Below are 72,089 nucleotides of genomic sequence, written 5' to 3'. Positions count from 1 at the left end.
GGCTCATGTCTATAATTCCAGCACTTTGATAGGCTGAGACAAGATGATCACTTGAGGCCAATAGTTCGACACTAGCCTGGGCAACATAGCAAGACCCTGTCTCTACAAAGTATAAAAAAATTAGCCAGGCATGGTGGTGTGTGCCAGTAGTCCCAGCTATATGGGCGGCAGAGGGAGGAGGATCCCTTGATCTGAGAAGTTCAAGGCAGCCGTGAGCTATAATGGTACCACTGTACTCCAGCCTGGATGACAGAGTGAGACTTTGTCTCTAAAAAAGGAAAGAATGAGCCGGGTGCAATGGTTCAAGCCTGTAATCCCAGCACTTTGGGAGGCCGAGGCGGGTGGATCACGAGGTCAAGAGATCGAGACCATCCTGGTCAACATGGTGAAACCCCATCTCTACTAAAAAGTACAAAAAATTAGCTGGGCATGGTGACGCGTGCCTGTAGTCCCAGCTACTCAGGAGGCTGAGGCAGGAGAATTGCCTGAACCCAGGAGGCGGAGGTTGCGGTAAGCCGAGATCACGCCATTGCACTCCAGCCTGGGTAACAAGAGCAAAACTCCATCTCAAAAAAAAAAAAAAAAAAAAGGAAAGAATGAAAGAAAAAAAGTTAGCCTTTTCTATTTATCTGCATATTTATAATTTCTCATGCTCTTTCTTCCTCTTAGCAAATCCAAAGTTCATATAATGTCATTTTTTTTCAGCCAGAGAAACTTATTTTTTTTATACTATATGTCTACTGTTGATGAGTTTTATCACCGTGATATTTCAAAACCTCTTACCTATGTTCCATTTTTGATGGTACCCTCACTCCATATTGAGTTTGGGAGAGAGTTTTTTCTATTAGTGTTTTCTTTTTCTTTTCTTTTTTTTTTTTTTTTTTTTTGAGACGGGGTCTCACTTTGTTGCCCAGGCTGGAGTGCAGTGGTGCAATCTTGGCTCACCACAACTTCCACCTCCCGGGTCCAAGTGATTTTCCTGCCTCAACCTCCCGAGTAACTGGGATTACAGGCGATCACCACCACATCCAGCTAATTTTTTTTATTTTTTATTTTTTATTTTATTTTATTTTATTTTATTTTTTTTTTTTGAGACGGAGTTTCGCTCTTGTTGCTCAGGCTGGAGTGCAATGGCGCGATCTCGGCTCACGGCAACCTCCGCCTCCTGGGTTCAGGCAATTCTCCTGCCTCAGCCTCCCGAGTAGCTGGGATTACAGGCACGCACCACCATGCCCAGCTAATTTTTTTGTATTTTTTAGTAGAGACGGGGTTTCACCATGTTGACCAGGATGGTCTCGATCTCTCGACCTCGTGATCCACCCGCCTCGGCCTCCCAAAGTGCTGGGATTACAAGCTTGAGCCACCGCGCCCGGCCTAATTTTTTTTTATTTTTGATAGAGACAGTTTCACCATGTTGGCCAGGGTGGTCTTGAACTCCTGACCTCAGGTGATCCACCCACCTCAGCCTCCCAAAGTGCTGGGATTACACGCCTGGTCTCCTTGTCTCGTTATGTTATGCCAGAGTCGGGCTGGAAAATAAATCATGATATATAGGGTTAAATGAAAGCCATCTGATGAGAATTTATGGTTTGTAGGGCATGACTCCCCAGACCCCTTAGAAAGGGGTTTTCAAATTCCAGGAATTTGAAAAGATAAAAATCAGAGTTTAGTCCTCACTTGGCTATATGCAATCTCTTTATCAGCTCACCCTGCAAATTGTTGATTACAGCAATTGTACCTTTTGTTTTAGAATTTCCAATTTATTTTTTTGTATAGTTTTCATTTCTCTGTTGATATTCCCCATCTGTCTACTCACTATAACTAACTTTTAAGTTCTTGAAACTACATAGAATAGCTGCTTTAAAATCCTTGTCTACCAATTACATCTGAGCCATCCTAGGGTATATTTTTATGTCACAATTTTTTTTTCTTGAGTCTGGGTCAAATTTTCCTGTTTTTCCACGTCTAGTAATTTCGCATTTATAATGGACATAGTGGATGATACTTTGTACAGACTCTGATTTCTGTTAGATTTCTCTGAAAAGTGTTGCTATTTGCTCTGGAGACAATTAAATTACTGGCGATCACCTTAAAATCGTGAAGTCTTGATTTTATGATTTTTCAGTGAGAGCCTATTCAAAGACCGAGGTGTTTACTGAGTCTCTTAAGTAGGCAGCAGTCAAACTTCTCTCCTGCAGTAGACAGTAGCTGACATATCTCAGTTCTCCCAGCCTTTCAACTATTGCTTTCCAGTGGGCTCCTTGAAATGATCTCATGCACAGGTTGGGGGTCAGCCAACTAGTTGGCAGGAGTTTGCATGCGAATTTGGGGACTCCCTCTTTCATGGCTCTTTGTTAGGTTTGCCTTGGGTTTCTAGCCACTCTTGCGGCTCTGAAATTCCAGTCTATGACACCTCCAGCAATGAAGACTGCATTCATTTTTTTTTTTTTTTTTCCTGGAGTCGAAGTTTCTCTCTTGTTGCGCAGGCTGGGGTGCAATGGGGTGATCTCAGCTCACTGGAACCTCCACCTCCTGGGTTCAAGCAGTTCTCCTGCCTCAGCCTCCCGAGTAGCTGGGATTACAGGCATGTGCCACCATGCCCGGCTGATTTTTTTGTATTTTTAGTAGAGACAAAAAATTGGTCAGGCTGGTCTCAAACTCCCAACCTCAGGTGATCTGCCCACCTTGGCCTCCCGAAGTGCTGGGATTACAGGCGTGAGACACTGCACTTGGCCAAGACTTTCTACTTGAGTTCTAACTGCCGCATGCTGCAAAGCTATAGGAAAATATGGATAAATGTAGATCCTATCAAATGAGTATGGTTCTCTCATTTAACTTTGAAATCTCTTCTAATTTCTCCCTGCTTTTGGCCCCTTTCCAATGTCTTCAAATAGTTGGTGACATTTTGTCCAGAATTTATCATCGTTTTCTGTGGGAGAGTTATCATAGCACTAGCTACTCTGACATTATCAACACCAGAACCCTCAGTTCTCCTTCTTTTTTTAATGAGACAGTAACAGTATATTTTAATTGGGATTTCATATTCAGATAGCATTATACTAGAACAGTACAATAACAATTTCAGATTTTAAAACAATTACAGGCCAGGTGCGATGGCTCATGCCTATAATCCCAGCACTTTGGGAGGCTGAGGTGGGCAGATCACCTGAGGTCAGGAGTTCGAAATCAGCCTTGCTGGCAAAACCCTGTCTCTACTAAAAATACAAAAATTAGCCAGGCATGGTGGTGGGCACCTGTGATCCTAGCTTCTGGGTAGGCTGAGGTAAGAGAATTGCTTGAACCTGGGAGGTGGAGGTTGCAGTGAGCTGAAATCATGACATTGCACTCCAGCCTGGGCGAGAGTGAGACTCCATCTAAAAAAAACAAAAAACAAAAACCACAAAACAATTACAGTTCTCCATTTCACCCTATGTGTTCCAGTAAACTTTTGAAAATAACCTGTTTTATGTTCTCATTCTCTCTCTCTCTCTCCCTCCCTCCCTCCCTCTCAGTAGATTGTATTTAATAACATAAAACTTTGATAGATTTTAGCTCTCTTGTTGAATAACCTTTATAAAATGACTTGTACATTTTTTTATGTAAAATAAAGATCAATCTAAAGTCAATTGAGTGTTTAGATACATTTTGCCAGCAGTTGTTACTTTAACTTTATTAAGTCTGCAGAGGTTATATACCGTATTCAAAATGTGAAAACAAGTATTAAACTTATCTCAAAGCACAATAATTATAGTTAATTCCACTTAGATAAAGTTAGATTTTGCACATTGTCAGACAAACAAAAAAAAAATCAAATTTATCCATAAGAATTTCTAACAAATATAAGCACCTTTCATTCCATTCTGCAGAATTTTATAAGTGCCACTGTTTTGATTATTTTACTTCCTATCATTGCAAATATGATATTGTTTATTCAAAGAATAATCAGAGGCAACATGGAGGTGAATACAGAGCATGATTCAAGGAATAGATTTTTAAAAAAAAATTATCCAGTTCTAGTCATGCCTCCATTCTCTTTAATGCTATCTTAGAATTTTTTTCTGTTGATATTTGAGTGTAACTTTTGGCCATGCTCATTTTTCTCTTCTCCTTCTCTTCTTTTTCACCTTGTCAGTTTTCATTTAATCCTATAAAAATATTTCTAATTTTATCAAGGAGAAAGGCTTAGTCTGATGCTCATGTTATTTAACATCAAATACTTTTTGTTTTATCTAAGAGAGAACAGGTGTCAGACTTTGGAAGATGACAACATCTAATTAGAACATAATAATTATGTTTTATATTACATTTATTTATCTATATCCATCTGTATTGATAGCTAATTGCACTGCTCTTCTATTGCAGCTATGATTTTCAATTACATACAAGTAAAAAATGTTAGTCAACTTAAAGAAAACAAATAAGTAATCATACAAGGATTGTACACTTATGACAGAACATGAGACAGCCAACAGTGCTGGAATGGCTGAAGTTAGGAAAATACTGTTCAGTAATACACCCTCTGACCATGAGACAGTGGTGAATGGCAGTCTAGAGTCAGGAAAAGGATACAGGATCAGAAATACAGATATGAGAATTCAAAAGCTTAAGACCTTCCGTCCAGTGCCATTGTTAGAATCAGATTTTATAACTTATAATGTAAAAGGTTATTGAAAATACAGCCATTCCAAGAGGTTCTATCTTTGGTCCCCTGAGATGTTTTTATCCTTGTATGTTGTTAAATTTTGTAAGATTCACTCAATTCCACTTCTGATTTATGTTTTACATTTGATTTTTTGCTTTGTATGTCTAACCATTGTGAAGATAGCTTTAAAATAACTCTATAAGTTCATTTGTTTGAATGTCTCTGAAGAAAACTTCTTCAATTTCAGAAATATCTATTGTTATCTTTCTTTCTTTCTTTTTTTTAATCATTGATCTTGATCCTGAAGAGACTTACAAATTTTCTTTTAAGTCATCTGACTCTAGTCCTGGATCAGGTCAATATCACCTGAAAACTAACACTTCTGTTACCCAAAGAATATAAAGAAAATAAACCCCCAGGGATTCAGCGTTGGCTAAAGATTAAAAGAAGAGGCTGTCAGAATGGTAATCCAATTTAATCAGCTATCTTTTTTCTAAATTCTCTGTTACCAGTCCTTTCTACCCTGCTTTTCCTATTTTTTTTTTTTTTTTTTTTTTTTTTTGAGACGGAGTTTCGCTCTTGTTACCCAGGCTGGAGTGCAATGGTGCGATCTCGGCTCACCGCAACCTCCGCCTCCTGGGTTCAGGCAATTCTCCTGCCTCAGCCTCCTGAGTAGCTGGGATTACAGGCACGCGCCACCATGCCCAGCTAATTTTTTGTATTTTTATTAGAGATGGGGTTTCACCATATTGACCAGGATGGTCTCGATCTCTTGACCTCATGATCCACCTGCCTCAGCCTCCCAAAGTGCTGGGATTACAGGCGTGAGCCACTGTGCCCAGGCCTCTACCCTGCTTTTCAAGAGCTGATATGACTACCTGGTGCTAATACTTACTTATATATTGAAGGCACTGTTTTATTTTCTTAAGCAACTAAGTTTTTGTAAGTCTACCGTGCAGTAACTTGCTCTCTGATCTATTTGAAGGATGTGACCAAATAATAAATTCCTAATAATTATGTAAAGGGCTTGGTATCACGGACACATATCCAACTGCTTTTTTTTGGCTGGTGGTATGCTAAAGTTGAACTACACCTAAAACACTGACTTTCAAACACTTAAATAACAAATACTTTTGATGAGAAGTCCATGGTTATTTGTATTGTAATCCCCTGTTTATAATGTATTGATTTTAAAAAATTGTTGTTAAGATTTTTCTCTCATCCTTGCTTTTTAGAAAATGTACTAAGACAATATAGACATGGTTATCTTTGTATTTATTCTGCTTGGGGTTCACTGAGCTTCCTGAATCTACAAACGTGAAAGTTCTTCAGCTGTTATTCCTGCAAATGTTTTTTCTGTTCCATTTTTTCCTTTCCTCCCAGGAATCTAATTACTCATATGTTAGAAATGTTCATATTGTCCTGTTGGTCACTAAGCCCCAATTCTATTGTCTTTCCTTTCCCACTCCCCAACCTTTTTTCTCTCTGCTCTTGAAATTTGATAATTTCTAATGATCTGTCTTTATGTTCACTTATTCTTATATCGTCTCTAATCTTCTATTAAGCGCAACTATTAAATATTTTGTTTTGGTTGTTTATTTTTCAGCTCTAGAATTTCTTTTTTCCTTTCTTCTCTCTCTCTCTCTCTATCTATCTAACTTTTTTTTTTTTTTTTTTTTTTTTAATAGAGACGGTCTCACTCTAATGCCCAGGCTGGTCTCCAACTCCTAGACTCAAGTGATCCTTCCTCCTTGGCCTCCCAAAGTGCTGGGATTACAGGTGTGAACCACCATGCCTGACCTCAGGTCTAGAATTTCTGTTTGATTTTTAAAAAATACTTCTTATCTCTGTTAATGTCTCCTATTTGTTTATTAATTATATGATATTTTCCTATATGCTCTTGAACATAGCTTTAGTAGCTGTTTTAAATATTTTTGCTAACTCAGTATGTGGGAAATCTGGTCAGCCTCCAATGATTGCTTATGAGTTACAGTTTCTTTTTCATCCTATGTCTAGTAATTTTGGATTTTATTCATGACATTATAAATGATACATTGTAGATATTTCAGACTCTGTTCTAGTCTATCAAAGAGTCTTGATTGTTTTAACGGGAAGTTAATGAGTCCTGCCTCAGACTCTAAATTCAGACTTCCTTGCAGTTGGCAGCGGCTGAAATCTTTGTTTAGCTCTTTTATCCATGGCTGAACTCTTTGGATATGTTCTGCATATGTGGTTTATAGATCAGCCAGAGGTTTGAACAGAGTTTATGTGTAGAATTCTTTTCTCTTTTATTGATTTTTTTTTCCCAAATGTATCCACTGTTTAATGGGTGCCTGTGTGCCCAGCACCTTGGCTGAATGCCAGAACTGCCAGGGCTCTGTCCTTACAAAGCTGTGACCTGTAATTCTGGCCCCAACACACCTTAAACCCAGACCCAGATCTTAACTGTTCTGAGGTCACACATGCAGTCAGAGACATGAGATTCATCAGAAGAGACTGGCTGCCCAAAAATCAGCAAACAATGAAAGTATGCTTTCAAAGGGGAAGGTGTTGCAAAAAAAGAAAAAAGATGGCCTTAAGAAAAACCATTATGAAGGAAGGAGTAAAACCAACGTGTCATATATGCTTAAAGCATTAAGTAAAAATATTTCATTTCTGGCCAGGTGTGGTGGCTCATGCCTATAATCCCAGCACTTTGGGAGGCTGAGAGAGGTGGATGACTAGGTCAAAAGATTGAGACCATCGTGGCCAACATGGTGAAATCCCATCTCTACTGAAAATACAAAAATTAGCTGGGCATGGTGGCGCATGCCCACTGTCCCAGCTACTTGGGAGGCTGAGGCAGGAGAATCACTTGAACTTGGTAGGCAGAGGTTGCAGTGAGCCAAGAAAGCGCCACTGCACTCCAGCCTGGCGATGGAGCAAGACTCCGTCTCAAAAAAAAAAAAAAAAAAAAAAAATTGTGTTTTTTAAAAAGCTTTGGAAAAGTTAGAGTAAAAGACGTCAAGATTCTTTCACATCACGAGCCATGATGTTTACCTGCTTGGCCTGTAATGCTGTGACTGTGGCAGAGGGGTACACATCCACTGTGCCCACCCATTTTGCTGTCCAGCTGAAATGTAAAAGGTGGCACCCTCTGCCCCTGGGGCTTCTCACTCTCTCCAGGGAAACCACTGCTATGTGCAGAATTCTTATGTGTCCTCTGTGACTGTCTTCTTTCTGAGGTTTTTCCCTCCATTTCCAGTTGGCCGCTTTGAACTCTGTCATTTGCTTCTTCAAGCCAGTAAGACTGCAAATTTCTATTGAAGTTTTAGCCAATCTCTCTGGTATAGACTAAAGACTGTCTTCAAGTGAAAAGCCAGTCCCTTCTTCTAGCTACAACCTTCTCTGCAGTTCCTGTTTTTGGTCACTTTCAAGTGCCTTCGGGTAATTGTTTATTAGATCTCGCTAGGAGTGTGGTCCAACAGGAGTTCCTACAACATTTCAGAAGCAGAATCTCACAAGTTTTTTTTTTCTTCTTCTTCTTATGATATTGATTTAATTTGTCTTAGCAAAAATAAAATTGGGCTGCTTTATGGACAGATCTTTACTTTAGACTTTAATGGATAATTGTTCAGTGTTTTTATGCTTAGCCTCATTTTTAAATTAAACTTTTTACTTTGAGGAAATTACAGATCTATGTGTAATTGTAAAAAGTAATAGAGTTCCATGTACCCTTTGCCCAGTTTTCCCCAATGGTAACATTGTGCAAAACTATTCACAACCAGGATATTGACATTGATGCAGTCAAGAAACAATATATCCATTGCCACATGGATCCATCATGCTGCCTATTTATAACCACATCCACTTTCCTCCTGCCTCTATGCCTTCCTTAACTCCTGGCAACCATTAGTCTCACCTCAATTTCTTTTTCTTTTTTTTCTTTTTTTTTTTTTTTTGAGACGGAGTTTTGCTCTTGTTACCCAGGCTGGAGTGCAATGGCGCGATCTCGGCTCACCGCAACCTCCGCCTGCTGGGTTCAAGCAGTTCTCCTGCCTCAGCCTCCTGAGTAGCTGAGATTACAGGCATACACCACCATGCCCAGCTAATTTTTTGTATTTTTAGTAGAGACGGGGTTTCACCGTGTTGACCAGGATGGTCTCGATCTCTTGACCTCGTGATCCACCCGCCTCAGCCTCCCAAAGTGCTGGGATTACAGGCTTGAGCCACCGCGCCCGGCCTCGCCTCAATTTCTATACTTTTTCCATTTCAAGAATATTATAGGGCCAGGCATGGCGGCCTACACCTGTAATCCCAGCACTTTGGAAGTCTGAGGTGGGAGGATTGCTTGAGACCAGAAGTTCAAGACCAGCCTGGATAACATAGTGAGACCCTATCTCTACAAAAAACATAGAATTTCCCAGGCATGGTGGTGCACATCTGTAGTCTTAGTTACTTGGGAGGCTGAGACAGTAAGATTGCTTGAGCCTAAGAGGTCAAGGCTGCAGTGAGCCATGATCACATGACCACACTCCAGCCTGGGTGATAGAATAACACTCTGTCTTAAAATGGCAGCAGCAAAAAAAGAATGTTACATAAATGAAATTATGCAGCATGTAACCTTTTGGAATTGGCTTTTCTTCACTCAATATAATTCTCATAATGCATCCACATTCTTGTATATACCAGTAGTTTGTGACTTTTATTTCTGAGTAGTATTCCAAGGTATGGATCTATCATAGTTTGTTTAACCATTCATCTATTAAGAGATATTTGAGGGTATTTTTTCCTTCAATTTTTGACTACTAGGAATAAAGCTGCTACGAAAACGCATGTACTAGTTTTTGTGTAAACACAAGTTTGCATTTCCCTGCAATAAATCTCAGGAGTGCAAGTGCTAAGTCATCTGGTAGTGTCATGTTTTGTTTCTTAGGAAACTGTCAAAATGTTTTTCAGAGTAGCTGTCTCATTATCTGTTCCTGTCAGCAATCTGTAAGTTATCTAGTTTCTCTGCATCCTCACCAGCATTTGACAGTGTTGCTATTTTTAATTTTAACCATTATAATAGGTATGTAGTGATATTTTATTGTGGTTTTAATTTACATTTCCCTAATAGCTAATGATAACAATCGTCTTTTCATGTGCTTACTTACCATCTGTACATCTTGTTTTTTGTGGAGTGTCTCTTCATGTATTGCACTTGTTCTAACTGGATTTTTCCTTTTTTGGGGGGGGACAAGGTCTCACTCTGTGAGTAGCTTCCTGAGTAGCTGGGACTACAGGCACGGTCCACCACACCTGGATAATTTTTATATTTGTTGTAGAGATGGGGTTTCACCATATTGCCCAGGCTGGTCTCGAACTCCTGATCTCAAGTGATCTACCTCCATAGGCTTCTCAAAGTGCTGAGATTACAGGCTGTGAGCCACCATGCCCAGATGGATTGTTTACTTTGTCACTGTTGAGTTTTGACAGTTCCTTACATTTTCGAAATACTTGTCCTTTCTCTGGTATCAATTTGCAAATACTTTCTCCAAAACTGTAGCTTGTCTTTTCAAACTTATAATAGGATCTGTAGCAGAGCATAATGTTTTTAATTTTTGATGAAGTTCAATTTATCCATTTTTCTTTCTTTTTTTTTTTTTTTGAGATGGAGTTTCACTGTTGTTGTCCAGGTTGGAGTGCAATGGTGTGATCTTGTCTCACCACAACCTCCACCTCCTGGGTTCAAGTGATTCTCCTGCCTCAGCCTCCTGAGTAACTGGGATTACAGGGATGCACCACCACACCCTGCTAATCTTGTATTTTTAGTAGAGATGGGTTTCTCCCTGTTGGTCAGGCTGGTCTTGAACTCCTGACCTCAGGTGATCTGCCTGCCTTGGCCTCCCAAAGGGCTGGGATTACACACGTAAGCCACCACACCCAGCCTCAATTTTTCTTTTATGAATTATGTTTTTGATACCATGTCTAAGAACTCTCTACCTAGCTTAGGTTCTGAAGACATTCTTCTATGTTTATTTCTAAAAGTTTTATAGTTTTACATTTTACAGTTAAATTCATAATCCATTTGGAGTTCATTTTTATATAAGGTATGAAAATTGGGTTGGGGTTCATTTTTTTTTTTTGCCTATGGATGTGCCAGTCTCCAGCACTGCTTGTTGAAAAGGCTGTCTTTCCTTTTCTGAGTTGCTTTTGCAGCTTTGTTAAATGTCATTGAGGTACATTTGTGTTGGTCTATATCTGGTTTCTCAACAGAAATTCCATTGATGTATGTGTTTATCCCACCATACCACACTCTGATTTTGATTACTACAGCTATATGGTAAGTTTTAAAATTAGATAGACCAGCTGCTCTCCATCTATTCTTTCTGTTTGTTTGTTTTTGAGGTGGAGTCTTGCTCGGTCTCTCAGGCTGGAGTGCAGTGCTGTAATCTCAGCTTACTGAAACTTCTACCTCCCGAGTTCCAGCAATGCTCACGTCTCAGCCTCCCAAGTAGCTGGGATTACAGGTGTGCCATCATGGCCGGCTAATTTTTTGTATTTTTAATAGAGATAGGGTTTCAGTGCGTTGGCCAGGCTGGTCTTGAATTCCTGACCTCAAGTGATCTGCCTGCCTCAACCTCCCAAAGTGCTGGAATTATAGGCTTGAGCCACCATGCATGGCCTGATTTATTCTTTTAAAAAATTGTTTTAGCTATCCTACTGCCTTTTTTCCTTTCTTTCTTCCTTTTTTTTTTTTTCTTTTTGAGACTGAGTCTACCTCTGTCACACAGGCTGGAGTGCAGTGGTGCGATCTTGGTTCACTGCCTTCCAGGTTCAAGCGATTCTCTGGCCTCAGCCTCTTGAGTCGCTGAGACTACAGGCATGTGCCACCATGTGGGGCTAATTTTTTTTACTTTTGAGATGGAGTCTTGCTCTGCTGCCCAGGCTGGAGTGCAGTGGTGCAATCTCAGCTCATTGCAGCCACCGTCTCCCGGGTTCAAGTGATTCTCCTGCCTCAGCTTCCCACCACCATGCCGGCTAATTTTTGTATATTTAGTAGAGATGGGGTTTCATCATGTTGGCAAAGTTGGTCTCAAACTCCTGACCTCAGGTTATCTGCCTACCTTGGCATCCCAAAGGGCTGGGATTACAGGTGTGAGCCACTGCACCTGGCCTGCCTTTTTTTTTTTTTTTTTCTATACCTACAAAAACTTTGCTGGTATTTGGCTAGGAATTGTATTAAACTGTTTATCAATTTGAGAACTGATATCTTTAGTATATTGGGTCTCTAACTCAAGAACACTGTATTTCTTTTCATTTGTTTATATATTTTTAAATTCCTTTCAACAACATTGTGTAATTTTCAACATGTAAGCCCTGTACACATTTTTTAAAATTTACACCTATTTCTTTATTGGTACTATTGTAAATGATAATGTATTTTTATTTATGTATTTTTAAGAGTCAGGGTCTCTCATTCTTTTGCCCAAGCTGGAGAGTGATGGTGTGACTATAGCTCACTGCAGCCTTGAACTCAGGTGATCCTGCCACCTCGGCCTCCCAGTGTGCTGGGATTACAGGCACGAGCCACCGCACCTAACCAGTAATGTATTTTTAATTTCAGTGTCCATGTATTCACTGTTAGTATATAGAAATACAACTGATTTTTATATTTGTTTCCTGAAATCTTGCTGTAGATAATCATTCTAGAAAGGCTTTGGGTTTTTTTGTAGATTCTTTGAGACTTTATATGTAAATAATCATGTCATCTACAAATAGAAACAATTTTATGTCTTCCTTTTTGACCTGTTTGGCTTTTCTTTCTTTTTCTGGCCTTATTGCTGGCTAGACTTCTAGCACCATATTGAATAGAAGTAATAAGAATAGCCGGGCGCGGTGGCTCAAGCCTGTAATCCCAGCACTTTGGGAGGCTGAGGCGGGTGGATCACGAGGTCAAGAGATCGAGACCATCCTGGTCAACATGGTGAAACCCCGTCTCTACTAAAAATCTAAAAAATTAGCTGGGCATGGTGGCGCGTGCCTGTAATCCCAGCTACTCAGGAGGCTGAGGCAGGAGAATTGCCTGAACCCAGGAGGCGGAGGTTGCAGTGAGCCAAGATCACGCTATTGCACTCCAGCCTGGGTAACAAGAGTGAAACTCCGTCTCAAAAAAAAAAAAAAAAAAAAAAAAAGAATGGACATCCTTGCCTTTTCCCAACTGTGTAGAGTAGGATTCGGCCTTTTACCGTTAGGTGAAATATGAGCTGCAGGTTTTCTGTAGATGGTCCTTATCAAGTTAAAAAGTTTCCCTCTTTGAATATTAGTCTGTAGTTTGCTGGGTTTTGTATTCTTTTTCTGCTATTGACATCATTGTAATACTGACCTTATCAAATGAGTTGGGAGGTGTCCCTTCCTCTTCTACATTCTGGAAGTGATTGTATAGAATTGGTGTTAATTCTTCTTTAATTGTTTGGTAGAATTTCTCTAAACCATCCAGACTTGGTTATGAGTCTCGGGGAAAATTTTAAAACTCCAGCTTCAATTTTATTAATAGTTATAGAACTATCCAAACTATTGATTGCATGTTTGGTGAGTTGTGGCAATTGTGTTTTTTTATAAATTGGTCCACTTTATCTAAGTTGCCAACTGTTTGTGTGTCAGGTTGTTAATGGTATTTCCTTACTGTCCATTTGTTGTCTGCAGAGTCTGTAGTAATATCCCCTGCTTCACTCCTCATATTGGCAATTGTGTATTCTCTTTTATCTTTGTCAGACTGAAAAGAGATTTGTCAATTTTATTGATCTTTTTGAAGACCCAGCTCTTCCCTTCATTGACTTCCTTTATTGGTTTCCTGTTGTAAATTTCATTGATTTATGCTGAAATCATTATTCTTTTCTTCTGACTATTTTTGGTTTTGTTTGCCCTTATTTCTCAGAGTTCTTGAGTGGGGAGCTTTAATTGCTGATTTGACACTTATCCTCTTTTCTAATGTATGCATTTAGGTTATGAATTTCCCTATCAACAGGGAATGTCTGATAAATTTTAATATGCTGTGTTTTCATTTTCATTAAGTATTGTATATTTTCTAATTTCCCTTGTTACTTCCTTTTCCACATGGATTATTTAGAAATGTGTTGTTTAGTTTCCAAATGTTGGAAAATTTTCTTCTTAGTTTTATGTTACTCATTTTTAGTTTGATTTCATTAATGGTCAGAGAACACATTCTGTGTGATGTACATTCTTTTAAATTTCTTAGGGATTGTTGCTCTGACCTATGATATGATGGATCTGGTTGTTTACTGAGCCCTTGAAAAGAAAGTGTATAATGCTGTTATTCAGTGAGATGTTTTATAAAAGTTACTTCAGATATTATTGTTTGAGGATGTTGAGTTCATCCATATGATTCTTTCTGTCTACTTATTCTATTACTTGTTGAGAGGAGTGTTGAAGTCTCCAACTATAATTATGGATTTATTTATTTCTCCTTTAAGTTTTATCAGTTTTTGTTTCTCACATCTTGCAGCTCTATTCTTAGACATATACATGTTTAAGATTACTATATTTTGTCAAGCATGGTGGCTCACACTGGTAACCTCAGGAATTTGGGAGGCTGAGGCAGATGGATCACTTGAGCTCAGGAGTTCAAGACCAGCCTGGGCAATATGGCAAAATCCCGTCTCTACGCTGGGCATGGTGGCACATGCCTGTGATCCCAGCTACTTGGGAAGATGAGGTAAGAAGATCACTTGAGCCTGCGAGGTGGAGCTTGCAGTGAGTTGAGATCATGCCACTGAACTCCAGCCTGGGTGACAGAGTGAGACCTTGTCTGGAAAAAAAAAAAAAAGACTACTATGTTTTATTGGTAGATTGACTGATTTGCCATTATAAAATGTCCCTCTTTGTCTTTGTTAATTTTCTTTACTTTGAGTTCTGTTTTATCTGATATTGATCTCTCACTTTTTAAAATTAATGCTTGTATAATATATCTTTTTTATCCAATGTAATTATATATGAAATAAATTTCTTATAGATGGCATATAGTTGGTTCATTTTTAAAAATCCATTCTGTAATCTCTGTCCTTTAGTTGGTATATTTAGACCATTTATATTAATGTAATTCTTTTTTTTTTTTTTTTTGAGATGGAGTTCCGCTTTTATTACCCAGGCTGGAGTGCAATGGCGTGATCTCGGCTCACCACGACCTCCGCCTCCTGGGTTCAGGCAATTCTCCTGCCTCAGCCTCCTGAGCAGCTGGGATTACAGGCACGTGCCACCATGCCCAGCTAATTTTTTGTATTTTTAGTAGAGACGGGGTTTCACCATGTTGACCAGGATGGTCTCGATCTCTTGACTTCGTGATCCACCTGCCTCGGCCTCCCAAAGGGCTGGGATTACAGGCTTGAGGCACCGCACCCGGCCTATTAATGTAAGTCTTAATATACTAAAGATTAAGTCTGGCCAGGTGCAGTGGCTGACACCTGTAATCCCAGCACTTTAGGAGGCTGAGGCAGGAGGACTGCTTATGCCTAGGAGTTCGAGACTAGCCTGGGCAATACAGTGAGACCCTATCTCTACAAAAATTAAAAATGAGCTGGACATAGTGCTGCACACTTCTGGTCCAGCTATACTTTGGGGGCTGAGGTGGAAGGATCACTTGAGCCCAGGAAGTTGAGGCTGCAGTGAGCCATGATCGTACCACTGCACTCCAGTCTGGGCAACAGAGAGAGATGCAATCTCAAAAAATAATTAATTGATTGATTAATTAATTAAAAATAATGGATTAAGTCTGCCACTTTACACTTGGTCTTAGCCAAAAGACTGAGAAACACTGTGCCTGCCATTTTATTATTTTGTTTTCTGTTTTTATTTTCTTTTTGTTTCTCTGTTTATGTGCCTTCCTGTGGGTTGCTTGAACATTTTGTAGAATTTTATTTTGATTTGTCCAGTGTGTTTTTGAGACTATCTCTTTTTATAGCTTTTTAAGTGTTTGCTTTAGTTATTACATTATGTATACATAACTTATCACAGTCTACTAGTGTTTTTATTTCACTAGTTCGAGTACAGTATACAACCTTAAATCTTTATATCCCTTTGCCCTCCCCTGCTTATAATTGCTTCAGTATATCCTTTGCATACATTTGCAACTACATCAGCCAGTGTTAAACATTTTGCTTCAATCATCAAACTGAATTTCTAAAACTTGAGAAGAAAAAGCATATGATATTTATCCATTCTTTTCCTTAATATGTTATTTCTTCCTTCCTAAGGTCTCAAAGTTCCTTCTTTTGTCATTTCCTTTCTACTTGGAGAACTTCTTCCAGCCAGTCTTTGAGAATAGATCTGCTGACCACAAATTTTCCTAGTTGTTTTTTTTTTTTTAATCAGAGAATATTTTGGTTCCTTCTTTATATTATTTTTGCTGGATATAATGTTCTGAGTTGACAGTTGCATTAGTCCATTTTCATGCTGCTGATAAAGACATAGCCTAGACTTGGAAATTTACAAAAGAGGTTTAAGTGGACTTATAGCTCACATGGCTGGGGAAGCCTCACAATCATGGTGGAAGGCAAGGAGGAGCAAGTCACATCTTACATGGATGACAGCAGGCAAAGAGAGAGCTTGTGCAGAGAAACTCCTCTTTTAAAAATGATCAGATCTTGTGAGACTTATTCACTATTATGGGAATAGCACAGGAGAGACTTACCCTCATGATTCAATTACCTCCCATCAGGTCCATCCCACAACATGTGGGAATTCAAGATGAGATTTGGGTGGGAACACAACCAAACTATATAAACAGTTTTCATTTTTAGCACTGAAAAAAATATTGTGCCATTTCCTTCTGGCTTCCATGCTTTCTGATAAGTACACTGTCATTTTAATTGTTTCCCTTATTGATAAGGTATTATTTTACCCTTATTGATAAGGTATTATTTTACTCTGGCTGCTTTCAAGACTTTTCTTTCTTGAGATGGAGTTTTGCTCTTGTTGCCCAGGCTGGAATGCAATGGTGCTATCTTGGCTCACCACAACCTCCTGAGTTCAAGCGATTCTTCTGCCTCAGCCTCCCGAGTAGCTGGGATTATAGGCGCCCACCACCACACCTGGCTAATTTTTGTATTTTTAGTAAAGACAGGGTTTCACCATCTTGGCCAGGCTGGTCTTGAACTCCTGACCCTGTGATCCATCTTGCCCTCCCAAAGTGCTGGGATTACAGGCCTGAGTCACCAAGCCCAACCAAGACTTTTTTTTTAAGAGTTCACTATTTCTTCGATAATATCATGTTTTAATGGATATGCAGTGCTTTTACTTGGCATCAATTATGAGTCGTTTTCTAAACAATTCAGTATTATACCAGCTGGGATGACTACTAATCTCTCCATTCCTTTGGGGTGACTCTTCCACCTGGGGACAGGTTCCCGGTCCCATTTTATTCCAGTTTGTGTTGCTATACATATCCATACAGCAATACAGAAAGTGGCTTCACTGGCTCATACAGCATTACTGTGTTTGTCATGAAAATCAGGTGGATGTTTCTGGTGGCTCAGCCTTGCCATTGTTTGCCAGATGCTTCACACTTGGAGATTACTCAGTGCCTTTTTGAGCAAGGGAAACACTGTGAACGTGAAGCTAGAACTGTGGAAATCCAGCTGCTGTGTTCATGCAAACTTCTATCAGATCCCTTGGTGAGATTTCTAAGTCCATGAGATCAGTAACTTTCACTGGTCAAATGGCAGGATTTCAGTTTTTTTTCTTATTATTTTATCTTTCCGGGAGTCCTCAAAGTTAACCCTGGGAAGAGTAATGGCTCATCTAATCGAATTGTTTGTAAATGGCAGGATTTCAGCTTTTTTTCTTATTATTTTATCTTTCCGGGAGTCCTCAAAGTTAACCCTGGGAAGAGTAATGGCTCATCTAATCGAATTGTTTGTAAAGACTTTCCCCATCCTTCAGACATAAAGCATGCAGGCTATTGTAGGCTGATGCGTTTTCTAGCAATCCTTCTGGAATTTCATGGGCCCTTGCCCATAGAGATCATTAAACAAAAGGAACACTGACAGAAACCTGAGAGTGTATGACTCTCGTTTGTCTTTCCCTAGGCTTTTAGAAAAACAGTGGCACCATGCCACATCCAGGACCTGGCATAGGTGGAGTGGCAGCACCTCAAAATATATGTCCCTGTCTTAATGCTGAGCCATGGTGAATGTGACCTTATCTGGAGAAGGCGTTTTTGCAGATTAATTAAATTAAGGACCCTGAGATGAGATCATCCTGTCTTACCAATGACAGATGCCTTATAAGAGACACAGGAGGAAGACACAGAGAGAGAAGAAGGCCCTGGGAAACTGGAGAAAGCAGCCACCAGTCAAGGCATGTGGACAGCCACAGAAGCTGGAAAAGGAAAGGAACGGCATCTCTCCCAGAGCCTGTGGAGGGGGCACAGCCCTGCCGACACCTTGACTTCAGATTTCTGGTTCCCAAAACTCTGAGAGAATAAATGGCTGTTCTCTGAGAGAATAGTGGCTGTTGTTTAAGCCACTAAGTTAACGGGAATCTGTTCTGGCAGCCCTAAGAAACTCATAAAACACCATAGCCAGGCATCCAGTCTCTAACCTGAAAATGAGAGGTCCAAACAGAAACAGCGTGACCGGAAATGCTAGAGATGCCCCCGTAACCGGTGACAAACTAGACAAGATCTTTCAAACCCTCACTCTGAAAGACAATAACTAGAATAACTAGGCCTTACCAATTTCCAACTAGGATTCATGACTGATAGAACCAGCTTTTACAGTTCCTAATCTTTCCAAGTTTTGAGTAGTTCTTACTGCTGTCCTAAGCAGCCCAGCTTCCCCGCTGGCCAGTGTGTCTTTTCTGCTTCCTTATAAGTTGCTCACAGCAGGCTTTGTTCTGCCATAAAATCAGGGCGTGGTTTTACCTTTAATCTTACCATTGACCAGCATTATCTCTTGGTATTAGAAGAGGTTAATGAAGCCGGGAGAAGGAAAATGACTGGCTTAGTTCACATTGTGCATGTGTGTTTCTGAATCAGTGGTCCCTGTGTCATCAGGCATCCAATCTTTGGTGACTGGAAGCGGGGGAACCGTATCACATGGTATCAAACACAGAGCTTCAGGGGCCGCGGTTGGGTATTCATATGTTGTCCCTCTCAGGACAACGGTAAAGAATGTAGACTCTGCCTGAGCTAGAAAAGCAACTCTGCCACTTCATCACGTTTTATGAACTTGAACAAGTTAATCTCTCTGTGTCTCAGTTTACTTATTCCTAAGTAATAATCTAAGGCTACCTCACAAATTGTCATAAGGATAAAATGAGTACATCCCTGGCATGGATGCGGTGCTCAATACATTTTAGCTATTATTATCAAGTCTGACAAACACATATGTTTTCTCATTCTACAGTTCCAAAGTAGCCTTAGGCCAATATAATTCAAATATACTTTGGTAATCATAAGCTCACATTCCTGTTCCAAAAGAAAAAAGGCTCCTAGGCCAGATGAAGTGGCTCATGCTTGTAATCCCAGCACTTTGGGAGGCCAAGATGGACAGATCACTTGAAGTCAGGAGTTCGAGACTCGTCTAGTTTTAGTCCCTAGCTTTTAAAATTTTTAAAAAATTTAAAAGCTAAGGACTAAATGGTACTTATATCAACATTGCTGATATATTATTTACTGAAGAAACTAAAATTAGGTGGGTGCCTGTAATCCCAGCTACTCAGAAGGCTGAGGCAGGAGAACCACTTGAAACCAGAAGGCAGAGGTTGCAGTGAGCTAAGATGGCGCCACTGCACCAGCCTGGGTGACAGAGTGAGAGTCCATCTCAAAACAAAAACACACACACAAAACAAAACAAAACAAAACAAACCCCCAGAGAACATGTAACTTACCATTTGAACCATTCTTATTAAACACTTATTTTTAAATTTTTAATTTTTATGGAGCAGATGTTAATCATTCTAAAGCGTACAATTCAGGCTGAGTGAGGTGGCTCATGCCTGTAATCCTAGAACTTTGGAAGGTTGAGGCAGGTGGATCACCTGAGGTCAGGGGTTCGAGACCAGCCTGGCCAACATGGTGAAACCCTGTCTCTACTAAATACAAAAATTAGCCAGGTGTGGTGGAGTAATCACAGCTAGTCGGCAGGACAATTGCTTGAACCTGGAAGGCAGAGGCTGCAGTGAGCTGAGACTGTGCCACTGCACTCCAGCCTGGGTGACAGAGTAATACTCTGTCTTGAGAAAAAAAAAATCAAAATTAAAGTGTACAATTCAGTTCCATTAAATACATTCACAGTTTTATGCAATCATACCACCAATTTCCAGAACTTTTTTTTATCATCTCAAACAGAAACTCTGTAACCATTAAGCAATAATTTCCCATTCACTTTCCCCCCAGTCCCAGGTAACAGGTATTCTACTTTCTGTTTCTATGTTTTTCTTCTTATTTTTCTTTTTTTTTTGAGACGGAGTCTTTTTTTTCTTTTCTTTTCTTTTTTTTTTTTTAAAGATGGATTCTCACTCTGTTGCCCAGGCTGGAGTGCAGTGGTGCAATCTTAGCTTACCTCCGCCTACCAGATTCAGGCGATTCTCCTGCCTCAGTTTCCCAAGGAGCTGTGACTATAGGCGCCCACCACCACACCTGGCTAATTTCTGTATTTTTAATAGAGACAGGGTTTCACTGTGTTAACCAGGATGGTTTCCATCTCCTGACCTCGTGATCTGCCTGCCTTAGCCTCCATAAGTGCTGGGATTACAAGCTTGAGTCACCATGCCCAGTGCGACGGAGTCTTGCTCTGTTGCTCCAGCTGGAGTGTAGTGGTGTGAGCTCAGCTCACTACAACTTACAGATCCTGGCTTCAAGCAATTCTCATGCCTCAGCCTCTGGAGTAGCTAGAACTATAGGCAGGCACCACCACAGCCGGCTAATTTTTTTGTAATTTTAGTAGAGATGGGGTTTCACCATGTTGGCCAGGCTGGTCTTGAACTCCTGACCTCGAGGAATCTATTCACCTCAGCCTCCCAAAGTGCCAGCATTACAGGTGTGAGCCATCTTGCCTGGCCTGTTTCTATGAATTTTCCTATTCAAAGTACTTCATATGAGTGAAATAATGCAACATTTGTCCTTTTGTGCCTGGGTTATTTCACTCAGCCTAATATTTTTAAGTTTTATCCATGTTCAAAGGATCAAAATTTTAGTCCTTTTTTTTCAAGACAGGGTCCCACTGTGTCTCCCAGGTTGGATTTGGAGTACAGTGGTGCAATCTCAGCTCACTGCAATCTCTGTCTTCTGGGTTCAAGTGGTTCTCCTGCCACAGCCTCCCGAGTAGCTGGGATTACAGGTGCCTGCTACCAAGCTTGGCTAATTTTTGGTATTTTTGATGGAGACGGGGTTTCGCCATGTTGGCCAAGTTGGACTTGGACTCTTGACCTCAGGTGATCCGCCCACCTCAGTCTCCCAAACTGCTGGAATTACAGGCGTGAGCCACTGGGCCTGGCACTGTGTTTAACTTTCGAGGCCTGCTGGGGGACTAGTTTTGAATTCTAGGTTAATAGGACAATGTGCAGATTGGTCTGTTCTCTGGGACCCCCTACCAATATCTTGCATTGGTTTACTTCAGAAATTAAACAATCTACAGATGAGCCCTAAGTCTCCTTTTAGTTAATAAAGTTCTTCTCTCTGCAGCAAGTCCCTTTCCAAAGAGTTGCTTAAAAGGAATAGATCTGAAGAAGAAATAAATTAATTATATAATTCATAGCTAGGACAATTTAGAATAAGTTGCCTATGCAATGAACAGAGACTTTGTTTGTTTGTTTGTTTGTTTGTTTGTTTGTTTGTTTTGGAGATGGGAGTTTCGCTCCTGTTACCCAGGCTGGAGTGCAATGGCACGATCTTGGCTCACCGCAACCTCCGCCTCCTGGGTTCAGGCAATTCTCCTGCCTCAGCCTCCTGAGTAGCTGGGATTACAGGCATGTGCCACCATGCCCAGCTAATTTTTTGTATTTTTAGTAGAGACGGGGTTTCACCATGTTGACCGGGATGGTCTCGATCTCTTGACCTTGTGATCCGCCCGCCTCGGCCTCCCAAAGTGCTGGGATTACAGGCTTGAGCCACCGCACCCGGCCTGAACAGAGACTTTTAACACCTTTTTTGGGTGTTTCCAGAGAGAAAAATGATCAAATTTTTTTAAAAACGAAAAATTTGTACATAAAAACAGACAAAAACTTCGCCAAATGGAAAAAAAATTATGGAAGGGTGAACAAGTGATAGGGAGATTGTGAATGTTAAGAAGTAAGCCGAGTTAGGTTTTGGCTGTAATTCAACTTCCATAGTTTGGAACTGACTGATTCAGTAATCAAAGCTTGACTTTCCCTCGTGCAGTGTTTAATGATGTTTTAACACTAGCAGTTAATATATTTCACAATAGACAATGTTCATCCATGAAAAAAACAAATATTTCTTCTTGCCAAAAATGGTCAGATTTGCATTCGTTTTCCATATTCCTTTTTCTCATCAGGTGTCAGATGTCAGCAAACAGATCTATTTAAAACAATGTTGACACACAATGAAAAACAAACATGGTTTAGAGAACCGGCATTTGTGAACCAAACAGCCAGGGTGGGAACGGGCTGGGCCCTCCCACAGAGTGGCTTTTGACAACTGAAGCATAACTTTAGGCCTTTTAGGTATATAGCCTTTATGCATCCTGAAAGCATGCACTGGAGAGGTAAATCTGTAATTAGGGGTTATTTAAAACAGAGATTTGTGACCTGACAGATTGCAACCTGTCTATATCCACACAGTGAAATTGCTCCAGCCCTTTGTCTCCAGGGGTATCTGGTCTATTGAAGGTCTCTGGTTTACAGGGGTGTTGCGGCTCATGTTACACCGCCTGAGAGGGATGCCTGGGACTGAGAGCAGCATGTTGAAACGTTAGTATTGTTTCAAAATCTCATCTAAAACTGATACATGCTATTAGCAGTTGCATTCTATGTCCTAAAACCAGTAATTCTGAGTTAAAGTTTGACTTCAGCTTACATTATTAAACAAGTGCTGAGTGCTCTGAAGCTCAGGGTCGAGTTTCAAACTTAATAATAGGAAACAGAATTCTTTGTGCAAGGTGAATAAAAGGTATGGGGAAACATGGAATTCTTAAGGTATGTAGTAGCCCAGGAAATTCAAAGCTCTTTAACAAGAGATTGATATTATAGAATATTTTGAAGATTTAAAATTGCAGGGCTGGGGACAGTGGCTCATGCTTGTAATCCCAGCCTTTGAGAGGCCAAGGCAGGCAGATTGCTTGATCTTAGGAGTTCGAGAACAGTCTGAGCAACATGACGAAACCCCCTTCTCTACAAATAATACAAAAGTTAGCCAGATGTGGTGGCCCCTACCTGTGGTCCCAGGTACTAGTGAGCCATGATCATGCCACTGCACTCCAGCCTGGGTGAGAGTGAGACCCTGTCTCAAAAAAGAAAAAAATGTAAAAATTAAATCAAATTCTACCTACAACCATTTTAGTTGGTAATAAGTATTAATTAGTTGGTAATAAGTATTAATAATACTCATAGGTATATATGCAGCCACAAAAAGGAACAAGATCATGTCCTTTGCAGGAACACGAATGGACTGGAAGCCATCATTCTCAGAAAACGAACGCAGGAAAAAACCAAGCACCACATGTTCTCACTCATGAGTGGGGGTTGAACGATGAGAACACACGGACACAGGGAGGGGAACAACACTCACTGGGGCCTGTCCTGGGGGTGGGGGACGGGGAAGGGAGAGCATCAGGAAAAATAGCTAATGCATGCTGGGCTTAATACTTAGGTGATGGGTTGCTAGGTGCAGCAAACCACCTATGGCACAGGGTTTCCTGTGTAACAAACCTGCACATCCTGGACATTTACCCTGGAGCTGAAAAAAATTAAATTATAAAAATAATAGGCCGGGCGCGGTGGCTCAAGCCTGTAATCCCAGCACTTTGGGAGGCCGAGGCGGGTGGATCATGAGGTCAAGAGATCGAGACCAGCCTGGTCAACATGGTGAAACCCCGTCTCTACTAAAAATACAAAAAATTAGCTGGGCATGGTGGCGTGTGCCTGTAATCCCAGCTACTCAGGAGGCTGAGGCAGGAGAATTGCCTGAACCCAGGAGGCGGAGGTTGCGGTGAGCCGAGATTGTGCCATTGCACTCCAGCCTGGGTTAACGAGCGAAACTCCGTCTCAAAAAAAAAAAAAATAATAATAATAATAATAAAATAATAAGTATTTACTGATTACCTGTTGTATTAACAGCCCTCATACCAGATACTGTCTGTATAACTGTATTAAGGATGTGCTTATGAAATGTCATTTCCTTTTACTTGTTGCTGTGGCCTGTGCCCTCGTCTTTCCCTGCACACTGATTTTCTATGCTTATTCGTTGTGTCTTTCATTGAAAATGAAAATACTTACCAGTGTGTGATTAATATGGTGACTTAAAACCTTTATGGGTCACCTAAAATTGCAAGACAAACTTGCATTCCTATTTATAGGATACTATAAAGGAACTGCATATTTAACACAACAAATATATTGATATTGATTGGCAGAACAATACTCTCCAAAACTTAAATATTTTAAAATTATTAAATGTTTCAGATACCAAAAAAAGGCACAGAAAGTAAACATGTAAAAGCCCATGTACTAATCACTGGCATTTGCTACATTTAACAGTTTGCCATATTGGCTTCTCATGGTTTTTATTTTTCAAGAAAGCACTGTTTAAGATCTTAGACAAAGTAAATTTAGCAGTTTAATGGAGCAAAGAACGATTTTGCAAATCAGGCATCCCTGAACCACAGTAGGTTCAGAGAGGCTCCAGAGCAGCTGCATGGTAGAAAACGATTTACGGACAGAACAAGAAAAGTGAGGTACAGAAAACAGAAGTGAATTACACAAACAGCTGGATTGGTTACAGCTCAGGGTTTGCCTTATTTGAACATGACTTGAACAGCTGGTGACCCTAGATTAGCCAAAACTTGGTGGCCGGCACAAGGGTAGGTTAGTCTGACACATCCAGTTGGGTTACAGTTCATTACGTATGGAGACACCTTTAGGCTGAACTTGAAATATGTAAGGAGGTGGCTTTAGGCTAAAGTAAATTTAACAGCATTAATGATAGCTGGGTGCAGTGGTACGCACCCATAGTCCCAGCTATGGGGGAGGCTGAAGTGGGAGGATCACTTGAGGCCAGGAGTTGGAGGCTATAATGTGCTATGATCCCACCACTGCACTCCAGCCTGGGCAACATGGCCAGACCCAGCCTTTAAAAAAAGAAAAAGAGCCGGGCGCGGTGGCTCAAGCCTGTAATCCCAGCACTTTGGGAGGCCGAGACGGGTGGATCACGAGGTCAAGAGATCGAGACCATCCCGGTCAACATAGTGAAACCCCGTCTCTACTACAAATACAAAAAATTAGCTGGGCATGGTGGCACGTGCCTGTAATCCCAGCTACTCAGGAGGCTGAGGCAGGAGAATTGCCTGAACCCAGGAGGCGGAGGTTGCGGTGAGCCGAGATCGCGCCATTGCACTCCAGCCTGGGTAACGAGAGCGAAACTCCGTCTCAAAAAAAAAAAAAAAAAAAGAAAGAGAAAGAAAAGAAGTAAGCATTAATTATAGAATTAAAGTCTCCACCCTTGCCTCTTTCCTCCATCTTTAGTAGAGATGGGGTTTCACCATATTGGTCAGGCTGGTCTTGAACTCCTGACCTTGTGATCCACCCGCCTTGGCCTCCCAAAGTGCTGGGATTACAGGAATGAACCACTGCATCCGGCCCAGCTTTAACTTTTTTTTTTGAGACAGAGTATCTTTCCCTCACTAGGTGCCAGGCTGGAGTGCAGTGGCTCCATCCCAGCTCACTGCAACCTCTGCCTCCCAGATTCAAGTGATTCTCCTGCCTCAGCCTCCCGAGTAGCTGGGACTACAGGTGTGTACCACCATGCCCAACTGACTTTCGTATTTTTAGTAGACACAGGGTTTCACCATGTTGGCCAGGATGGTCTGGATCTCTTGAGGTGATCTGCCCACCTCAGCCTCCCAAAGTGCTGGGATTACAGGTGTGAGCCACCGTGCCTGGCCCTAACTTTTATAATAATAAATTTTAAATCTCACTTCATCTGACCCCACAACTATCCCAGTCGAAGCCATCATTTTCTTCTCCAGGAGCACATAGGTATCCCAGCTTTCACTCTTGGCTCTCCTTCTGTTTAGGACCCACACAGTCCATGGGCTCGGACTGGGTCTTTCCTTTCCTCAGAATCCTTCAATGACTTCCCATCATATCTGTAATAAATCCAAAGTTCTTCCCGTGGCCAGGAAGGTCCCACATGATCTGGGCTCTCTCCCTCTTTGCCTGGCTTTCTGTGGTATGCCTTGCTGTGCGTTGCCTTGCAGCCTTTGGGCCAGCTGTGCACTGTGGCTGAAACCAGCACTTTCCTCTTCTTCGTGTAGCTTCCTTCTTGACTTTGTTCATGTCCTCTTCAGGTATCACCTCCTCAGAGAAGCCTTTCCTGTTTCTCTTATTTAAATTTACACCTCTTTCATTTTCCATTCCTTTTGTTTCTAGCTTTCACATTGCTTTTATTTTTCTTTGTGGAAATTAGCACACCTGAAACTGTTGTGGTTTACTTCTGCTATCCTACTAGAATGTAAACTCCTTGAATCACAAATTTCTTTTTTTTATTGTTTGGGGTTTTTTTTTTTTTTTTTTTTTGAGACAGAGTTTCGCTCTTGTTACCCAGGCTGGAGTGCAATGGTGCGATCTCGGCTCACCGCAACTTCCGCCTCCTGGGCTCAGGCAATTCCCCTGCCTCAGCCTCCTACGTAGCTGGGATTACAGGCACGCGCCACCACGCCCAGCTAGTTTTTTGTATTTTTAGTAGAGACGGGGTTTCACCATGTTGACCAGGATGGTCTCGATCTCTCGACCTCGTGATCCACCCGCCTCGGCCTCCCAAAGTGCTGGGATTACAGGCCTGAGCCACCGCGCCGGCTCACAAATTTCTTAATAGTATCTAGAATGATGAATCATTTTCAGAAGGTTTTCAATGAACTCTGTTCAGATCCATCAGAGGAATCACTGTCTATGGCAGCTATAGACTTATGAGATATATTTCTTAAATAATAAGACTTCAAAGTCAAAATTACTCCCTGATCCATGGACTGCAGAATGGATGCTGTGTTAGCAAGCATGAAAACATTCATCAATCTCCTTGCAGACCATCAGAGCTCTCGGGTGAACAGAGGCACTGTCAATGAGCAGTAATATTTTGAAATGAATTTTTTTCCGAGCAGGTCTCAACAGTGGGCTTAAAATATTCAGGAAACTATGCTATAAAGAGATGTGCTGTCATTCAGGTTTTGTTGTTCTGTTTACAGAACACAGGCAGAGTAGATGTCACATAATTCTTAAGGGCTCTAGAATCTGGAATGGTAAATGAGCATTGGCTTCAATTTAAGGTTACCAGCTACATTCATTCCCAACATGAGAACTGGCTTGTTCTTTGAAGCCTTAAAGCCACACATTGACTTCTCTAGCCATGACAGTCCTGGATGGCATCTTCTTCTAGCAGAAAGCTGTTTTGCCTACTTTGAATTTTTTGTTTAGTGTAGCCACCTTCATCAATTATCTTAGCTAGATCTGCCGAATAACTTGCTACTTCACCTTGTACTTTTATGTTATAGAGATGGCTTTTCCCTTTCAACCTCCACTAGCTTTCAACGTTTTTTCTTCAGTTTCCTCACCTGTTAGCCTTCACAGAGTTGAAGAGAGTTAGGGCCTTACTGTGGATTAGGTTTTAGTTTAAGGGATGTTGTGGCTGGTTTGATCTTCTCTCCAGATCACTTAAACTTTCTTCATATCAGCAATAAGGCTGTTTTACTTTCTTATCATTTATGTGTTCACTGGGGTAGCACTTTTAATTTCCTTCAGGAACGTATGTTTTGCATTCAGAACTTGGTTGTTTGGTACAAGAGGTCTAGCTTTCTTCTTCTCTCAGCTTTTGACATGCCTTCCTCACTAAGTGTAATCATTTCTAGCTTTTGATTTAAAGTGAGAGATATGTGACTCTTCGTTTCACTTCAATACTTAGCCATTGTAGAGTTATTAACTGGTGTAATTTCAATATTGTTTTATCTCAGTGAATAGGGGGGCATAAGGAGAGATAGACAGGATGGCTGGTCAGTGGAGCAGTCAAAATACATACAACATTTATTGATGAAGTCTGCCATCTTATATGGGTACAGTTTGTGACTCCCTAAATCTATTACAGTAGTAATAGAAAAGATCACTGATCGCAGTTCACCATTGTAGATATAAAAATGATGATAAAGGTTAAATATTGCAAGAATTACCAGAATGTGACAGAGAGACACTAAATAAGTATGCACTATTGGAAAATTGGCACTAATAGGCTTTCTCTACATAGGGTTGCCACAAACCTTCAATTTTAAGCATAGTGCAATAAACCGAGGTATGCCTCTATTCCCAAATTGCTCTGCAAAGTTAAAAATTTACACTACTCACATGACTGTGGGAGTTTCCCATATTCTTAATAACATCTGGTCTTATCAGCCTCTTTAAGTTTTGCCAGTCTGAGTGAAACTGTATGTCCAGTGTCAGAGGCGTTTGAACCAAAGAAACTCCATCTTGAATAGGGGCTGTGTAAAATAAGGCTTGAGACCTGCTGGGCTGCATTCCCAGGAGGTTAAGGCATTCTATGTCACAGGATGAGGTAGGAGGTCAGCACACGACACAGGTCATACAGACCTTGCTGATAAAACAGGCTGCAGTAAAGAAGCTAGCCAAAACCAAGATGGTGAGGAGAGTGACCTCTGGTCATCTTCACTGCTACACTCCCACCATCGCCAAGACAAGTTACAAGGAAGTTACCCTCTGTGTTTTAAAAAGGGGAGGCATGAATAATCCACCCCTCGTTTAGCATATAATCAAGAAATAACCATAAACATAGGCAACCAGCAGCCCTCTGGCTGTTCTATGGTGCAGCCATTGTTTTATTCCTTTACTTTCTTAATAAACTTGCTTTCTCACTTTACAGACTCACCCTGAATTCTTTCTTGTCAAGATCCAAGAATCCTCTCTTGGAGTCTGGATCTGGACCCCCCTCCAGTAACACTTGTTTTAATTTTCATTTTCCTGATTACTAAAAAGACGAATAGACCAGAGATTTTTTTTTTTTTTTTTTTTTTTTTTTTTGAGATGGAGTTTCGCTCTTGTTACCCAGGCTGGAGTGCAATGGCGCGATCTCGGCTCACCGCAACCTCCGCCTCCTGGGTTCAGGCAATTCTCCTGCCTCAGCCTCCTGAGTAGCTCGGATTACAGGCACACGCCACCATGCCCAGCTACTTTTTTGTATTTTTAGTAGAGACGGGATTTCACCATGTTGACCAGGATGGTCTCGATCTCTTGACCTCGTGATCCACCCGCCTCGGCCTCCCAAAGTGCTGGGATTACAGGCTTGAGCCACCGCGCCCGGCCTTGACCAGAGATCTTATCCTTAAAAAACACATACACCAAATTATTATCTTGTGCCCCCAGGAGGACTAAAAATTTCCCTATCAGAACATTTCACAGGCAAAGTGACTTAATTTTGCCCTACTTCATGTATCTGGCAATTCCAAATTCTCATATATTTAGCTTTAGTGACACAAAATTGTATTTCCAAATGTTTATTCATTCAACAAACACTTATTGAGGGCCCTGTAATTCTGTAATTTCACCACCCACCAATAGCCTCTCCTCCTGGCACCCACCTTCTAGACCTTGAGCTCTTTGTCCCTTGCAGAGTGGCAGAGTGATCACCTGGCAGGCATGTTTAAGAAAGGCTGAAAGACTCCTTCCAATCTATTGTCCTCGGCATTATTTATTTGCTCACAGTTTTTGTATTCATTACACCCAGAAAGAAACACAGTGTGTTAGTGTGTCCATGCGCTCTCTTACTGCAAAGGAATTAATTATTCCCCAGAGTTTTGAAATGAGGGGGGAAATGCGAATGTTTTCATTTCGATAACTTGTTTTAAATATTAAGAGGATAATTGGTGTCTTCTAAAGAAACTCAATTTACTTTTTCTTCTAGAAGCAAGTTTTTTGCTCATCACACACACAAAAAGTCTCACTTTATTTCATTATTTCGTTGTAATGCCAAGTTTGATTAAAAGGGCAATGAAAACTATTTCTCGTTCGCACTGACTCATGGTATTTCTCAATTCTGAAGACAGAAAAGATCGTCAAGCCGTAATTGTTCAATCTTTAGTTTCTATCCGTAACAAATAATCGTTAACGGTTAACTATACTATAGATATCTTCATCAAGCTGCTGCGACTTTTCTTCTACGTTGAAAACCACAAGCCTTGTGTAAACAAGTCGGCTTCTGTGCTTTTAGGAAAGAACGATCAGGATTTAACTCATTTCATTGCTTCAGATAATGGTGTGGTTCCCAGATAAGAGGTGCTACATCGAGGGGCGGCGAATTAGATTACGAAGGGTGGCGTTCGTGCTGGATTCCATGATTTTTTAAATCTTGTAAACCGCACGCAGCAAGGAAAGTGCTAAATGTCATGCAGCGTGACCGGCGCCACCCTCGCGCTGCTCCCCATTACCCACCAGTCTTCCCTTTTCCTCCACTACCTCGAGAATTCATGCAAATCAGCCAGCTATCCCCAGGGCAATACGAACCATTTTCGCGCCACTCGCTCAGGACCGCGCAGCTGCATAAGGAGAGAGGTCCTTGTACCCGCTAAAATGCCGCTTTCTAAAAACGGATTTTAGGAGTGGCCAAGGCTATCCTTTGAAGTCAAATATATAGTGGGGTCCTTTTTTTCCAGGGAGCCATCGAGTCTTGCCCCGGGTCTGGCCGTTACCACAGCTTGCAGGACCTGCGTCCCAACGCGGGAAACACTGCTTGAGCCCCGCCCCTCCGGGCCCGGGTCGGCGCGCCCCGCCTGCCGGCCGCGCTGCTGCTGCTCCTCCTGCTGTGGGACCGCTGAGCGCGCGTCTGCTTCGCTCTCCCAGCTCCAAGTACGGGCCTGCGCACCTGCCGCCAGCATGGACGCTCGCCGCGTGCCGGTGAGGGCTGGGCGGGCGAACCCGAGGGGCGGGCGCGGTGGGTGCTGGACGCAGTCGGCTGCGGGCCGACCCTCTCCAACTCAGCAGCCTAGCGCTGCCTATCAACTGGTGGCCTGGCTGGGCGTTGGCCGCTTGGGCAAGCCCCAGATTTCGTGCACCTGGGATAACTGAGGGCCATGGGGACGTTCCTGCGCGGCATGCACACCCTAAGTGCGGACGGCGTGGAGACTTGAGTCGTGTGCAGGATGGCTGGCCGCTTTGGAAAGCCCTAGGCACGTGCGCCCGCCAAAGGCCGGACAGCAGCCAGGAGGGCTGGCCGGTCCCGATTGTGTCCGTCGGGGAGAGCCCCCTGCCTGCCCTCTGGGAGTTTGTCCCGCAGCCGCCCAGCCCTTTCCCCCGCACACAGCTGGGAGTCCGTGCGTGGCTCGCCGCGTCTACACCCGCGCTCAGTGGGTGGCCCTTGGGCGAGCTCCCCTGCCCGGCCAGAGCCTCGTGCGCTTCTGACCGCGGAGGGCCAGCGCGTTTGAGTTTTAAGGTCTTGGGAACCGGTCTTCTAGAACTTGGGTTACCCACGGTAGGCCGGGCGGTGGTTAAGTGCAGTTAAAGGGCTGGGTGGGCCAAACCGTTCGCCGACCATTTGCTGGTTTCCCACTTCCTCCACCCCTACCCCGCAACCTTACTGTTAGCTGCAGGAGGTTGCTCTGAATGGAACGTTACTTTTTGCTCTTACGGAAGCCGGAACGTAGGGTCGGGCTCCTGGAGAGGGTACGGGAGTGGGGGTTGGGTGAAACGGAAGAGAATAACACGTTTAAAATAAATTTCAGAGGTTAGGGACCCACGTGTGGGGAGGACTGGTGGCGGGGGTGGGTGTGATGGGGCGTGGTTTCATAGCTGGAGCTGGGCATCGGCTTCAGGATGAGGAAAACAAACCGTGTGTAGCTGGTCTTGAAACCGACCTGCCTGGGTTTAAATTTGAGCCACCATGGGACTTGAATAATCCATTTCGCCTTCCTGAGCCTATTTTCTCATTGGCTATGTGAGAATAACGATAGAACCTTTGCTGCAAAGTATTAGACCTGACGTGAAAGCGTTAATATAGTACCTGGCACGAAAAACGCCTACTATAAATGGTATTAGTTACTGCTTACCTGCCAAAGAAGTTAGTTTTGACTATTTGCCTTGCTTCTTTTTTTTGGCTTTTCCTCCAAAGATACATTTGCCTGGTAAATAACTCGGCTTGTTCTGACCTGTTGAAACCCAGCGTATATTTCTCAGACAGCTTCCAATAGATTGCCGTCTTTGAGGCTGAGGCCTCTGTTTGCAAGTAGATTGATGGGTAATTGGTGGCAATTCCTGCAGTAATGCAAGGAACACTGCCGTTTAAGAAGATAGCAGACTGAGTTCCCCTTCCTGCCCCTGTGATCTTGAAGTCTATTACAACTTCCTGGGGCCTTGAATTTCTTCATCGGAAATGGGATCGGAGATCCTTTTCAGCTCCCAACATTCACAGTGTCCCAGGCTGGAGTGCAGTGGCACAGTCACGGCTCACTGCATCCTACAGGGCTCAAGCAGATCGTCCCACCTCAGCCTCCCAAGTAGCTGGGACTACATGTGTGCACCACCACACCCGGCTGATTTTTGTATTTTTAGTACAGGCGGGGTTTCACCATGTTCCCCAAGCTGGTGTCGAATTCGTGGGCTCAAATGATCCTCCCGCCTTGGCTTCCCAAAGCGCTGGGATTACAGGTGTGAGCCACCCCCCACCCCCACCTAACCTTTATATTTCGTAGCTCTAACATTGCCCTGCCTTGTTAAAAGGGCAAAAGGCAAAAACTTCCTAAGATGATTGGATGGAGTTTACTTAGGGGTTTAGGAATGTTGAGGGTATGATCATCATGAAAATAACTTTATTTGCAAGAGACTGAAATTCTTAATGTTAGGCAGAGAAGGAAGGCAAGAATGTTTTGAGTATGTGACATCTCACATCTTAGCATGTTTTGTAGAATCTATAGCAGAGTTTGCCCTTTCAAAGTTTTCAGTATAAGGAATCACTTCTGCTATTCCATGGTCCCACTTAAGAGGATAAAAACACAGGACCTAATGCAACACTTAAGAAATCTCGTTAAATATTACGAAATGACAAACCTCTATTCTTTTTACACAGGATAGATGCCAATTGCGTTTTCTCAGAGCAGTGCCAAACTGTTCAGTATTTACGAATGAAGGAAGCATTTCTATATAAGTAATTTACACCTTATAAAAGAATTTTAAAGAACTTAAGTCTTGAATAGCAAAGGGACAGCAGAAAGCTGAATGACAGCCTGGAGTAATAGAGTGCTAAAATGTAATCAGGTATCCCACCTGCATTTGGCGTGCTGTTTGACCTTTCACTTGGCTCCTTGTACCATTTGTTGAAGGGTTTGATGTATTTGCTTTGTAAGGACTTGTGTGGAAATCACTATAGCCCTCTTGATTGAAAGGGGGCGTGCTTGGAAGCCTGCCATCTTGAAGTAGAGGTCCTGCCCAGTTTCTGTAGTTTGTGAAATTAGCATCACAGTACATAGCCTAAAGCTTACATAAAAATACCTCATTAGCTTGATTTTGGCTGAGGGAGAAAAATCATTCTGCCATTTTGTACTTTTGAAATGTCCTTTTAGAAGTACAGTTTAATTTAAAAAAAAAAAAAAACAGGTTGGATTTTAGGAGTTTAGTATTCAGAACTCCTGTGGAGCTCAGTATAATGCTAAGAGCTAAAGATTGGGTGCTCATAAAGATGGGTTGTGAGGTAGCTCTACAGATGTTTGAAGAAATTGATAAATGTCTTCTAAATTTTCCTGCAGAGGGATCCCTTCTTAGAATTTGACTTGATTTTGAAGATTTTTGGGTCCAGGTAGAGTGGCATATTCCTGTAATCCAAGCACTTTGAGAGGCTGAGGCGGTAGGATCATTTGAGCCTAGGAGTTTGGGACACTAACAAACTGGCAACATAGCAAGACTCCATCTCTACAAAAAAAATAAAATAAGTTAGCTCAGCATGGTGGCACATGTAGTCCTGGCTACTCAGGAGGCTGAGGCAGGAGGCTTGCTTGAGCTTAGGAGTTCCAGATTGCAGTAAGCCATGATCTCACCACTGCACTTTAGCCTGGACGACAGAGCGAGATCCTGCTTCTTACTAAAAAAAAAAAAAAAAAAAAGAAAGAAAGAAACAGTTTTTTGTAGCAGTTGACAATCTTCGTTTTCTATGTAGGGTATGATAAATGGACGTGTCTACTCTGTGCTGTTTGAACCTACGAAACTAAAAAATGATGTCTTTAGTTAAATAAAGTAAGCATCACACTTAATAGGATTGATATTTCCATTTGCAGCAGAAAGATCTCAGAGTAAAGAACTTAAAGAAATTCAGATATGTGAAGTTGATTTCCATGGAAACCTCATCATCCTCTGATGACAGTTGTGACAGCTTTGCTTCTGATAATTTTGCAAACACGGTAAGTGCTGCCTGAGAATAAACAGAATTGAGTCTGCAGTGCTCAAAATGCCCCAGATGCTTTGTGCGTGATTAAAACTGCTTGCTTTTGCCTACATTTCTATACAGCCGTTATGAAAATACAGTATGCACTATAATTTCATTTCACTTTTTGCTGTGGTTCTAGGTAGTAATTGTTGGAGGTAGATTAGCTACTTATTCTATCCTTTTGAAATGTCGCCTAACCTAACATGCATGATGATTTGCCATAACAACTCAGAAATCATTTGTAAACCTCTGAACCATTTTTCTTTGTAACAAAAGCTGTTCTCTTGTAGTGCACTTGTAAATGTGATTTGCTCTCTGCACGGTTTATGGAAAATTGGTTCTTGAAAAAGAAAAAAAATGCACAACCACATTTATATATTTATTTTACAGAAACCTAAATTCAGGTCAGATATCAGTGAAGAACTGGCAAATGTTTTTTATGAGGACTCTGATAATGAATCTTTCTGCGGCTTTTCAGAAAGTGAGGTGCAAGATGTATTAGACCATTGTGGATTTTTACAGAAACCAAGGCCAGATGTCACTAACGAACTGGCTAGTATTTTTCATGCCGACTCTGACGATGAATCATTTTGCGGTTTCTCAGAGAGTGAGATACAAGATGGAATGGTGAGTTTGAGAATTTCACCAGTTTCAAGAAGTAAGATACATTTAGAGGCATGACATATTTAAAAAAAATTTTTCTTATGATTTTGATTTTAGTCATGCCAGCAGACTTTGCTGAACTTTTCAAAATTTTGAGTATTTTCTTCATGTCTTAAAACAGTGTTTACAAATGTAGTTGGACTTGTAAATCATGAATATTTTGTAGGCTCTGAAAATTTGGAAACTGGTAAGATAAAACTGGCCAATCTCCAGATTTTCGTGACCGCAAAAATCCAGCCTTATCGGGAAGCACACTAGTCCTAAATATTATCTACATTTGCATTTAAGTTCATGTGCCCAGCCAAGTTCCTGTCATAGAGCAGGCCTTTGATAAATGTTGGTCCTATAGTAGATCTGTGGCTACATCTTGAAAACCTGTGATAACATAGACACGGGAGCTCCAGTGCAGATAATGACATTGAGGGCCCTTCTTGCTTCTACTTTTGCTCCTTGGTTGGCTTTTCCTGTGCACGCTACCTTTAACCGCTGCTGCCACTGTTATGCTGTGCCTCGGTCCCACTCTTTCTGAGCGTATTGTTTAATTCTGCAGACATTCTCTTGTTCCAAACACTTTCTTGACAAAGGAAGCAATGCATTCACTGATAATCAAGTGCATGCTCTTTAACTCCCTGGTCTGACATGGATCCACTGCCTGAGGACCACGGCTTGAGTAACATTGATACAGGTGGCAGTGCCTGGCCAAGGAGTTTTTTTTATCACTCATGATACTGGTCCAAATCATTGCTTATTGGAGTTTGTTGCAGGGGGGCCGGCCAGTCTGCAGATTGGGATGTGACACAAATATTGTCAATAGACTGAATGATTTCTGGGCAGCGTTTCTGTTCTTTGAAGATACTGTCATGATTAATAAAATGCCAATTCATTAGGAACTCACGAAGGGTTTTTGTTGTTTTGTAGTCTCTCAAACCATGGACACTAAAAGTACTAAAACATGTTTGTGAGCATTTAAGACTTTTTGGAGACAGGGTCTTGCTCTGTCACCCAGGCTGGAGTGCAGTGGTGCGATCATGGCTCACTGCAGCTTCCACCTCTTAGGTTTAAGCTATTCTGCCTTCTTAGCCTCCCCGGTAGCTAGGACTACAGGCGTGTGCCACCATGCCTGGCTACTTTAAAAAAATTTTTGCAAAAATGTGGGCTCACTTTGTTGCTCAGGCTGGTCTCAAACTCCTGGGCCCAAGCAGTTTTTCTGTCTCGGCCTCCAGAAGTGCTGGTTTTACAGCCGTGAGCCACCTTGCTGGCTTTGAGAAATATTTTAATGTCAAAACTGGGTCTTTATAAGTGACATTCTGGGACTTTATGGGTAATAGTTTTTTTTTTCTCTCTTTTTTTTCTTACTTAACCTGCAACCATTACCACAGTCAATTTTAGAATATTTTTATCGCTCCAGAAAATGACTCTACCCATTAACAGTCATTCCCTATTCTTTACCAGCACCTCCACCTCCTGGCAACCATCAGTCTGCTTTCTGTTGTAATAGAGTAGACTGTTGTGGATAGTTCATAAAAAAGGAATCATATGATAGGTGGTCTTTTGTGACTGACTTCTTTCACTTAGCATTAATGATCTCAAGGTTTATGTTGTGGCATGTCTTAGTTCTTAATTTTTATTGCAGAATATTCTTTTTTTTTTTGAGATGGAGTTTCACTCTTGTTACCCAGGCTGGAGTGCAGTGGAGCAATCTCGGCTCACCGCAACCTCCGCCTCCTGGGTTCAGGCAATTCTCCTGCCTCAGCCTCCTGAGTAGCTGGGATTACAGGCACGTGCCACCATGCCCAGCTAATTTTTTGTATTTCTAGTAGAGACGGGGTTTCACCATGTTGACCAGGATGGTCTCGATCTCTTGACCTCGTGATCCACCCGCCTTGGCCTCCGAAAGTGCTAGGATTGATTACAGGCTTGAGCCACCGCGCCCGGCCTGCAGAATATTCTTTTGTGTGAATCAACTACATTTGATTTACCCATTCATCAGTTGATAGATAAGTGGATTGTTTGCACTTTTGGGGCTATTATGAATAATGCTACTGTGAACACTCATGTACAAGTTTTTGTGTAGATGTCTACTCTTAGGTATATATATAGGAGTGGAATTGTGGGTCATGTAGTAATTGTTTAACCTTTTGAGAAATAGACAAGACTGTTTTCCAAAGGGGCTACACCATTTACATTCCTACCAACAGCAGTATTTAAGGGTTACAGTTTCTCCAAATTTTTGCTAATACTGTTTTTTTTTTTTTTTTTTTTTTTTGAGACAGAGTCTCTCTCTGTCACCCAGGCTGGAGTGCAGTGGCACGATCTTGGCTCACTGGAACCGCCACCTCCTGGGTGCAAGCAAGTCTTGGGCCTCAGCCTCCTGAGTAGCTGAGACTACAGGCACATGCCACCACACTTGGCTAATTTTTTATATTTTTAGTAGAGACAGGGTTTTGCCATGTTGGCCAGGCTGGGCTTGAACTCCTGACCTCAGGTGATCTGCCCATCTCGACCTCCCAAAGTACTGGGATTGGAGGTGTGAGCCACCATACTCAGGCTCCTTTTGCTTTTTAGCGCTACTATGAAGTGGTATTTCATTGTGATTTTGTTTGTTTTTGAGATGGAGTCTTGCTCCGTAGTCCAGGCTGGAGTGCAGTGGTGTGATCTCAGCTCACTGCAACCTTTGCCTCTTGGGTACAAGCAGTTCTTCTGCCTCAGCCTCCCAAGTAGCTGGGATTACAGGCACGCGCCACCATGCCTGGCTAATTTTTGTATTTTTAGTAGAGACGGGGTTTCACCATTTTGGCCAGGCTGGTCTCAAACTCCTGACCTTAGGTGATCCGCCTGCCTCAGCCTCCCAAAGTGCTAGGATTAAAGGCATGAGTCACCACGCCCGATCCCTCATTATGATTTTGATTTACATTACCCTATGGCTAATTTTGATAAATTTTTAATGATGAAAACCTATATTACTTTTGGAATCTGCAAATTTTTTTATGTTGAGCTTCTGAAAGTAAATTAGAGAAGTACCTAGAGAAGTCAAATTTATAGACAGAAAATAGGATGACGGTTGCCAGGGGCTGAGGGAATGGGGAATTACTGTTTAATGGGTATGGGTGGAGTTTTAGTTGGAGAAGGTGAAAACATTCTGGAGATGGATGGTGGTGATGGCTGTACAACAATGTGCATATGTTTAATGCCATTGAACTTAAAAATGGTTAAAATGGTAAATCTTATATGTATTTTATTTTTTTTTAAGTAGAGAATTGAGATGTGTTAATATAGTTTATTGCCATAAACATTGAAGCCATATTTATAGGGGAACACATTTTTCCCCCTGTTTTTTCAAGACAGGGTCTGGCTCTGTCATCCAGGTGGAGTACAGTGGCACAAACATAGCTCACTGAGCCTCTGCCACCTGGACTCAAGCCATCCTCCCACCTCAGCCTCCCAAGTAGCTGGGACCACAGGCATGTGCCACCATGCTTGACTAATTTTTTTTTTTCCTCTGGGCAGAGACGAGGTTTTACCATGTTGCCCAGACTGGTCACAAAACTCCTGGGCTCAAGTAAGTCACCTGCCTTAGCCTCCCAAAGTGTGGGGATCACATATGTGAGCCATTGTGTCCAGCCGGGAGAATACATTTGCTTTTGTAAGAATTCTTTTAAAATACATAAAGATCTGTTTTTAAAGAAATGAAAAGCAGTTGGTAGGAATTTTAACATTTAAAAAAATGGCTCAGAACCACGGGCCTAGGGACCGGGAAAATAGCTTATAATAATGTGGTCCAGATAGGCTACATGGAGTTAAACTGCACTCTGTTTATTGTTGTACTCTTTGTGGTTCTTGATTTTGTTACCCAGGGGTGTCAATGTCCAGTTAAAGTTCATTTCATACAAGTGTCTTGTTCAAAAGGAACTTTGTAGTCATACTGATGGAGCTTGTCTGCTGATCAAGTCCTAATGACTCAATTGTTGTGATTAGAGGCTGCAGTCAGTTCGGGAAGGCTGTAGGACCCGCAGCCAGTGCAGGCACTCTGGACCTCTCAGGGTGGCCATGAAGTTTCCAGCTCGAAGTACCAAGGGAGCAACCAACAAAAAAGCAGAGCTCCCACAGTCCTCTGAGAATTCTGTGACTGATTCCAACTCCGATTCCGAAGATGAAAGTGGGATGAATTTTCTGGAGAAAAGGGCTTTAAATATAAAGCAAAACAAAGCAATGGTAGGTATCTGACTTTGTGTTAGAACTAATTTTTCCCCTCTAAGGGACTCATTACTTAAATCTGTTCCATCACACAAAAAAAGTTAATTTTTTTTTCTGTTACACAAATAAAAGGTTATTTTTGTTTGAAGAAGGGAATAATGTAATAGTAAAAACAAAACCTTATAATTTGTAATTGCGATATAATAAATTGTGCTGTTGTTTAATATAAAACTTAATCTCCAGCTCTGCTTAAAATTAATTAGCTCCTTGTAAAACCTACCTTATCTATTCTCCCTGCATTCTCAGCAAGCTTCCCAGGCATCTCAAGACTCCTGTTTTTCTTGCTGCCCAGCTGCAAGGTCACAGGGCATAATAACACCCAAAGAATGTACGTTTTGTTTCTCAAAATGCTGTTTTTCAAATGTAAGGTACATCACAAGACATGTTACAAATTAATTAAGTGTTCTTTGTTCTGGCTTCGGTAAACCTGTTAGCGGCTACTTCATCCTGAATGTCTAGAAAGTACCCCATTTTCTTTCTCCTGGGCTTACCTGTGAGGTCTTTAATGCGTGCCTCAAAATGTGTTTCTTTCCCTGAACTACGTTTTTTCAATCTGTTAAAGGCCTACTTAAGTGTACAGGGGAAATCAGAAACTTTGAGTGTGTCAACTTGCTATCAAATATAAAACCGTGAAATGTGCTTGAGTGTTTTCCACGAGTTAGTTGGTCATTTTCAGCAGGTACTCTAAGCCAATGATATCAGTTTAATTTCCTCCCTTTTTAGCTTGCAAAACTCATGTCTGAGTTAGAAAGCTTCCCTGGCTCGTTCCCTGGAAGACATTCCCTCCCAGGCTCCAACTCAGTAAGTACCAGTCCTTGTTTATATACGAGTAGTGTTTTGGGCACACCTCAGGTAGATTTGTGTTGTATTTAAAAATCTAATTTTTTAACTTCTGTGGTCTTCTAGACAAACGAAGGGGACCTAGAGGAAACCCCTTGAGAGATTTCTGGATGATCCTCCTTGAATCCTGGGCAGTTTGGTCTCCCCTTGCTGTGCTCCTATGGCACTAAATCCCTTTTGATTGGTTATTTCTTTCCTTCTCCGCTAGACTAAGCCCCTCAAGGGCAGGTAATGAAGATTGAAAACTTTTTCCTGTTCTCCAGCATGAGCACATTCCTCCTACATGGTAAATGTGCAATAGATGTTTTTAAAATTGGAGAATGAAATTAAAACCACCATTTCTTACCAAGTCATAGTTTGGTGTCATATATGACTGCATTCTGAGGAATTAAGCTGGTACAACCCGAGGATTTGGTGTGTCTGCTGTGATAGGAAAGACTCATTTTTCCTGCCTTCCCCTTGAGGATAGGAAAGAAGGGAAGAGGGAAACCAGACAGATACCCCTCTGTTGTGCAGTGTAGAAACTGAGTGTGTTTCTACAGGGCCAAGAGGCATCAGTGAAAAGTTTGTGTTTTTTAAGAACAGAAGATTATTTCTTACATCTTCATTAAGTAAAAGAATAAATAGCTCGTCTCTCAAGTTTAAAGAAACTGGGCTTGGTATTACAAAAGCAAAACTAAGATGACCATATAGGTTTTAGGCTCATTTTGCCATGCATTATGTAAAGGACAAAGAAAATGAAAAAAAAAAAAAAAAAAAACAGAGCTCTCTTGACTGAAAACATCCTGAAGGAGAAGGTATGGATTCCCCAAAGTACTGCTTCTCTTTACTGTGGAATAAATGGATTCCATTATGCGTGCTTCTTTGCTTAGCAATCAAGGAGACCTCGAAGGCGTACATTCCCAGGTGCTGCGTCCAGGAGAAACCCTGAACGGAGAGCTCGTCCTCTCACCAGGTCAAGGACCCGGATCCTCGGGTCCGTTGACACCCTACCCATGGAGGAGGAGGAGGAGGAAGAGGATAAGTACATGTTGGTGAGAAAGAGGAAGACCATGGACAGCTACATGAACGTGAGTTCTCCGCGTTGGTGCTTGCTTTTCTGATTCTCATCTTCTGTAGGCCTGGCATCATACACAGCGCAGGGACACACACATCCTCAACGCTAGGCGATCCATAGTTCAGTGTTTTTCTTTAACCGTTCAGAATTGTAAACATCACAGAAGCTTACTTGGTAATTTTATTAGCAGGCAAGAATTGGGTTTTCTTCATCTCTTCTTCGTTGTAGGCATCATTTCCAGAATGTCCAGTTATTGCTGCAGTAAGCATATGGCTTGTTCTCCTACCATAAGCTCTAGGAGAGATTTCCAAGTTGAATTTTGTGTGAAGAAATGACAAGTCATGTATCTGAGATTGAGAGCTGGGGAGAGCCAGTTCTGAATCTCTTGTGTTTCATGTTGGAATCTTTGTTGTTCAGTTTTGAGTCTGTTTGACTCCGTGTTGAAGCTCAGCTCTGTTTTTCTATTCCCTGTAATGCAGGAAGTCGACGTGCCCAGAAGTCGTCGCTCCAGGTCATCCCTGACCCTTCCGCATGTCATTCGCCCAGTGGAAGAAATTACAGAGGACGATCTGGAGAACATCTGCAGCAACTCTCGAGAGAAGATCTATAACCGTTCACTGGTGAGAGCCTCTGAATGACACCTGAGAATATAAACATCTGTGAGAGGAAGAGCGCTTCTGTTCCTAAGCATTGCCCAGGTTCTAGAGGGTTCAGCATGTGAAATGTGTTCCTGTATGTTTTTTTCACATAAGGAAGGAAAAGTTTTACAGTATCTCTGGGATTTAGCCCTCTTTCACAGTGGAATTATCTGCTTAGTAAATCTGTAGTCATGGCAAAGCTTCTCTCCTAATTGAGAAATCAACTCATTCAACATATATTTATTGCATGTCTATTATATGTATATACATAGATAGGTGGCGGGGTGTCGTGGTGCACCGAAGATAAAAATGGATTTGGGTAGTTTTTTTTTTTTTTTTTTTTTTTTTTTTTTTTTTTTTTTTGAGACGGAGTTTCACTCTTGTTACCCAGGCTGGAGTGCAATGGCGCGATCTCGGCTCACCGCAACCTCCGCCTCCTGGATTCAAGCAATTCTCTTGCCTCAACCTTCTGAGTAGCTGGGATTACAGGCACGCGCCACCATGCCCAGCTAATTTTTGTATTTTTAGTAGAGATGGGGTTTCACCATGTTGACCAGGATGGTCTCAATCTCTTGACCTCGTGATCCACCCACCTCGGCCTCCCAAAGTGCTGGGATTACAGGCTTGAGCCACCGCGCCCGGCAAGGGTAGATTATTTTTTAAAAACACCATTTCTCGAAGAAAAGTTGTTTTACCATGCCAGGCTAGTTTTTGTATTTTTAGTGGAGATGCGGGTTTCCCCACATTGCCCAGGCTGGTCTCGAACTCCTGGGCTCAAGCAATCCACCCTCCTCAGCCTCCCGAAATGCTGGGATTACAGGTGTGAAACACCGCATCTGGCTGCGTTATTTTTCACACTCTGGCATGTACATGTGTATGCAGAGATTCAAAGATAAAATGTCGGACTGTAGTATGAAGAGGGACATTCTGTAAATATGCCATTTTCTCTGTTAAAAAACAGGGCTTTTTGGTTTTTTTTCTTAATTGCTTATTTGTAGGGCTCTACTTGTCATCAATGCCGTCAGAAGACTATTGATACCAAAACAAACTGCAGAAACCCAAACTGCTGTGGCGTTCGAGGACAGTTCTGTGGACCCTGCCTTCGAAACCGTTATGGTGAAGAGGTCAGGGATGCTCTGCTTGATCCGGTAGGTTGATCCTGTGGGCTTGAAGATTAGCCACAAACTGTGATGAGGCCAGAAAAAAGGCATCGGTGAAGGGGTGGAGCCCTTTTTGTTATGGGTTGCTCTTAATTCAGAACAGAAATTAATTCAGAGTGATAGTGCTGCATAGGAATGAGCTGCTTCCACTCAGGTCTGAATTGTCCCTGGGAAGCTGCTGCTCCATTTATCCCTAGTAGCTGCTTGTAACACTGCTAGAAGGAAGCATTAGGCATAACTAATGCATGTTAATCATATTATAAAGTTTTAGCCATAAAAAAGGGGCTAAATGTGATGTAGGTAAGTCGGTGGGGAAGTTAAGGTTTAAGTTAATTGTGCCGTTTGACAATCGCCCCTCAGAACTGGCATTGCCCACCTTGTCGAGGAATCTGCAACTGCAGTTTCTGCCGGCAGCGAGATGGACGGTGTGCAACTGGGGTCCTTGTGTATTTAGCCAAATATCATGGCTTTGGGAATGTGCATGCCTACTTGAAAAGGTAATGGGCATTTTTTTTTCTGTTTTCCACATCTGAATCTTATATTCATTTATGTCATAATGCAAAGACGACAGACGTCAGAATGAGTGGTTATCTCTGGTAGGGTGGAGACTGACTGGAAAGGGGTGGGGACAGGAGGGGCTAGGAACATTTTCTGTCTTCACTTGGGTGGTGGTAACGTGGAGGGGGTAGGTGCGTATGTGTACTTGAAGATGCGTACACTTGACCATAGTTAAGTCATAACTCAATAAAAATGCTATTAAAAATGACTTAGGCTTTCTTTCTGTTTTTTTTGTGAGACGGAGTTTCGCTCTTGTTACCCAGGCTGGAGTGCAATGGCGCGATCTCGGCTCACTGCAACCTCCGCCTCCTGGGTTCAGGCAATTCTCCTGCCTCAGCCTCCTGAGTAGCTGGGATTACAGGCACGCGCCACCATGCCCAGCTCATTTTTTGTATTTTTAGTAGAGGCGGGGTTTCACTATGTTGACCAGGATGGTCTCGATCTCTTGACCTCGTGATCCGCCCGCCTCGGCCTCCCAAAGTGCTGGGATTACAGGCTTGAGCCACCATGCCCGGCACGATTTAGGCTTTCAAAACAGAATTATTTGGTTGAAAACTTATGTCCTGACATGTTTCCTTTTCTCTTCCACAGTCTGAAACAGGAATTTGAAATGCAAGCATAATATCTGGAAAATTCACGGCCTGCTTTCTGCTTCTCAAATCTTTCTTGTTAAAGTTTCCAGGTTTTTCACTGAAACCTCTGAGTCAAGGATCTTGAGGGTCAGCCTGTTTTATAAGAAACTCCAATCAAGGTAATCTCAGTAGACGTGTTTCTGGAGCGTCACGGAAGGTCTATTACTAGTTAACGCTTTGCCTTCCTGCAGTTTCTTTTCTGCTCCCAACCCCCTCCCCCCATAGCATTCCCCTCCATTTCCAGCGGTCCTCTCTAGCTGCTTAGTTTTGTAATTTCTTTTAAAGTATAGTTTTATGAAAGCGTATTTTATTTACTTGGTGTTGAAATAGCCCTCATAAAAGCAAAGCACTTAGAAACACAGTGATGAGTATTAACCAGCTAGAGAATTTCAGGGAACAGCCTTCTAACTTGTTTACATAAAAACAAGTATGATTTAGCATTCATACTAGTTGAAATTTTTAATAGAGTCAAGGCACAAAAGTCTTAAAACCATGTGGAGAAATTAGATGATTGCTGCAGATTGGAGTATGTGACTTCAGATGCCTTTCAAACCCATGTGTTGTGCTTATGTTACAAGTTGTTGTCACAGTTGAGACTTATTTCTGCTAATTTCTTGTGCCCAAAGGGTAAGTGGTGCGTCTAGCTTACACAATCATGATTCAAAGGTTGGTGGGCAAGTAATACTTAAAATTGTAATAGAAAAGCTATCTGGAAATTACGAGGAGGCCGGTTTGAATTTTCGGTGTAAAACTTTAGTATGATTGTAGTTTGCCAAGTTTATTTCAGTTTACATGTAAGGTACTGCAAATAAATTCTTGGACAATTTTGCTTGGAAACTTGATATTAAAAACTAGTCTGTGGTTCTTTACAGTTTCTTGAAAATTTATAAACCTAGGCGCAGGGTTTAAGTTTAGATTTTAAGCACTTTTGTAAGAATGAGAAGTGCCTTTTTGGAGATGTAACTTTCAGCAGTTAACCTAACATCTCTGCCAGTCTAGTTTCTGGGCAGGTTTCCTGTGTCGGTATTCCCCCGCCTCTTTGCATTAATCAAGTTATTTGGTAGAGGAGGAATCTAAGTGTTTGTGTGTCCGATTTACTTGCATGTGTAAACCATTGCTGACCCATTCAGTGTTTGATGCATGATTGGACCATGAATCGATAAGTGTAAATACAACTGTTGATCTGTAATGCTTTTATACAAAAGTGTTTATTTTGATAATAAACTGTTTGTCCTAACTTGTCTGCTTTTTAAAAAATAATCTTACTGTACTTAATTCTAATTTTTTTCTCATATTTAAATAAAAGGCTATTTCCAACTTTTCTTAAAAAAAAAAAAAAAAAAAAAAAAGGTCTCCTTTTTGACTGAAGTTCCTGAAAGTCTAAGGTCAGCTCGTTTGAAAGAACCTCACTGGGTGACAGGACTAATGCCTGTGATTAGAAAAATGGGCTGAGATAACCACGGTGCCTGATAGAAAACAATACATGCTCATGAAGTTTTGTAGTGTTTTCTTTTCCTCTATTATGTGCTTTGCAATACCTGGCTTACTTTTATCAACCATTCAAATATATATTAAATGCATGTTGTGCCTTGAGGCTTGTTCCAGGACTGTGAGAATCAAAAAACAAAAAAGGCATGGTATAAAAGCTCTCATAGCCCAATTCTTTGTTTTAGAGACAGGTCTTGCTATGTTGCTCAGAATGGTTTCAAACTCCTCGGCTCAAGTGTCTGACTGCCTTGGCCTCCCAAAGTGCTAAAATTACAGGCAAGAGCCACCACTATGCTGGCTGCCCAATTCTTTTTTTTTTTTTTTATTTTTTTTGAGACAGAGTCTTGCTGTTGTTGACCAGGCTAGAGTGCAGTGGCGCCAACTCGGCTTACTGCAACCTCCGCCTCTAGGGTTCAAATGATTCTTCTGCCTCAGCCTCCCGAGTAGCAGGGATTACAGGCGCGTGCTACCACACCCAGCTAATTTTTATATTTTTGTTAGATGCGGGGTTTCACCATGTTGGGCAGGCTGGTCTTAAACTCCTGACCTCAGATGATCCACCCACCTCAGCCTCCCACAGTGCTGGGATTACAGGCATGAGCCCCACCATGCCCTGCCTGTCCCAATTCTTTAGACCAGGGATTGGCAAACTACAGCCTGTGGGCTACATGCTGCTGCAGCCTTTATTGATATGACTATGAACTAAGTGTTTTTTTTTTTTTCCATTTGTAAAGGGTTGTTAAATAAGCAGACAGTATGGTTTACAAAACCTAAGATATTTACAACCTGGCACTTTACAGAAAAAGTTTGCTGTGTCTGCTCTAGACTTATCTGAGAGGCTATGTTTACCCCAAACTCATTTGGGGAGAAGTCCAAGCTAAATGAAGTTGTACAACTGCTATTCTATGTTGTTCCAAAAGAAGTCAGTAACTTTGTTTTTCATTAACCCAAACTGTAATCCAACCCTGTTAGATATGTAATTTGGAAGCTTTAATGTTTAGAGTTCATATAAATTGACGCTTATTTGGAAAATTTTAGGTGTTACCATGTTTTAATAGGAAGTAGAGCTAATGTGGTTTTCATTGAAAATGAACTGTAACAGTTGATTTGGATGCCTAATCCTTAAAGAATTTACAATCTAATGGAGGAACTAAGATGAAAACTCCAAAAATAATGTTCTCAGCAGGAATGAAGGGAGGAAAACTCGTTGGCATTTCCCATCACCAGACATTTTATTTTTTATTGTATTTTTTGAGATGGAGTCTGTTGCCCAGGCTGGAGTGTAGTGGCACCATCTCGGCCCACTGAAATCTCTGCCTCCTGGGTACAAGCGATTCTCCTGCCTCAGCATCCTGAGTAGCTGGTACTACAGGTATGTGCCACCACACCTATCTCGGCCCACTGAAATCTCTGCCTCCTGGGTACAAGCGATTCTCCTGCCTCAGCATCCTGAGTAGCTGGTACTACAGGTATGTGCCACCACACCTGGCTAACTTTTTTGCGTTTTTAGTAGAGACAGGGTTTCACCATGTTTGCCAGGCTGGTCTCGAGCTCCTCACCTTGTGATCTACCCGCCTCAGCCTCCCCAGGTGCTAGGATTACAGGCCTGAGCTACCGCACCTGGCTACCAGACATTTTAAAACATGGGTTTTGCGATGATCCTGTCTTAGAATAAGGAGCCTAAGGTCAGTTACGTAGCCTCAGCCTTGGCTGTGGGAGCCCAAGGGGCCTACTGCAGAGCTCCACAGGCCATTCTGAGTGGTTTTCACAACTAGCTGTGAAAAGTGGTGTTAGGATAGCTTTGCCCCAGGAACTGCTTTAAAGTTTGTTTCTTCAACCCGAGGTAGTTTTCCAAGGTAGAGATGGTATCTACGTTTTGATCCCGATTTAGGAGTTAAATGAAATACATACTAAAAAGGCTTTCACCGTGAAGAAGGGCAAAGACTTGTAGCTGGAGAGTTCTGCTAGAGAGGTTTATTTTTGTTTCATTTTGCTTTTAGAAGAACGTGAGGGGGACCTCCCGATTGCCCCAGGTAGGAAATGGGCTGACTGGGAGAATGGAATTAGAGGTCTCAGTGCTTTAGGAGGAGACAGAAGTGTGGGACGGTATTAGTTACTCCGTCCTGAGGGAAATAGGAGGTTTTATTAATGCTTACCTAACATGGATTAGGTGTCTGAAAGGATGCGGAAGTAAATCCAGGTAAGTCGAGAAAAATGTCCGTCATACAGCTACAAAGAGGCAAAGCTAGGCCAAACACCAGGGAGGGGACTTTATTCTTTTTTTCCCCTCTTTAAGCTGAGTTTGCCTTAGGAGTCAAAGAAGAAGAAGAGAGGGTTGTCGCTCAGGTTCTGTCAGGGAGAACGAGGCCATCTTGGGTGCTAGGTCCAGCCTGGCTGATGTGGCTTACTATAGAAACCCTGCCGAACCGGGAGGCTGGCAGGGCTGGAAGGGGTCTGAGGGCTCGCGTGGATCAGGAGGTTGTACTGGAGGTAAAGATGAAGAGCAGGTTCAGAAGGAATGAGACAGTGGGACACGAGGAAACCAGGACCTTGGATGATCCCGCCTGGATGTTAGACACCCTCGAGCTTTTAACTAAAGGGCATGGGAATCCTGGAGGGCAGGCGTCCCCAAACTTTTTACACAGGGGGCCAGTTCACTGTCCCTCAGACCGTTGGAGGGCCGCCACGTGCTATGCTCCTCTCGCTGACCACCAATGAAAGAGGTGCCCCTTCCTGAAGTGCGGCGGGTGGGGGGGGGCGGGGGCGGATAAATGGCCTCAGGGGGCCGCAGTTTGGGGACGCCTGCTGTAGGTGGAGAGGACGCCTTAGATAACTTAACTACAAGGTTGGAGGAGGAAGAAAAGTGGAGGCAAGAAAACTTCCAAGGAGCTGTGGCTGTGAGAGAGACAATGGAAGAAGGACTAGAGCTTGGGGTGGCAGTAAAGAGCCAGGAATCTGACTGGCTGTGTAAGGGATGGCTCCTGATCGCAGAGGAACAGGCCCATTCCAGAGAAAGTCCTTTATCCGTTAGAACATCCAGGTGACGACAGCATTTGAGGGAAGGAGCAGGGAACAAGAGAGACCACTCAAAGCCGAAAGCCATAACCTTTTTGTTGTTCCAATCTCTTTGTATTTTGTTGTATATGGTAGCCCTTACACTGTATGTCCAACTATTAGTGTTAAAATTTGGCCCCAGTGTGGTCTTTGGTAGCTGCTTTTGTTTTCTCGTAAGATGAAATGTTACAGGCTCACTCTCACACGTTCTGTGCCCTAAGCCTGGAGTCAGCCATTTCTCCAAAGTGCTTTGTTTGCAAAACACATTTCTTTCATATCTATTAATTTTTAGTATATTTGTGTATCTATACATATATACATATATGTATATATGCTTCTACATGTTGGTATTTATATGTAAACAACAATGTTGCTATGTTTATATATATATTATATATATATAACTTCAGAATTATATCAGTATTATTAGGCTGGGTACGGTTGGCTCATACCTGTAATCCCAGCACTTTGGGAGGCCAAGGTGGGGGGATTGTTTGAGCCCAGGAGTTAAAAACCATCCTGGGCAACATAGTGAGACCTTGTCTCTACAAAAAATAAACTAGGTCCTGATTTTAAAAATCGAAACATATAATTTTTCACTCTTATTGCCTTTCAGATAAATGGTAGCATACTGCTTACTATATACTTCTTCCTTCCCTGTCTTTTTTACTTCACTATATATATGTGAGATAAACATAATTTTGTTATACAAATAATTCTGGCTGGGAGCAGTGGCTCATGCCTGTAATCCCAGCACTTTGAGAGGCCAAGCAGGGTGGATTCTGTGAGGTGTCAGGAATTGGAGACCAGCCTGGCCAACATAAGTGAAACCCCATCTCTACTAGAAATATAAAAATTAGCCAGGCCTGGTGGTACGCCTGTAATCCCAGCTATTTGGGAGGCTGAGGCACAAGGATTGCTTGAACCTGGGAAGTAGAGGTTGCAGTGAGCCAAGATCGTGCCACTGCACTCCAGCTTCAGCAAGAGAACAAGACTGTCTTAAAAGAAAAATAAAGAATTCTGACATTATATTCAGTACTTACAAGTATAAACATGGAATTAAGCTTTAGAGTTTCAGAGGAAAAAAATATTGTAGAGAATTGTTTTCTATTCTATTAAAACTCTCAAGGACAGACAGACTGTTCTGTGGGCTTATGCTAGGAAAGTTAAATTTCAGCCCAGCGCAGTGGCTTACACCTGTAATCCCAGCACTTTGGGAGGCCGAGGTGAGTGTATCACTTGAGGTCAGGAGTTCAAGACCAGGCTAGCCAACATAGTGAAATGCAACCATTCTCTACTAAAAAGACAAAAATCTGCTGGGTGTAGGGGTGTATGCCTATAATCCCAGCTACTCCAGAGGTTGAGACAGGAAAAGCAGAATAATTGAACCTGGAAGGCAGAAGTTGCAATGAGCAGAGATCATGCCACTGTCCTCCAGTCTGGGTGACAGTGAGACTCGGTCTCAAAAAAACAAAAGCAAAAAAAAATCAAATTTCTTCTCTTCACACACTTAGTAGGTAAGCTATATCAACAGGAACCAGTATCTCAGTGTTATTTATTTTTATTTGGTTAGCCATACTTTAATAGACTAATTCTTAAGTTTGTCTTCTAAATTGAATAGCTATAAATGTTCTTCGCTTTTTTATTTTGAGATGGAGTCTTGCTCTCTTGCCCAGGCTGGAGTGCAGTGGTGCGATCTTGGTTCACTGCAACCTCCACCTCCTAGGTTCAAGCGATTCTCCTTCAGCCTCCCAAGTAGCTGGGACTACAGGCGTACGCCACCACACCCAACTAATTTTTTGTATTTTTGGTAGAGACGGGGTTTCACCCTGTTAGCCAGGATAGTCTCGATTTCCTGACCTCGTGATGTGCCCACCTTGGCCCTCCAGAGTGCTGGGATTACAGGTGTGAGCCACTGCGCCTGGTCTTTCACTTCTTAATGTAGTGAAGTTCTGGTGTAGTTTTGTTTTTAAAGTAATAATCACCTTTGGCACTTGCCTGAATTTCCAAGATGTGACCGTTTTGAGTATCCTAGTACTTAAAGAGGAAAAATATGTAAATAAAATTCCTTTATGCAAATGCTTTCTGCAACTCTCATTGCCAGCCAAATTCTTGTAAATCATGATAAACAGATGCTACTGAACTAAATGAGTAAGTAAAATTATGGAGATAGATGCTATTTATCTTACTTTTTCAGTGTTGGGGAGGGAGAAAAGGATATTAACTAAATTTTATCTGTCTCCATGATGATTAGGGCAGACACCAAGAACTCTATTAATTGATTTCAGCAAGGCAAGATTTGGGACTCAACTGGAGAGCTGCCCCTGGTAAGGGAAAATTTCTGTTGCAACTTTGCTTGACCAGAGAACTGCGTTTGGAAACAGTTTAGTATCAAGCTTGCTAGGTCTCTGTCCATTATTAAGCTTTTTGTTGCTTTTCCCCCACTAACTTTTAAAAAAAACTGTAGTAAAATTCCCATAACATAAAATTTACCGCTTTAACCATTTCAAAGTATACGATTAGGTGGCTTCCAGCACGTTCGCAATGTTGTGCAACCATCATCACTATGTCATGCTAAAACATTTTCATCACTCCCCAAAGAAACCTCATACTCATTAAAAAGTCACTCTCCTTTTTTCCCCATACTCCCACCCATGAGCACCTATTGCTTTCTGTCTCTGGATTTGCCTATATTCGGGACAATTTGGAAACATACAATATGTTGCTTTTTGTATATTTAGCTTTTTAGGTTTTTTTTTTTTTTTTTGAGATAGAGTCTTGCTCTTTTGCCAGGCTGGAGTGCAGTGGTGTAATTTCAGTTCACTGCAACCTCTACCTCCCAGGCCCAAGTGACCCTCTTGCCTCAGCCTCCCAAGCAGCTGGGACCATAGGCACATTCCACCTAGCCTAGCCATTTCCTGTATTTTTAGAGACAGGGTTTCACCATATTGACCAGGATGGTCTTGATCTCTTGATCTCATGATCTCATGATCCGCTCCCAAAGTGCTGAGACTACAAGTGTGAGCCACCACACCCAGCCTGGCTTTTTGGTTTTTCTAAATAGACGTGGTCTTACCGTGTCACCCAGGCTGGAGTGCAGCGGTGTGTGATCATAGCTCACTGCGGCCTGGAACTCCTGGGTTCAAGCAATCCTGTCACTTCAGCCTCTGAAGCAGCTGGAAATTATAGGCATGAGCCACCATACCCAGCTGGCTTCTTTCACCTAGCCTAATGTTTTCAAGATTTATTCATGTTAGGCCGGTTTTGGTGGCTCACACCTGTAATCCTAGCACTTTGGGTGGATCACTTGAGGTCAGGAGTTTGAGATCATCCTGGTCAACATAATGAAACCGTGTCTCTACTAAAAACATAAAAATTAGCTGGACATGGTGGTGGGTGCCTGTAATCTCAGCTACTTGGGAGACTGAGGCACGAGAATCACTGGAACCTGGGAGGCAGACGTTGCAGTGAGCCAGGACTGCGCCATTGCACTCCAGCCTGGGTGACAAGAGTGAGACTCCGTGTCAAAAAAAAAAAAAAAAAAAAAAAATTCATCTGTGTTGTATCTATCATTATTTCATTCTTCTTTATGCTCAAATATTCCATTGTATGGATGTACCATGATTTATCCATATGTCAGTTGGTGGACATTTTTGTTGTTTTCACCATTTGGCTAGTATGAATAGTGCTACTATGAACATTTCACTTACACATCTTAGTTTGAACACCTAATTTCACTTCTTTTTGGTATATACCTAGGAGTGGAATCACTGGATCATATGGTAATTGTATATGTAGTTTTCTGAGGAGCTATCAAACTTTTTCTTAGTGGCTGCATCATTTCACATTTCCACTAGTAATGTGTGAGGGCTCCAATTTCTCCATGTCCTTGCCAACACTTGTTATTTTCTGATTTGTATGTTTGTTCTGTAGGCATCCTAGTAGGCATGAAATGGTAACTCATTGTGATTTTGGCTTACATTCCTTAATGACAGATAATGTAGAGCATACTTTTATGTGCTTATTGGCCATTAGATTATTTTTGGAAAAACATCTACTTTAGCCCTTTGCTTATTTTTATTTTTATTTATTTATTTAAGAGACAGGGTCTTGCTCTGTCACCCAGGCTGGAGTACAGTGGCATGAGCATTGCCTCAACCTCTTGAGCTCAAGCAGTCCTCACACTTGGCCTCCCAAAGCACTAGGATTACAGGTGTAAGCCACTGTGTTCAGACTCTGCCCATTTTTAAATTGGTTTCTTTTTGTTTGGAGTTTTAAGAGTTCTTTATATATTCTGGATACTAGATCCTTATCAGATATGTGATCTGCAATTATTTGCTCCCATTCCTCTGTGTTTTCCACTTTTCATTTTATTTATTTATTTTTTTGAGATGAAGTCTTGCTCTGTCACCCAGACTGGAGTGCAGTGGTGCGATCTTGGCTCACTGCAACCTCCACCTCCCGGGTTCAAGCGATTCCCCTGCCTCAGCCTCCTGAGTAGCTGGGACGACAGGTGCGTACCACCATGCCCAGCTAACTTTTAAAATTTTTTTAGTAGAGATGGGGTTTCACCATGGCCAGGATAGTCTCAGTCTCTTGACCTCATGATCCACCCGCCTCGGCCTCCCAAAGTGCTGGGATTATAGGTGTGAGCCACCACACCTGGCCTTCCACTTTTATTTTTAACAGCTTTATGGAGATACAATTCCCATAGCATGCAAACATTTGAAATGCTCCCTTAAAGTATACAATCAGTGTTTTTTAGCATATCCACAGATAGGTGTAACCATCACTACAGTCAACTTTAGAATATTTTTAGCACCTCAGGAAGAACCCTGTATCCTTTTGTTATTATCCCTATCTCTCTTCCCTGTTTCCTCAAGGTCTAAGCAACCATGAACCTGTTAACACTTTCTGTCTGTATGGATTCCCCTATTTTGGGCTTTCATATGAATAGAATCATAAAGTATGTGGACTTTTGTGACTTCTTTCATGTGGCGCAGTGTTTTCAATGTTCATCCATGTTATAGCATGTACGTACTTCATTTCTTTTTATGCCGAATAATATTCCATTGTATGGGAATATCACATTGTCACTTGCCCACTGATGAGCATTTGGGTTGCTTCTACTTTCTATGGATTATAAATAATGTTGATATAAACATGTCCAAGTTTTTGTGTGCACATATATTTCCATTTCTCGTAAGCATATATCCAGGAGTCGAACTGCTGGGTCATATGGTAACTGTTTTTAATTATTTGAGGAACTGCCAGACTGTCTTTTCGCTGGCTTGTGTTCTTTGATGCACAGAAATTTTAATAAAGACCAATTTATCTTTTTTTTTTTTTTTTGCTACTTGTTCTTTTGGTATTATATCTAAGAATGCACTGCCAACTCCAATGAAGATTTACTCCTATATTTTCTTCTAAGAGTTATATAGTTTTAACTTACATTTAGGTCTACAATCCATTTTGAGTTAATTTTTATATACAGTGTGAGCTAGGGATTTACCTCCATACTTTTGCATATGAATATTAAATATTCCAGCACCATTTCTTGAAAAGACTATTCTTTCCCCCGTGGAATGATCTTGGCACCCTTGTTGAAAATCAATTGACGACCAATATATATGTGTATTACTGGACTCCCAGTTCTATTCCATTGATCTTTACGTTTTTATGCCAGTCCCATACGGTGTTGATTACAAAAAACTGTAGTTAGTTAGTTTTTAATTTTTTTGGAGACAGAGCCTCTGTCACCAGATTGTAGTGCAGTGGTGGGATCTCGGCTCACTGAAACTTCCACCTCCCGGGTTCAAGCAATTCTCCTGCCTCAGCCTTCCGAGTAGCTGGGACTACAGGTATGCACTACCACGCCCAGCTAATTTTTGTATTTTTAGTAGAGACGGGGTTTCACCATATTGGCCAGGATGCTCTCCATCTCTTGACCTAGTGATCCACCTGCCTCGGCCTCCCAAGTGCTGGGGTTACAGGTGTGAGCCACCACTCCTGGCCACAAAACTAGTTTTGTAGGTAAGTTGTGAAATTAAAAATATGATCCCTCTAACTTTGTTCTAATATTGTTTTGGCTTTTTGGGGTCCTTTGCAACTTGATGTGAATTAAGGTATCAGCTTGTCCTTTTCTGTGAAAATGGAAGTTGGCATTTTGATTGAGAATATACTTATATACTGGATCTATAGTTCAACTTGGGGGAATGTTACCATTTTAACAACATTAAGTTCTCCAATCTATGAACATGAGATGTCTTTCCATTTATTTAGGTCTTCTTTAATTTCAACAATGGTTTATTTCTATTGTATAAGTCTTGCATATCACTGGTTAAATTTATCCCTAAGTACTTTATTCTTTTTGATACTATCGTAGCTGAAATTGTTCTCTTTTTAAATTTTATTTAGAAATCAATTTTTTTGTAGAGACGAGTTCTTGCTATGTTGCCCTGGCTGCTCAAACTCTTGGTCTCCACTCATTTTGGCCTCCCAAAGTGCTGGGATTAAAGGCATGAGCCACCACACACCCACCCTGAAATTTTTTTTTTTTTTTTTTTTTTTTTTTTTTTTTTGAGAAACCAGTCTTACCCTGTGGCCCAGGCCAGGGTACAGTGGTGCGACCTTGGCTAACTGCAGCCTCCACCTCCTGGGTTCCAGCGATTCTCCTGCCTCAGCCTCCTGAGTAGCTGGGATTACCGGCACGTGTCACCATGCCCACCTAATTTTTTTGTAGTTTTGGTAGAGATGGGATTTCACCATGTTGGCCAGGCTGGTCTGGAACTCCTGATCTCAGGTGATCCACCTGCCTCTGCCTCCCAAAATGCTGGGATTACAGGCATGAGCCATCGCATCTGGTTGAATTGTTTTCTTAATTTCATTTTCAGATCATTCATTGCTTATAAATAGAAATACAACTCATTTTTGTATATCAATGTTACTGTTATTTTTAAGGGAACTGCTTTCCCATCGGTGCATTCTTGAGAACTTTTGCTAATTCTCTGAGTTCATCAGTCACTTTCTGGCCCTCACTCAGTCTTTCTAAATGCTGAAGGATATTACTGCCCTACTTAGTCTTACTCCATCTTGATATGAGCATTTCAACACTACCTTATTAACAAGAAGTTGCCACTTCTAAATTAACCATAGACAGCACTTCCTTTGAAGATGTTGAAATGTCAAGAGAGACATAAAGAGACATAAGGGAAATAAACCTATGTTTATTATATTTTAGATTCTTTATTATTATTTTGCTCAATATATTTTGATGGTTATAGAAGTATATTTTGCACTTTGGGAGGCTGAGGCAAGAGGATTGCTTGAGACCAGGAGTTCAGGAGCAGTGTGGGCAACATAGACCTCATCTCTACAAAAAATGGAAAAATTAGCCAGTTGTGGTGGTGCATGCTTTGTAATTCCAGCTACTTGAGAGGCTGAGGCAGGATCTCTTGAGCCAAGGAATCTGAGATTGCATTGAGCTGATGACATCACTGTGCTCCAGCCTGGGTGACAGAGCGAGACTCTCTTTCAAAAACAAAAAGTATCTTTTAATTACTTATTATAGAAAATTGGAATATCATAATTAAAATCACCCATAATTCTTCACAAGTAACCGCAGTTAAGAATTGGGTTGTTTGGCTAGTCGTGGTGGCTTATGCCTGTAATCCCAGCACTTTGGGAGGCCAAGGCAGGTGGATCACCTGAGGCCAGGAGTTCAAAACCAGCCTAGCCAACAAGGTGAAACTCCATCTCTACTAAAAATACAAAAATGAGTCAGGCATGATGGTGCATGCCTGTAAGCCCAGCTACTAGAGGGGCTGGCACAGGAGGATCACTTGAACTTGGGAGGTGGAGGTTGCAGTGAGCCGAGATCGTGCCAGTGCACTCCAGCCCGAGCAACAGAATGAGACTCCATCTCAAAAAAATAAAAATAAAAAAGGAATTGGGTTATTCATAGGTACTGAACCTGAGTGTTATTAAAATTATTAAGATTATATGGCCGGATGTGGTGGCTCATGCCTCTAATCTCAGCACTTTGGGAGGCTGAGGTGGGAGGATCACTTGAGGTCAGGAGTCTGAGACTAGCATGGCCAATATGGCAAAACCCTATCTCTACTACAAATACAAAAATTAGCGGGGTTTGGTGGGGCATGCCTGTAATCCTAGCTACTTGGAGGCTGGGGCATGAGAATTGCTAGGCACGGAGGCTGCAGTGAGTTAAGATCACGCCACTGAGCTCCAGCCTGGGCAACCGAGCAAGACTCTTGTCTCAAAAAAAAAAAAAAAAAAATTATATGCTATGTAAAGTTTTATCCCTCTACCCTTTGTTTTACATCTAAATTGTGTGATAATGACTTACTGTTAGGAAACATCAATTTAAGTGCACTATTAGAAGTAATAGTAATTTCTTTGCATTTATTTGGACAGCTACTTGTGGCATGTCTTTTTCATGGATCGTTTTTCTTTTTTAAAATTAAAGTAATAACATGCACTTGGTATCTTAGTCCATTTTCTGTTGCTTACAATACCTGAAACTCAGTAATTTACAAAGAAAAGGAATTTATTTCTTATAGTTATGAAGGCTGAGAAGTCCAAGGTTGAGGGTCCATATCTGGTGACCATCTTCTTCCTGGGGGGCACTCTGCACAGAGTCCTAAGGTGGCACCGAGTGTGATGTGGAGAGGAGCTGGGCAGGCTAGCTCAGGTCTCTCTTGCTCTTCTTATAAAGCCACTGACCCACTCCCATGATAACCCATTAACTCGTTACTTCATTTACACATTAATCCATGAATAGATTAATATATTCTTGAGGGCAGAACCCTCATAACTCCATCATTTCTTAAAGGGCCCAACCCAACACGGCCACATTGGGGATTAAGTTTCAACATGAGTTTTGGAGGGAATAGATATTCAAATCATAGTATTTGGTTAAAACAATCAAATAGTTCTGAAGGATTTACAATAAAAAGCAATAGCTCCTTTCTTCACTTCTCCAGAACTGCACCCCTATTTTCCAGGGAGCAACCACTTTTAACTTCAGTTTTTATAACTTTGGAAGAATAACCTCTGTATCTCAACTAATAATTCTTTCCTGATATTTCTTGCTGTATAAACTTTGATTTACTTATTGACTACCTGACCTCTTTTCCCCACTTCTGCTACCAACTTCTGGCAACTCTCCTTTTATTTTTGCATAATCAAGGCTGATAATATTTTACCTTTTGTTTTAAAAATGTCTTCTAAGTCTTGTCTCTAGGATAGTTCAAAAGGTTGAGAAAAAGTAAACAATGTACATCAATAAGATCATACAGCATCCTTTACTACAGTTTCGAGTAATATGTTTGTTTTCTTTTTTGAGACAGGGTCTGACTCTGTCTCCCAGGCTGGAGTGCAGTGGCCTGATCTCAGCTCACTGCAAACTCTGCCTCCTGGGTTCAAGCGATTATCTCACCTCAGCCTCCCAAGTAGCTGGGACTACAGGTGTATTCCACCACACCTGACTAATTTTTGTATTTTTTCTTAGAGATGAGGTTTCGCCATGTTGGCTAGGCTTGTCTCGAACATCTGACCTCAACTTATCCTCCTGCCTTGGCCTCCCAAGGTGCTGGGATTGTGGGTGTGAGGCACTGTGCTTGGCTGAGTGATACATGATGATTACATTGCCTTCCCTTCAGGTCATGATGACAACCTATGGCCAGCCTCTCAAGGGAGAATCTTCTCAGTCGTCACCATCAATCGGACTATCCGTTCTTATACTCCAGTGACTATTTAAAATTATACTACATTTTATTTTATTAACTTTCTTATAGATAGGTTAAAATTTCTCCTAGGTTTTTAGATTGTCTTTATTCTTTTTTTTTTTTTTTTTTGAGACGGAGTTTCACTCTTGTTACCCAGGCTGGAGTGCAATGGCGCAATCTCGGCTCACCGCAACCTCCGCCTCCTGGGTTCAGGCAATTCTCCTGCCTCAGCCTCCTGAGTAGCTGGGATTACAGGCACGTGCCACCATGCCCAGCTAATTTTTTGTATTTTTAGTAGAGACGGGGTTTCACCATGTGGACCAGGATGGTCTTGATCTCTTGACCTCGTGATCCACCTGCCTCGGCCTCCCAAAGTGCTGGGATTACAGGCTTGAGCCACCGCGCCCGGCCCCCGATTGTCTTTATTCTTAAAAGGAAAGTGAAATACATACTTTATCACATATTTAATCTTTCTTCTTTCTTATTCTACTTATTGCTTGGAACCCTCTTCATTCTTCTCTTGAAGCCACTAAATTACCCCCGTATTTTGTGACACAGTTGTCTTCTTAAGATGGTTAAGTTCCATCATTTCTTGTAACCCAATTTTTCGCTTCCTTAGTTTCCCCTCTAATTGTGCTGGGGTACATCCTCAAGCAATTCAATCGGCAAGGTTAAGAGGTAAGTCATTGCACACATTGAAAATTATTGTGCTCAAACTTAGTTATTAGTTTGATTGGAAAGAGAATGTGAAGTCAGATTTCTCTTTGGAGTTTTGTAGTTTTGTTCCCTCACCCTTCAGCAGTCTTTGCTGGTGAGAGTCTTGGTTTTTTTTAACAAGTGACCTGTATTTTACTCATTGAGGTCTTGCGAATTTCTCTCTCTCTCTCTCTTTTTTAATTTTATTTTTTGAGACAGTCTCATTCCATCACCCAGGATGGAGTGCAGTGGTGCAATCTTGGCTCACTGCAACCTCTGCCTCCTGGGTTTAAGCAATTCTTGTGCCTCATCCTCCTGAGTGGCTGGGATTACAGGCGCATACCCCCACCCCAGCCAATTTTTGTATTTTTAGTGGAGACGGAGTTTTGCCACGTTTGCCAACTCCTGACCTCAGGTGATCCACCTGCCTTGGCCTCCTAAAGTGCTGGGATTTCAGGCGTGAACCACCATGGCTGGCCAGGATCTCTCCATTCTTTTTGTTTGTTTGTTTTCCTGATTACAAAGTTAATCTATGTTTATTGTAGAAAACATGGGAAATGCTTGAAAGCATAAAGAAGAAAATAAAGGTAACTCTAATCTTACCACCTGAGATAATAAACATTTTTAACATTTTAACATATTCTGTTTTCTGTGTCTGGGTATATATACTTTTTGGTTTTTTGCTTAACAAAAATGGTCCAGGCGTGGTGGCTTATGCCTGTAATCCCAGCACTTTGGGAGGCTGAGGAGGGCCAAGGTGAGATGATCGCTTGAGGCCAGGAGTTTGAGACCAACCTGAGCAGCATAGCAAGACCCTATCTCTACAAAAGTAAAAGATACTAGCCAGGTGTGGTGGCATATGCCTATAGTCCTAGCTACTTGGGAGGCTGAGGCAGGAGGATTGACGGAGCCCAGGGGTTCAAGGTTGCAGTGACCTGTGTGTCATAGGACTCCAACCTGGAAGACAGGGCAAGACCTCGTCTCCAAAAATCAAAAAAAAAAAAAAAAAAAAAAAAAAAAGGTGGGGGAAGAGGGCATATTGGAGATACTGTTTTGCAACTTGATTTTTTTCAAATTAGGTTTTGCCCTGAATATTATTTTGCTTTCTTTTTATTATTATTGTTTATTTATTTATTTTTTTGAGATGGAGTCTCGCTCTGTTGCCAGGCTGGAGTGCAGTGGCATGATCTTGGCTCACTGCAGCCTCCAACTCCCAAGCTCAGTGATTCCCCTGCCTCAGCCTCCTGAGTAGCTGGGACTACAGGTGTGTGTCAGGAATCCCGGCTAATTTTTTGTATTTTAGTAGAGACGGGGTTTCACCATGTTGGTCAGGATGGTCTCGATCTCTGACCTCATGATCCACCCGCTTCAGCCTCCCAAAGTGCTGGGATTACAGGTGTGAGCCACTGCGCCCGGCAGGGTGGGTTTCTTCTGAGGCCTCCCTCCTTGGCTTGTCAATGGTGTGTTGTGTCTTCATGTCATCTCTCAGTACTTGTGTCCTGATCTCCTTTCGTATAAGGACGTCAGCCCTATTGGATTAGATCCCACCCATATGGTCTCATTTGACCTTAATTGCCTCTCTTAAAGGCCCTATCTCCAAATACAGTCTGACGTACAAGGGATTAGAAGTCAACAAATGTGTTTTGGGAGGACACAACTGAGTTCATAGGAGCTATGCCCAGGGCATTCTGGAGGTCTGTGGGGCTGGAGGTCTGGCTCGAATTTGGCTAGCCTCTGGCTTCATCCATTACCTTCTAGAGCAGGGGTTTTTAAGACCATAGCTCCACATTAGAATCATCTGGTGATCTCAAAAAAGAACAGTTATAACCTAGCCGTTGCCCCAGATTAATTAAATCAGCATCTCAAAAGGTAGGGCCTGGGTATCAGCAGGTTTCAAAAGTTCCTTCGTAATTCTAATATGCAGCAAAGGTTGAGACCCACAGCTCTAGGGGTAAAAGAGGTGACAAGAGCAGCGAGCCAGGGAATGATGGTCTCCTGTGGTAGTGAGCGCACTGCTGCCGTGGCTAGAGGGAGAGAAATCAGTCAGGAGCATCCCAAAACGTTTCACATGCCTCTTCACCGTATGAAGAGGATGGGGCATCAGAAGAAGGAAAAACAGAAGAGGTAGGGAAAGATCCATCCCACCAGTTAAAATGAGAAATTCTATGACACGAATTACATGAAATTAGAAACAAAGCAAAACACACACACACACACACACACACACACACACGAGAGAGAGAAAAGGGAAAAGCAGGAAAGCACAAGAAACCTTGTGGAAGTGAAACATGAATAGGGGTTGGTAAAGAGTCTCCTCTGTGATAGCCTGGTTTCTATGTTTTACTTTAGAAATTTCCAACTGAGCAGAATTTATGCAATCAGTTTTATAAAATGCAAAAATCAGCTGTCAGCTTTATTGTTCAGCCTGGGAACTCGCCGCCCAGCAGTCGGAAATCACCGGCTCAGGATGGGAAGCCGGGGCAGCAGCAGCCCAGCCCGTCCTTAACCAGCCTCATCCTTGGCCGCAGGCACTCAGCAGACCTCGCTTCTGCTCTGATCTTTCCTTCCCACTCCTAGTCCTCCCCTTGGGCTCTTTCTGGGGCTAGATGCTGTTTGTAAATTGCCACCGGGGATGTTGCCTATTCCTGAGGTCATTTATATTGGTATTACTACAGTAAATTCTTTTATGAAATAAAAATCAATAGTCACCGACATCCTGAGTAGTGAGGAAAATAATTGTTTATGGCACTCAGCTTAAGCTGTTCTGGTAATCACGTTGAAAAATACAATATTTATTCATTAGATCAAATTTAATGAGGCCTCCTGGCAGTAATTATAAAAATTACTGTAGCAGTAAATTACTAATGAGTTGTGATGTGCTTCCTACCTGTGAAGAAGGACTGGGGGTTGAAAAAGCCTGCTACCCAGATGAGGAGGCGAGGGAGGGAGCCCTGCGGCCCGCGCCGCTCTCTCACCCAGGAAGGGAAGGATCAGTGTAGCCAGACCACAAAAGCAAACAAGAAAAAAAAAGACCGAGGACACACAACCAGGGGGATTCCTACAGCCGTCGGAGCAGGATCAAGATTAGAGCATTCTTTACCCCAAAGGTGAGCATCGCCTCAGCGACTTGGTGTTGCTGGCGTGCTGAGGTCACAGAGGAGCACTCATCTGATGCCTGGGAAGGACAGGGCTTCTTATTAAGGCTGGGAAATGATTCCAGGCACACGCCGCCCTTTAAGTCTGAGGCCTTGACTCTGACCGCGGAGGTGCAGGTTTTGCTCGGCTCTTTCAAAACCTGCCGCGGAGCATGGCGCCTGCCGTAACGCAAGCACAGTTGATGGTTTTTACAAGCTCCTGGGGGTTTCTTCCTGCTCTGAAGGATGAGAACTGGCTACAATTTTGCTCTTTTATTTATAGCAGGGAGCTAAGTTCTTTTTATTTTAAGGACGCAAGTAATTAATTTTGATTAAGGAGCTGTATATAAAAAAGCCAGAAAATCTGATCTGAGGGCAGGCACAGGTTTTAAAAAGTACATTAGCAGAGTTAAATGGAAACATTAAATCTTAGGGAAGTATGGTTGGACACGGCATTGTTGTGCAGTTTTCTGGATTAATGTGGACGGTAAATAGTAGCCTTACCACATAGCAGGGCTATGTCAATTCATCCCTGGTGGCCTTTGTTCCCTAGACGCAGAGCCACGGCCTGCTGATGAGGGACTAGCCACGTCAGGTTACAGCCTCCCACCCCACGGGCAGCTGGAATCTGGGAACCAGCAGAAACACCCTCTGAAGCCTCAGCATTGCTCTCCCCTGAAAAGCGTCTCTGAATAGCGGGCAGGCTGTCGTCTGGAGTGACAGCTATCTATTCAGGTAGTGGCTGCTATTGTCTTCTCACTTGTAACACCAAGTGGATTTTTGTTTAATTTTAAGAATTCTGACAGCATCTCAGAATGTCATACTCCAAGTGGGTCCAACCCCTCCTCTCATGGGGAGGGCACAATGACATTAGAGTGTACAGTTTTTTTCTTTAAATTGCAGATGCCTTAAAGTGAGATTGTCAGGTTTGTTGGCTTGTCAGACTAAAGTATCAAGATTGTCACAGTGTATTATATCACTATAATATGATCATTGTACACGAAACTAATGAATAATATTGTACTTAGTGGTGGGACGGAGTCACATTAGCATTAGAAACGGTGAGCAGCCTTGCATTTTACCCAGGAGAATCTGGGAAGGATGGCTACCCTGTGGGATGTAAGGCCAGAATTTCATCATCCAGGGGAGGTCAGGAAGCCCTCTTTGGACAAGGAGGTTAGGAGGTGGCCAGCTGAGTGCTGTGTTGGGAACAGCAGAGTAGAAGGGCGGCTGGGGGCTCCTCAGGGAGGCTGATTGAAGTGTTTGCACCGTAATAGGCGCATAGAAAATGGTTTTTGAAGGAAGGAGTAAATGTCAGTTGTGAGTTTTCTTCACAATTAGAATCATATGCAGCTAAACTAGAAGCAATTTGATGAGGATGCAGTGGAAGCTGCAATGCTGGCCTTGCTTATGCCCTCCTTGACCATTCATTCATTCATGCATTCGTCAGATCTTAATAAGCCCTACTACGTGCCAGGCACCATGCCAGGCCCTACGTCTGTGTAGCAGGCCCAGCCCTGCCTTTGTAAGGCTGGAAAGGCAGCAGTGCAGATGCCGAACAAGCACACGTACAAAGCAGTACCCTGAGTCCCTGCAGGATAAGTGCTCTGAAGGCAAACAGAAAAGGCGAAGCCTAACTTATTTTGAGGGAGTGATACTGAATTGAGATCTCAAAGGGTGAAAGGGAGTTAGGATGGGAAAGAGCATTTGAAGTCCCCGTGAACTGAAGGAAGGTCAGATGATCTGGAAGGAAGCAGGAGCGCCACAGTCACTACCTGGGGAATGTGGCCACTGGGGTCAGACAGAACTGAGTTTGAGGTCGGACTGGTTTACCTCTCTGAGTTGTCAGGGACTAAATAATATCATTGGTCAAGGCCTCAGCACAGGCCCTGGCCCACAGGAGAAATCCCATACATGAAAACAATCATCATAGTTACTGGGGAGGCAGGCCGGGGAGCTTATTGCATGTGGCAGTTTGAAGACACCTAAGTGCTTTGTTCTGTGGTAGGTGGGCTTTGGGGGGATAGAGCAGACGAAGGCACAGGTAGATCAAGGCATGGCACTGCCATGTTACCCGAGTTAGGATGCAGAAGAAATCAGGAGAGTGAGTATTTACATTGACTCAGGATAACACTGTCCCACTGTAAGCATTCGTTTACTTCGTCAGCATCAAGCAACGTGTATACATACCGCAGATTAGATTGCACATGATCGTGTGAGAAGAGCTTCCGGGGTTTGTTCCATTCACAGACGGTACAGCCGTACTCGGAAGGCTCGAATTCAATACAAATTCTTTTTTGAGTGTGTACAAGGTGGCAAATTTGAAGTCTGTTTTTTCCAAGGCAGACGGCTCTTGTGCCTACTATTACAGAAAGTCTGTTTCCTAAACTGGATAGGATTTACAGGGCTTATCTTTTCCAAAAGATGCAAGTGCATTCCTCTTACTAATGTCATTATAAACGGCACTCATATTTGAAGGAGGAAAGTTTCCCACAAGCGCTGAAAATTAAACATTGGTACTCAGAGCCCTCGCAGAAGTCAAATACATCGGCGTTTAGAGTCTGCAGTCAGCCCTGCCCGACCCGTGACCTCTATTTCTCCACACTCAAGAGCAGCGTGGTAAGATGCAGTTTGGGAGTTTCCTCATCTCTCCTGCCTCAGCAGCATAGCAAAGCCTGGTTGAGATTCATTTTTCATGGGTGGGTTGTGACATATTGATAAAGGATTAACCTGGGCCTGGTATTCCGGGAAAATGATTTGGTTAAAACACGTATGTTATTCCACTTGTCTTCATCTATCTCTTCCCCTAGTTATTCTTGGTATGAGTCATTGTCATTGGGAGTGGAGTGTGCATCATTAGTATTGCTGCTAGATATGACACAGCTTTTTCCCACCTGTACTTCCAGAAGATCACAAGCTCTTATTTTCTGAGGATTTTCGTCTGGAGGCAAAGGCATTCACTGATGGGTTGACTGAGCTTCGTAACCAAAATGGCTGAACAAATGAGATGTGGGAATTCTAAACTGGCTTATCACTTCAAAATGCATGAGCCGGGGAGTGCTGGGGAGGGGAGAAGAGGGAAGAAGCAGGAAGAGAGCAGACACAGGCTGGAGACTCACCAGTCCTGCCAGGTGGGGCTTTGTCTGGCCCAGACTGTCCCTGGTACGCAAGGGCACACGCACATTTTCACGCAGCTCCACTCTCCCTGGCCTTCAAGCCTGCTGCCCCGAGCTCCTTTTACAGTGCCAGGTCTGAGTGTGGCTGAAAGAGCCATCTGCAGAGCCTGCTCCATGCACATGGTCAGCTCTTTGTGGAAGCTGCTTACTGGGGGGACTTTAGAACTCAGCCTCTTTGTCCCACGAACCGCACACTTCTGTGGGTTTTTTCCCCCTAAATTGAACCACTCCTGTCCCTAATTGTGTCACTCCTGCTGTCACCTCTAGCCATCAGAGCCGGTGGCATGGTTCTGATTGTGTTGCAATGCGTCCTTGAAGCATTCTTTTTGTTTGTGTTCAATGGCTCTCCTTCAGCTCACAACACAGTGGTGGCAACGGTTTCCTAGGGTCACCCATTCTCCTCTGAGGACCAGCCCAGAAAAGCTCAGTCGTAATGAACGGGGCTTCAGACGGATGGACACACACACGGGCTTGAGAGCCCTCCTGGCTTTGGCCACTCTAACAAGATTTTGTCATTTGTGGCTTTTGCACATTGGAAAAACTTTCATCTCTGAGTTTCTATGGGCTATAAATACTTGGTAGGTTAAAAAGGAATCATTCAGAACATGAAATAAACATAACCTGGCACGTACACAGCAACACACCTCAGCGGAGCCCTTCAACTTCTAGGCCAGAGCTGCAGGAATCGGAGAAGGGCTTCCTTCATCCCGTCTCGCATTCACTTCCCTCCCGGGCTAGGCACTGCTCTGGTTTCTGACCTCTTTTGGTTGGATATTTTCCTAATGAGGCAGGAGGATGAGGTCTCCATGTTCCTTACACCTTTTAACCACGAACTGAAAACTGTTGATTTTGTTGGCATTGGGGAAAATGTTTAGGATATATGGAAAACATGTGGGTATTATATATCTACCATCAACCAAGAAAAGAGTCTGGCAGAGGGAAATTCTATCTTGATTCTGAAAAGTCACCACAATCCTGGTCTTTACAGCTTTATTTTCTTTTCTAAACAATTGTTTTATTGTTTTTTTCAGAATATAAAAGGAAGACCGACTAAGAAAAAGAAAAACCAATCGTGTCTTCTAAAGATAGCATTCTTCTTGGTCCTGTGCTTTTTTTTTAAAAAAAAAAGAAATTGAGGTAATTGTATATAAAGAAAAATGCATAAATCATAAGTGAACATCTTAATATTTTAAAAGTCCTAAAAATTATGTATACTCATGTCACCACCACGTCCCTTAGAACATTTCTTGTACTCTAGGGAACTCTGTTGTGTCCTCTCTTAGAAATACTCACTCAGAAGTCTCTCCCACATGACTGGCATGATGGCTTCTGTCTATAATCCCAGCACTTTGGGAGGCTGACTGAGAGGATCACTTGAGCTCGGGAGTTCAAGACCAGGCTGGGCAACATGGGGAAATGGTGTTTCTACCAAAAATACAAAACTTAGCCAGATGTGGTAGCGGGTCCCTGTCGTCCCAGCTACTCAGGAGGCTGCAGTGCAGAAATGGCTGGAGGCTGGGAGGTCGAGGCTGCAGTGGGCTGAAATTGTGCCACTGCACTCCAGCGTGGGCGACACAGTGAAACCCTGCTTCAAACAAACAAACAAAAAAGCGACAACAACAAAAGAAGGCTTTCCCCCAGAGGTAACCACCTTCTGATTTCAGGCTAATCCTTTTGTCACCTGTGGAGGGTGTCCAAGTTCTTGGTGTCTTGAACAAAGAATTGAACAAAGCATACAAAGCAAGGAATGAATGAAGGAGTTTATTGAAAATGAAAGTATAAGCCTGGCGCGGTGGCTCAAGCCTGTAATCCCAGCACTTTGGGAGGCCGAGGCGGGTGGATCACAAGGTGGAGAGATCGAGACCAACCTGGTCAACATGGTGAAACCCCGTCTCTACTAAAAATATAAAAAGTTAGCTGGGCATGGTGGCACGTGCCTGTAATCCCAGCTACTCAGGAGGCTGAGGCAGGAGAACTGCCTGAACCCAGGAGGCGGAAGTTGCGGTGAGCCGAGATCGCGCCATTGCACTCCAGCCTGGGTAACGAGAGCGAAACTCAGTCTCAAAAAACCAAACCAAACCAAACCAAACCAAACCAAACCAAACCAAACCAAACCAAACCAAACCAAACCAAACCAAACCAAACCAAACCAAACCAAACCAAACCAAACCAAACCAAACCAAACCAAACCAAACCAAACCAAACCAAACCAAACCAAACCAAACCAAACCAAACCAAACCAAACCAAACCAAACCAAACCAAACCAAACCAAACCAAACCAAACCAAACCAAACCAAACCAAACCAAACCAAACCAAACCAAACCAAACCAAACCAAACCAAACCAAACCAAACCAAACCAAACCAAACCAAACCAAACCAAACCAAACCAAACCAAACCAAACCAAACCAAAGAAAGTATACTCCATAGCGTGGGAGTGGGCCTAAGCATAGGGGTTCAAGGGCCTCGTCACAGAATTTTGGGGAGTTTAAGTACCCTCTAGAGGATTCCATTAGTTACCTGGGGTAAGCCCCATGTAAATGAGGAGGATGAAGTAAAGTTACAGAGTCTTTTATTATGGGGAGGATATTTGCTCTCATAGCTGAAGGGTGAAACAGCCTTGTGTTCCTTTCGTCCAGACTCTGTTTTCCTGCCTCACTTATATGTATACACACACACACACACACACACATTTTGCTATAAATGTATATATTTTATTTGCATACACTCTTTCTATATTTCACCTTTTATACTTTATGTATATCACACATTTTAACAAAAATGGATCAAACTACTCATACAGTATTACAATCTGATACTCTCACTTTATGTAATATAAAAAAATGCATTTTTATTATATAATAGTTATAAAATAAAATTTGTACGATATCACTATATAATAAAATATCACATTTATGTGATGTATAAATATATAATTATCACTTTATATATCATCTTTCTGTCAATAAATATAAAACAAAACCATCACTTCTAATGACCGCATTCCATTGTTGGCTAAAGCATAATTTGTAAACTACTTTCCTGCTAATGACCATTTTAGCATTGTTCTCTTGTGATTATATTTTTAAATTGCCATTAGGGTGACATCTATGAACGGATTTATTCCAAAGGCTTTGTAATCCTATTTCACTGTTATTAGCTATGAGTATTAATGCTTCTGTATTTTATATTGCCCATCTCTTTTTGTTCCATTTCTTTTCCTAGCACATATTTATCTTGTGGCTCGTGCTAAAGGACAGTGTGTGAATGTGAATGTGTGTGTGTGTGTGTGTGTGTGTGTGTGTGCCCGTGCACATGTGCGCACACATGCATGCCTGTGTACATGCATTCTATGTTGTTATTGTTATTCTAGTGGTTCATCCAGCTCAGTCTTGGAGCAGGAGAGGTACAGTATGTTTGCATCCACACACCATACCGTAGTTTTAGAAGTCATTAAAGAAATTCTTACCAGATTTCATTTCTAGTTGTTGCAGAATCTCTTCCACAGGCCATTCAATTCTTTTAATTTATAGGGGGAAAAAATGGCTCTGGCTCCAGTCCTCTGATAGAGTGAAGTTGTTGTCATGTCACCCCTTCCACTAGAGTGGAAAGCATGCCCATGAATGCACACATGAATTTCCTTCCCCTGTAATCCATGAATATCACTGCCCTTGTTTCCCAGCCCCAGCCCCCAGGCTTTTTGTGTGATATTCCATGCTTTCTACCCAGAGTTAGATTCTCTGTCACAAAACGCCAGTGCTGTGGGTTGGCATGTTTGCTGAATTTTCAAATCAGGGGTTTATTTTCCTGGTCAGTTATTTAATTTATTTTTTAAAGACATCTTTTATTTTCAGTCAAAAAGACAAGGAAAAATAATTCTCAGAGATATGTGTTTAAAGTAAAAGGGGTTTTTATTAGGATGTTTGTTTACATCGACTCTACAGAATTCTTTTTAATCTAGAAGCCACAGGGATTATTATTTCTTTGTCATGGAATCCCTAGATCTTTGTGGGAGGCCTACAAGCACCAGTTTCTCTTCCATTTAAACAAATTCTATTCAATTCACTTGCATTGGCAGAGCACACCAAAATCTTAATTTTCTCAGGCATGGAGAGTGAAGTCGGCTTGGGAGCTTTTTAAATGTGGATTTTGTTCTTTTTTTTTTTTAAATCCTAACACATGCCCAGAAAAAAAAATACACCCTCTTCTCTAAAGCAATGAAAGTACATAAAGTTTTTCTCCTAAAACCCTTCCCGGCCAGCAGATTATGTGTGAGTGAAAGTAAGGATATCTTTCTTATTGGCTTGAAAGAAAAAGCCAAGCAAATAAACGCTTATTTTTCAAAATTCAAATCTGAAAAGTAAAAATACAGGTTCGTCTCTCACAGTCTCATTGCCTCAGGGATAGTGGTTAATAACTGGCATTTCTATCGTGCTTTTGAAATAAAAGGTGGGATGTACTGTCCATAGTGTAACGCAAAAGGCCATTTCACTCCCCTTCAGACACTTCTCCGTGGCAGAACGCAAAGACCCACCTCACTCTTGAGTAGCAGCTGAGGATTCCATAGTTGGGATCTCTATAATTCATTAACCGTTTTCTATCAACGGATATTTGTGCTTTCTGCAGATTTTTCTATTAAAAACCTAGATATTGAGTCTAATTTTGTCTGAGATCCCGTTATAATTCTAACCAGAGATCATACTTAGAGAGATCTTGAAGGCGATCACGATTGGTGGTTAATGACTTCTTTCACCCATTTCTATTCCCAGAAAAGAAGGAATGGGGCAATCCACAGCCAGTGGGTGGCCTGCCTCACAGAACGGAAACGTCCAAATAAAACCTCTTTCCTTTTTCCACCCCGACCTCTTCCAACCTCTTTCCCTACAGGATCTCCTTCTTTCAAATGGAAAGGAAAAGGTTCCAAGAACAATTTGGGGGCCTGGACTTGGCTGATTTACCGAAACTTCATTGTATGTTTCTGGCTCTGTGTTCCTGGTTTTCTCCTACCAGTTCTCTGGCTTGCTCTGCATCTGGGAAGTGAGGACTGTTGTCTGTGGGAAGGTTTCCAGTGGCTGGAAGCTTATGGCTGATGATGTAACTCAGCACCAAGTTCACACCAAACCCAGCATTCCTAATTCTAACAAGGCGCTCTTGATCCAAACGTAGGGCATTTGAGGCTCTACATTCTTGCTCCCCTTCCTTCGTCACCGAAAATAAGAGTACGTCAGTAAACGGAAGACCGCGGAGAGGGGTCAGCTTTCAGACTTGCTTGGTCAAAGAGCAGAGCTCTGTGTGTTGTGTTTGTACTGTCAGCCCACAAAAAAACCAGAAAAGATTTAGGAAGAAAGGAAGGCTATTTACTAGAACAAAATACACGATAGTTCCCATTACATATTTTCCTGATGGACACAAAGTGACATCCATACTGATTGACTGTTGGCATGTGCCTCTCCACGGAGCCAGGTTCTGTGTGATGGATAAGCTAGTGTCTGGCGGCAAGTGTCAGGAAGATTATCAAAAGAAAGAGCTGTCTGTAGTTCTCTTTCTGAGGAGATTGACAACTCACCCTAACAAAAGGAAACATTAGTGTGCTATTTGCGTCTCCCGAAGAGAATGTGATAAGATGACGTGATAAACGGTGGGGTGGGGTGGGGGTGGGAGGGAGGTTGCCATAAAAACACATAAGGTAGCTAAATCGTGAAGTGCAAAGAAAACCTCAGCTCCCACAATTGATGAGCCTTGTTTATTTCAAAAAGTTGAGCTCTTCTGAACAAAAAAAGATTCCCTGGAAGCTATCGGCAACACTGGTTGGAGAACAGCAGAACTTAAGCTGTTGCCAAGAGCTTCGAGGGAAATCTGAAATATCCCATGTCCTACCCTTTCCTCTACTTGCTTGTTTTTTTTTTTGTTTGTTTGTTTGTTTTGAGACGAAGTTTTGCTCTTGTTGCCCAGACTGGAGTGCAATGGTACGATCTTGGCTCACCGAAACCTCCTTCTCACGGGTTCAAATGATTCTCCTGTCTCAGCATCCTGAGTAGCTGGGATTACAGGTGTGCGCCACCATGCCCAGCTAGTTTCGTATTTTTAGTAGAGACGGGGTTTCTCCGTGTTGGTCAGCCTGGTCTTGAACTCCCATCCTCAGGTGATCCACCCGCCTCGGCCTCTCAAAGTGTTGGGATTACAGGCGTGAGCCACTGTACCCGGCTCTCTAGTTGCTTTAATACAACTAACAAGAGCATGTGAAAGAAGACACACTGTAATGTGGAGCAAAACTTAGGTAAATCTTTCTCTTCCATGAAATCCAGAGTGGGCTCTGGGTCTGCCATAGCCCCAGGAACAGGAGTTTGTATATAAAATTCACAGAGGGCGTTTATTATGATTCAGAAACAAACAGGATGAACTTGAGTGTATCCAAATAGGAAATTGTCCCCCAGAGAGGCTTTACCCACAACTGCAGCCACTGACACCCCTCATTAATTGCAGGGATGGCACCAATTTCAAGTGTTTTCAGGTCATCTTAACAGGCTTGCTTCCCAAGCTAATATATATGGAAGTCAATATGCTGTGAACAGGTTGGACTTAGAGATGAAAAGTGCTTTAATGGATTGCTAATGTCCACTGGCATCTTTAAGGATGTTAAAAGAAAAACTTCACTTTGGGAGGCTGAGGCGGGCGGATCACGAGGTCAGGAGATCGAGACCATTCTGGCTAACACAATGAAACCCCATCTCTA

At 42.2% G+C, this 72,089-nt stretch overlaps 1 protein-coding gene and 1 pseudogene across 2 annotated transcripts; one reads left to right on the top strand and one right to left on the bottom strand.

Moving 5' to 3' along the window:
• Positions 1-16,976: 16,976 nt before the first annotated feature.
• On the bottom strand, positions 16,977-30,726 carry LOC120364249 (cytochrome c oxidase subunit 7B, mitochondrial pseudogene; annotated as a pseudogene).
• Positions 30,635-48,273, top strand: CDCA7 (cell division cycle associated 7). Of its 2 annotated transcripts, XM_074399459.1 has the most exons (10): positions 30,635-30,745; positions 34,111-34,233; positions 34,650-34,886; positions 38,898-39,134; positions 39,900-39,977; positions 40,889-41,086; positions 41,553-41,693; positions 42,710-42,859; positions 43,232-43,368; positions 44,021-48,273. In XM_074399459.1, the coding sequence occupies exons 1-10, from the start codon at positions 30,725-30,727 to the stop codon at positions 44,049-44,051; spliced, it is 1,353 nt and encodes a 450-aa protein (XP_074255560.1). In that variant the 5' UTR covers positions 30,635-30,724; the 3' UTR covers positions 44,052-48,273. The 2 variants fall into 2 exon arrangements, with proteins under 2 accessions (XP_074255560.1, XP_074255559.1); XM_074399458.1 differs by lacking the exon at positions 34,650-34,886.
• The last annotated feature ends 23,816 nt before the right edge of the window (positions 48,274-72,089 follow it).

The sequence above is a fragment of the Saimiri boliviensis genome, chromosome 5, assembly GCF_048565385.1.
Source record: "Saimiri boliviensis isolate mSaiBol1 chromosome 5, mSaiBol1.pri, whole genome shotgun sequence".
NCBI classification, from domain to species: Eukaryota; Metazoa; Chordata; class Mammalia; order Primates; family Cebidae; genus Saimiri; species Saimiri boliviensis.
Note: the sequence above shows the minus strand (reverse complement) of the source record. Positions and strands in the feature narration are given on the sequence as shown.

Excerpts from the sequence above, each read along its gene's own strand:
- CDCA7 (XM_074399459.1), top strand. The coding sequence starts at position 30,725 with ATGGACGCTCGCCGCGTGCCG. Across the intron at positions 34,234-34,649 it reads CTGATAATTTTGCAAACACG|AAACCTAAATTCAGGTCAGA; the intron begins GTAAGTGCTGCC and ends TTTATTTTACAG. Across the intron at positions 39,135-39,899 it reads TAAAGCAAAACAAAGCAATG|CTTGCAAAACTCATGTCTGA; the intron begins GTAGGTATCTGA and ends CTCCCTTTTTAG.